The sequence below is a fragment of the Cupressus sempervirens genome, chromosome 5 (assembly GCF_028749045.1).
Source record: "Cupressus sempervirens isolate cs-2001-9-10 chromosome 5, ASM2874904v1, whole genome shotgun sequence".
In the NCBI taxonomy this organism is placed as follows: domain Eukaryota; kingdom Viridiplantae; phylum Streptophyta; class Pinopsida; order Cupressales; family Cupressaceae; genus Cupressus; species Cupressus sempervirens.
Genome location: NC_143122.1, coordinates 354,451,239 through 354,523,327, shown reverse-complemented (window position 1 = coordinate 354,523,327; position 72,089 = coordinate 354,451,239). Strand labels below are relative to the sequence as shown.

The window sequence follows — 72,089 nt, the reverse complement described above, 5'->3', positions numbered from 1 at the left end:
GGAAAGCAGCCAAGCAGATCCTTCACTACATTCAGGGTTCTCATAGTTGTGGGATTCACTACGCAGCAGGTATTGAGCTTGATTTGGTGGGCTACACAGATTCAGATTGGGCAGGTGATTCTGAGGATCACAAGTCTACTTCAGGGTATAGCTTCTCACTTGGGTCAGGTCCTGTTTGTTGGTCGAGCAAAAAGCAGTCTACTATTGCTCTATCTTCTATTGAGGCTGAGTATCGGGGGGTTGTAAATGCCGTCACTAAGGCCATTTGGATTCAACATTTTCTCACTGAGTTTTGTATCCAGATCAGACGGCCATCAGTCATATTTTGTGACAACCAGAGTGCCATTCAGATCTCATGGAATCGAATTCATCATCAACAGACCAAACACATAGAGGTCCACATGCACTACATCTGGGAGCTCATCCATGGTCATGTCATTGACCTTTGCTATTGTCTGACTTCCGAGCAAGTTGCTGATATCTTCACCAAACCCTTCACTGAGAGCAAGTTCCTTCATTTGCGAGCTTTGCTAGGGGTGCGAGATGCTTCATCTTTTGGGGGGGTCTCTTCCTCTCACTCGGAGTCTTGACTTTTTTGCGGGGGGGTCTCTTTTCTCTCTCTTTTGAGAAATCTTATGTACATGGGTACCTCATCAGGCTTGACTTGCCGGGACCCATTTCTACATCCACCTAAGCTTCACTTATGGGGGGGTGTTAGTGTAGTTTTTTATTTTTCCTATTTTGCTAGGTTTTTCCTACACCTTTTAATAATCTCGCTTAGGTTAATAAAGCATGTCTTATTAGGTGAATGGTTGTGAGGTGTCACCTTCCTACATGTGAGCATCCATTAGCTATCTTGGGAAGATACTTTGCTATCTTTAGTCCGATAGATGGTTGCTCCTCATTGGTTGGTGTTGCCACCTCCTCCCTCTTCCTAGCCTATATAAGCATGCTACCTGGCTTGTATTTGCATCTCTTGTTTTTACATCCTCTTAATGCTATTTTGCTTCCAGCATTTGCATTACTCTCTTGGAGACTAACTCTATGATGCTATTTTGATTTTGTATCATTTGCATTCATAGTTTAGATATTTACTCTTTGCACTAGTTTTCTGGGTTATTAATCTTTTCAGATTCTAACAGATCCAAGTATCATTCTTACTAACATGTGAAATAAGTGATTTACCTTCTTCATACCTTTCGTCATTAGGGTCTTCTTTTACTGTAACGTACACCACATCTACTCCATCTTTCTCATCTTTAGAATCTGACTCTAAGTGCTCTTCCTCAACAATGTAGCAATATTTCTTCCCCTTGTCTTTTTTCTTCCGGTACTTGTGATTTTTCTTGCAATCCCTATACTTGTTAGGGAATCTAGTAGTAAAATATTCCACTTCATTACATTTTGAAACATATCAGAGCTAATTTACCCTTGTCTCTAGATAATCTACTTGAAAGAAAAGATTCAATCTAAGCTATATCATTATCTGATTCTGATCCACTTTAATCTTTACTACTCTTGTCATTTTTGAACTACTAATGGTAAGTGAAGACTTGAAAGCATTTCCTAGTGTAGGAATACTATTATAATAATTTCTCAATGCAAATGCAGTCAATTGACCAACTAAACTATTAAGTGTAAGAGCACTACCAAGAACAACCGTAACTTCTTGATTTGAAGAAAATTTTATAGCATAGATAGGTAAGATTTTTCTAAGAACTTTGCTTACAATTTCACTGGCATTGATAACACCTCTAGTAGCTTTGATTGCACTTACATCTTCCTTGATTTGGTTCACACACTATGTAACATTCTCATCTTCCTTCATTCTAATGTCATCATATTTTCCTCTCAAACTTTTTGACTTAGCTCTCAATACATTCTTATCTACACCATGTATAAGTGCCAACTTGTCCCACATCTCTTTAGCTTTTTTTCAGTTCTTGGTATCATGAAATTCTAGGTCATTCAAGGTAGATGCAATTTCTATCATCACACTGTTATGTTCTCTTTTCTAATTCATTTCATCCATAGTCATAGGACCAACAAGAGCATCATATGCATTATTCAACAAGTTAAGAGCATGATCTCCAACTCAGATAAGTGTGCCTTCATTCTATTTTTCCATGATGATAAGCTCTCCTCATTAGTTTAGGCGCCTCTCTCTTGTACGACATCTTTGGATCTTTAGTTCAAGTCCTATAAATTTTTTTCCTTCAAGCACTCGACCTAATACCAATTTTTGGATAACTGAAGGAGGAGGGCATGAAGGGGGGGGGGGGGGGGGGGCATGAATTAGTTATATCCAATTATCCCACATGCCTTAAAAATAATTCAACACCAAATTAAACTTCATAAACTTTCATAACACTAATTCAGTGACCATATTCAACATCTCAATTCATAATTATGAACATTTAAATTCAAATCGTTAACTCACTATTTATGACTATACCAAGTATCAAAGTAATTATTTAGCTTATATCGAGTTACAACATAAACCAAAAAACATGAAATAAACTTTGCAACACATAAGCAATCACACAATTGAACACATAATTTTAACGTGGAAACCCTGTAAAGGGAAAAACCATGTAGGACCAGCAACCCAAATAATTTATTCTTATTAAGTAAGCTCTAATAAGAGACAACTTTATAAAATATTTACATACACATTTTTAGTATGACTAGGTTAGAGGATTTTAACCAAATATCATCTAGACCTTATTATTCCTTGACATTTCTAAGGAGTGGTATGCTTTAAAGGACTTACAAGCATGACTAATCGATGTTATCATATAGGATTTCATAGACTTGTTAGGTCCTCTCAATTAAGATATTTTTTGTTACAATGGTAAGAAAGTAACAATCAAATGATTTGTTTAGGTTTAGCACTACCTTTGCTTTAACTCTCTGTTATGCTTGGTCTTCTTCCTTTTGATCTTTGTCTAGCTGATTTACACTCTATCTCTTTCAACGTACACTTCTTTTGCTTGATCTTTCTTCCTTTATTCTGCTTAATTCACCTTGTTCTTCTTTCTCCTTCACTTTCACAATATTTCTACTTAATCATTATTCAACTAGCAACCAAAATTGGTCTCAATCATCTCCTTAAATAATTAATTTTGGCCTTCTAGATCCTTCCAAATTTTGTCGCTTAATCATGATTGTAGATCTTAGATTCATTGTATTTAGACACTCAAAAAATATAACTGCATTAAACTTTGTGCTCATCTTCATCTTGCTTAAATCCCTTTATTAGATCTTCCTTACATTATTCTAGTCATTGATCTTGTAACAAATTTTGACTTTATCCTTTGAACTTCTCAAACATTCTTTATTATCATCATAAGTCAGCCTCAAATCTCATCTTTCTTAGCTTGTTCTTCCAACTCATACTTGGTGAATATTATAACTTGACTTAGGTAACACTATTCTCAATTAACTCTAGAATCACTCGGTTAACACTGAAATCCATCTTTACTTTGCTAGGCACTTGGTTCATACTTTAGTAGCTTAGGCAACACTGTGTTCCTCCTTTCACCGACCAAATAGTCATGAACTTAATCACAACATTACATAATTGCAAAACAATCTAACCAACACTACACAATCAAGGTCAAATTCATTCAAGTGACCATTGAATACTAATGCCTGTCAACTTTTTTATCATCATACTTTCTTTAAATCCTCTTAGTCAATCAGATGATATGACACTCTACTAAATTAGCATAATGTCTAACCAACTAAGGCTCAACATCAATGACAATATAACAACTATTATGGCTCTTTTACATATAATAATAACATTCTTAGCTATAATATCAGTTGAGACTAACATACATCTCCCTAGGAGGTAAGTGTAATTCTCTTAGGAAGTGCAGTTTGGATAATCCTAGCTCTTTTGTGAATTATTGATAAGTTGCCGAGTTGTTTGGATTAAGTTAACATGCCTATTTTATTGAAATGAATATTTTATATGGACAAAGATCCATTTAAGTGTCTTCTCTAATGAATTTGCCTACACTTTGCTAATAAGGAACAATGTTGAAATTGATAGTTAAAAGGAGGCTTGAAGCTCTCAACTAACTCTGAAAGTCAATTTCTTCTAGTGGACAACTATGCATGGTAAAAATTCTCACTTAGGACATCCTATTTAAAAAAAGTTTTTTAACTTCCTAATTGTTGCCTTATCTATAAATAAGACTAAGGGACCATAAAACTTTTATTTATCCACTGCAATTTTGCCTCTCATATTTGGAATGATAATCTTAGAAGATTCAACACTTAATAGTATTTTAATGTGGATCTACAACAAATCATCTACAGTTGGAAGTGTCCCTCAAAAAACTTCCTCATATGGAAACTTTGGAGGAAAATCCCACCACATGTCTGTTGGTGTTTGTGGTAGGAGAGAAACAACATGATTTTCAGGGATTCTAAAAGCATTGTTGATAATTTTTTGTCAATTTTCAACAAGCTTTTCCTTGAAAATATTGTGATAAATAATTAGAAAGTCCTAACTAGATCTCCCTCCCCTTTGGATTGTAACTATGACAGCCATAAGAAAATCCTCATAAGAAACACTATTTGCAACCCCCCCCCCCCCCTCCAAATCCTTAAAGATACCATAACTCTTCGCACGAGTCAATGTACCTATATGGAAGGAAATGCTCTTTACCAACTCCATTGCTATATTGGAAGTTGAAAGGAATGATCTTCGTTGTTGGAGGCATATTTATGTCCTACCATAGGCTATAAAATGAAAGTGCTAAAATATAAAATGACTAATTTTATTGATTCAGATACAAATTGAATGATTCACATTGATATGTGAACAAATTTATATAGGCTTCTTTTCCCTTTCAAAAACTACTTATGGGAATAGCTTCCTAGCGACTAAATATCTAATTTATTTATTTATTTAATCTAAACATAGAAACTAATGTAATAAGTCCAACAAAAGTGAAAGTTGTAAAGGTTTTAACCCAATGCTCTGGAAACTTTGATGAAGCTACTTCACTAGTATTCTTCCTTGGAAACTTTGATGAAGATCCTTCACCAATCTTTTCTCATTAAAGTAGATTTTCTCTCCGCAACTTTAGATTGCAAATCCTCAAATCCTGAAGGTTCTCTCATAAGTAGATTTCATATCCCAACTTCAGATTGAAAATCCTAAAGTTTTCCTCATAATAAGATTGTTCCCACATCCCTTGCACAACAAGACATAGTTCCTCCAAAATTTCACATCGCCTTGGAGTGTGTCTAATGCCTCCTCCGATGTCGTAGAAACAATCACCACTGATATGTCTACATATGCAGGCCTTTCCAAGTTGACATCTCCTCTCAGTGTCTCTAATGCCATCTTAAGTGCTCAACAAGTCTTCTTCAAATCCCGCCCCCTTCACTCTATGGAAGGACAATCATGTTGCCAAGTCCCCTTGTCCTCTTCAGAGACACAAATGGGTGCTTCTCATGTAGTAATCATCTCTAAGCGAGAAGTTAGCTTGAGATGATAAAAATCCTCTAGCCTCCATTGCCTCTAGCCTCCTATTTATTTATTTGTTATTCTTTAATGCAAAAATATCGTATCATTTTGTAGTGGACTATCACAATCACCATTATTTGTATGTATTGCAAAATCACAAAAGTGTGTCTCACCTTCAATTGCAACAAAGGCTACATTTTTCTTAACATCCCATCAATAAGATCTTTGGCTTGCTAAAAATAATTCATTTGTATATGTAGTTTGCAACCGATCTCTATTTTATTCTTGATTAAAAAAAACATAGTATATTCATGGACTCATAGGCTACAATAAATCTCAAATCTCATCATCTGCAAAACTTAGATGCTAATAATCCAAAATCCATCAAAAGCACTCTACTCACCATTGATTAACCCACTCTAATACAAAATGAAAGTGTTAAAATATAAAATGACTAATTTTATTGATTCAGATACAAACTGAATGATTCACCTTGATATGTGAACAACTTTATATAGCCTTCTTTTCCCTTACAAAATCTACTTATGGGAATAACTTCCCAACAACTAAATATCTAACTTATATATTTATTTAATCTAATCATCGAAACTAACCTAATTAATGTAATAAGTTCAACATAATATCCCTTCGAGAGAAGGAACAAGTGAAGAAAGTTCTCAATTTACATAATTAATAATTTGCACCCATTGTTTCTTGGGATAGAAGCACATGAAACTTTCCAAATTTAAATTTTGGTACGACTTGACATTCCCCTTATTAGTTCTTGCCTCTAGCAGGAATACTATTGGAATCATTGAGTGCTCAAAATTAATTTGTTTTGACCAATAGAATTCAAGAATTAATATATATCTATAATTTTTCCTATAGTTTGTCATTTTGTTATATTTTAAAATTTTAAAAAATCATATTTATCTAAACTTCGATTGGCTCCTACCAATAAAGGCAAGGAGAAAAATTAAATTCTTGAGCCAAATAAAAGAAATTAAAAGATCTTTTGTACTCGTATACCTTTGCATTAAATGTGACATTGTCCTTTCCTTTCATTTGGATTGTTCTTGATGTTTCTTTAATCAAATTTTGTTGGTTTCTGCCATATCCACCGCCATGTCTTCATTATGGATTTGCAGGTAATTTAACAATTCCAAGATCCTACATTGAAGCACCATGAGTTAAAAACTGAAGTTTTTTTCAATTTTCTTGGCTTATGAAGATTATAAGGTCTGCACTATATGAGGCAATCTTTTTAATGATCATGACTCTTTTAGGTATGTTTTCTAAAACATTTGAAGCTCATGCTTTGTTTGTTCTGGTCTTTTCCCTAAATAGATTCTATGCTTGTAAAACGAGATGCACCTAATTCATATTTTACAGGCTTGCCAATTAAAGAACCAGCGATTAATTTTCCATTGACTTATCTTTGCAGCCCTCATGCTTCTCTGAATAGTAGTGTGTACCCCTTAGACACCATAAAAAATCTATGAGAAACATCATAAATTACGCCACGAGGAACATTGTAACCACTTTCGCGTTTGAGCAACATAATTTGTGGCACCAATCTTTTCTGAATGACTTCTTGAGTGCACTATGTTGTAGTAGAAATGCAAGCCCCTAGCCTATCTATACAAAATGCCCTTGAAAAACTTATATACATGCCCTAGCCTATCCTCTGACTATTCTCTTCACTCCCTTCCATTCCAGCTAATGTCCTCAAAGAACATATAAAGTAGGAAACACAGATGTATTACGTGTAATAAAACTCCCTCCCCGTGGTGATATAAATCCTCTTTGAAAACAAAAATGACTGCTAAATTGCTATCAATGATAGCATTTAACTTCACCAAAAATTAATAAAATAGAATATCCATATGAAATCCAAAGGGTACTACATTCATTTTGTCCCCGAGTTTGGTTAAAATTGAGCAAATTTTTAGACGAATATGGTCATACTTCCATTAAAAATGGATGGTCGATGCTGAAAATTATTGAGAAAGGGAAGAAATGGATTTGAAGTCCTTGAGAAATGTTATTTGAGCACACAATTTTTTTGGCCATAAAATTTATTTTTATAATGGTTTGATAGATTCTTTTTATAAAATCATGGGATTATTTGAAGAGAATTGCAAAAGGTTTTTGGAACATAGGGTTTGATAGATTCTTTTTATATGCTATTGCTTGTTTTCAGTGTAAATCACATCGATTTTGGAAATTTTCAAATGAATTTTCACACAAAATTGTAGGTATTTGGGTTGTTCTTTTTCTTTTTGAGGGATTGTTTTGCTTGATGTTATAAATTAAAATAGTAGGTTTGTTCAAATTGCTTGCTAGTGCAAAGGGTTTGTAAAATCTTGAGCTACTTCTTGCATGGATGTTTTGGGGTTTCAGTAGTTTATGCCTCCATATTTCACAAATTGTGGATTATCATCTACAACTATGGTTTCTAAGCTCGACTTTTGATAGGTATCAGTGTTTTCTAGGGTACTTTCTCTAGAAAAAATCATGCTCAGCAACTGAGAGGGGCCTAACCGCTTGGTAATTTTATCAAGTAATCCCTCTGACAATACCAATAACTATGTGGGGGAACAGGGGAGACCACAAGGTGACTATCGATTAAGACTTGAATTTTCTTCTACTCCTAGAATCAACATTGCTCTTACCTCTGATTCCTTTATCAGTGTTCCATTAATAAAATAAACTGCACAACCAACAACTTTAAGACATAATGCTTCAGGTAGGTATGCCTTGCATGGTATTCACAGCCCCTTAATGTCGCCAAGTGTGAAATGAGTTGCACACCTGTATTTGGTATGGTGAAACACATCTACCATATACAAGACATGTTTTAAAAATATATGAAAGACATGCACTTCCTATGACAACTGTCAACAAGTGCTTGAATGAAACATATATTAAAGGCACATTTAACTATTCACCTTTTTCTATGGTGAAAGGAAATCACCATAATTGATTGCATTTTTCAATTACTATAGTGTCATTAGCTATCCTCTATCAAAATAGTAGTCCTCTATTGCATTGTATGCATCATGATTTATATTTCTTGTTTAAAACCCATATTTTAATTTAAAATTATAAATAAATATGGTTGTATAACTGCAACTGGTAATTTAGATTAAAGGTTTAAAATGTAAAACAAATAATATAAGGTCATTCTACACTATACATTGGTTCATGATGTATTTGAAAAAATGACTTGGGTTGATTGTTCAATTTAGGTGGGGCATACTCATTGCCACAAAGACCATGTATAATTACAATTTTGAGTATATTTTAGTTTAAGAATGATTTTAATTTTTAAAAAATTATTTAAAAATTATTCTAATTACATTTATCATTTAAATTAATTAAAAATATATATTTAATATCTAATTTATCTTTCTTAATATATTATATATAAATTATATTTCAAAGTGTATATTACTTAATATATAACTTGTACTAAATTAAAATATTACTTTTAATTGATTCTATTTTATTCTTCAATTGGTATTTATATTTGAAATTTATTTCTTTCTCAATCCATCACCCCTTCTATGTTCAATTTTATTTTTCCAATATTTATGCATCTCCTTACTATCCTTGTCTCATTCTATAATGAGTCATCGATATCCAATATTACATATGTTCTAATCTCATTTCATCATTCCATTCAAATGAAACAAGATTGCCAGCCCACCTTTAAATCTATCCAATCTTTGAGATAAAATTCTTGAACCAATTTCTTAAATTAAATTTTACATTCTTCATATGTTCCATGCTAACAATAGTATGTTCTCTCATTGAGATTTGATTGTTTTGAAGAAACATTGTTATTGTGAAAAGAAATGTGTTGCACAAAGATAATATTCTTCAACTAATTTCCTAAATTAAACTTACACTCTTCATATGTTCCATGCAACATATAGTATGTTTTCTCACTATGATTTGGTTTTTTAAACTTTTGAACAAACATTATAATTTCAAATAAATAGAACTTCCTAATTTTTAATTAAAAAAAATAAAATTATAACACAATATTGACTTCTAATGATGCACATTTATTAACACTTTCCTCCATATTATGGAAGGCTATGGTAAGATGATCATGTTTATAAATTAATTTTATGTTCAAGAAACTTATTCTATTAAGTTTGAATAAACTTATCCGTTTTCAACATTTAATCTTCTTTGTTATATTGCAAATAATATGTTAAGTAATTTTTTCAATGTATAACAAGGAATCCAAGTCTTGTAGCAAATAAATAAATAAAAAATTGTCTTATTTGTATCTTCATATTCTTTACTCTTCTATCTTTTCTAGACCACACCACAATTTTATTTGGCTAGAGGCAGGAACTTTGGCACTTATGCCCTTGTTTCTAAGGAAACCAACTAAGTGAGATTGGACATGTCCATGCCATGTGGGACCTAATCATGAGGTGTTGAGGCGATATTTTTGGGCATGAGTATTCGACATGATAAGACTATTGAAGTATGGGAGATATATCCCAAAGCTGACCTTCTAGATTTGCACAGATTACAATGCCATCTTTGATAAGAATTTGACACATCCTATATCAGAGAAAGGAGTTTTGCACATAATCCATTTCATCTTTGAGCTGGCACCAAATGGTGATAGGAAGTGCCCTAATTAATTTATTTTTATACCCATTATCTGGCATTTTGAGTTTGTCTATTTTTGCAAGCCCATGAAACAAAAAAAGATATGCGAGTCTGTTGGATACAATTGTTCAATTGTATGTTGTCTTTGATGTTACAAAAATTTCATATTAGTTATCAGACAGAGTCTACCGAGCTCAGTTGGTCAGCAAAACAAATTCCAGAGTCTATCGAGCGTTCTTATAAAATACTTTGTGGAAATAGTTTCTACCGAGTTAACTCAAGCGTCGAAGGTTTCTGTGGCAGAAGTTAGTTTCTATCAAGCTCACAAGGTCAGCAAAGGAAAGTTAGTGTTTATCGAGTTCACTCGGTCTCCAAAGGATGTTGTAGAGTTTGCAGTGTTCACCGAGCTTCAGTTGGTTAATATTGGAAATTAGTTTTGGAGTAGTGTCTACCGAGCAAGGTCGGCCAATGAAGGATTTCATTATTTTGGGAAATAAAGTTTAATTGTTCTATGTAATGAATGTAGCCGACTGATGCAATGATTACTGATAATTGTAAGTTGTAAATGAGCTGACTAGATAATTTGTAAGGTATATATGAAAGTTCAAGTTGTGAATTCTAAAAATATGAATGAGTGAGTATGCAAGTGTGTTGATTATGTGAAGATGAAAGTATGAGTGAATTTTGAAGAAGGATCAGATATCCTTGAGGAGTAGCAAAGTTATATTCGATTAGAGAGGATCTAGTGAAGCAAAATAGAGATATGTATCAACAATTCAATTGCATCTCACTTAGGTCAACTCATTGTTACTTTCTCATAATTGTAGCAATGATTTCCAAATCTCTTAACAGAGTTGGTTTAACAACCATTTTGTAAATCCTCTAACAAGGTGGACAGTTCTATTGATTTTTTCTAAAGTCCTCTAGCAAGGCCACTCCTAACAGGGTGATTAAATCCTTTAACAAGGTCACACCTAACAACATGTTTTGTAACTTTTAACATGGTTGGCTCCTAACAGGGCTCACTTCCAACAATTGGTACAAGAGATTTTGGTGCTTGCAGGAAGGATTTCAAGGATCTAAGCTAAAGATCAAGATGTCTTACAAGAGGGAAATTCCAAGGCTTAACAGGGATAACTTTTCAGCATGGCAAGGTCTCATGAGACTCAATCTAGCTTCCATTAGAGATACAAGGTTGAAATATCTTGATGAAGAATATACAACTCCTTCTGGTACATTATCTATTAATGACATTGCTAAGAAGAAAACTCATAACACCATGATGATAGACATTGCATCAACCCTAAGCTATGAAGAATTTGATGATATCAAGGACTGCAAAATTGCCTTTGAAATGTGGAACAAGCTAAAAGATATCTATAGAGGTGATGATAATGTGAGAAGAGCCAAAGCAAAAAGTCTTAGAGGACAATTTGATCAGATGAGGATGAGAAAGGATGAAAACATTGCCAAGTATGTTGAAAGAGTCAAAGCAAACGTCAGTGCATTCAAGGCTTCTGGAGGAGATATCAAAGAAGAAATAGTTTTAAGTAAAGTTCTTAGAACATTACTTCCCATTTATGCAATTAGAGTTTCTGCAATTCAGGAAAGAAGATGTGAAACAAATCATAAGATAAATTTAGAGGCCATAGTAGGAAGATTGACTGCATTTGAGCTAGATAACTATGATAACTATGTTCTAGCTTCCAAGAACATTGAATCAACATTTGAAGCCAAGATTTCACTCAAAGAAAAAGGCAAAAAGATAAAGGATTCTTTTTCAGAAAGCGAAGAAGAATTAGAACAGAGCTCTAACAATGATCTTGAGGTGGTTGAAGCTCTACTAGCAAGAAAATATTCTAGAGGCAAAGGAAAATACAAAAGTAAGGTTCCTTTGATCTGTTTTTCATTTGAGCAAATTGGTCATATTGCTACTAGATGCCCAAACAAGCAAAACAAGGATGAGAAGAAAGGTCACAAGTGTAATGGCAAGAAAGACTTCAAATCATTCAATAACAAAGCTAAGAAAACATGTTTCATGGCTAAAAATTCTAAGGATTCTGATAATAGTGAAGATGAAATTGTTTACATTGCTGTGAAAGATGAATCTGATAATGATGAGGAAGATAAGATGGCACTTATCTCTCATGTAAGAAAAAATGATACATGGATCATAGACAGTGGTTTCTCTCATCATTTGACTGGTGACAAAACAAGGTTTGAATAATTTGAAGACTATGATGGTGGTAGTGTGAAGTTTGGTAATAATGAACCTTGTTGCATAAAAGGAAGAGGAAGAATCTCACTAACCAAAGAACTTGTATGTGATAATGCCTATTGGGTTGAAGGACTAAAACACAATTTGTTGAGTGTGGCATAGCTAATCAATATTGGATTCAAAGTGGAATTCATGCATGGAAAAACAAGACTGTTGGATGACAAAGAAAAGCTAATTGGACCAGGCATACAAACAAAAGGTAACTTGTTCTATCTTGAACTTGGTGAATGTTCATGTTTTATTGATCAAGTTGAAGAAAGTTGGTTATGACATAGAAAGTTATGTCATGTGAATTTTGATAACCTGGTGAAAATAAGCAAATTCAGGAAAGTAAGAGGCATTCCTAGTATAAAGAAACCTGATGTTGGTCTATGCAAGAATTGTCAGATTGGTAAGATGGGAAAGACTAGCTTTAAAAGTAAAAACTATCAGTATGAAGAAATTTTGGAAATTGTGCATACTGATTTGTGTGGACCTATTGGAATTGACAACTATACTAGAGAAAAGTTCTTCATTCTTTTTGTTGATAATTATTCTAGAATGATAACTGTCATGTATTTGAGAGAGAAATTAGAAGCATTTGAAAAGTTCAAATGGTATTTGGCCAGAGTAGAAAAGTAAACATGGAAAAGACTAAAATGCTTGAGGTTAGACAGAGGTGGTGACTTCATCTCCCATGAGTTCAATAACTTTTACATTGAAAGAGGAATCAAAAGACATGTATCAACTCTTGAAACTCCTGAGTAGAATGGAATAGCTGAAAGAAGGAACATATCTATCATGGAATGTGCAAGAAGTCTAATGATTGAAAATAACATTGCTATCAAATATTGGAAGGAAGCTATCAACACTATAGTTCATACCTTGAATCGAGTATAGTTGAAGAAGGACTCATTCAAAACCCCCTATGAGTTATGGTTTGGCTATAAACCCAATGTAAGTTACCCAAAAGTATTTGGAAGCAAATGTTATATTTTGAAAGAATCTAGAAAAGGTAAATTTGATGTGAAGGGTGATGAAGGCATATTTTTGGGATATTCTTGCAAGAATAAGGCATATAGATATTTGAATTTATCTACTCACAAAGTCATAGAAAGTGCACATGTGAAAGTTGATGAGTTTGCAAAAAGGACTGAAGAAGAAAGCAAAAAGGAACCAAAAGATTATAGGAGATTTATTTTCATTAAACTTGATACAGTGCTAGATGCATTTGTCAATTAGGAAACTTCTACTCCTAAGTCTTTAGTCACCAAGTTGCAAGAAGTTTAAACCGAGTTGTAGGAACCCAAGTCACATTCATATGCTACCAAGCCAACGCCTACCGAGTCTGAAGGACCCAAGCAAGATTCAGATCAACCAGAGCCAGAAGTTGAAACTCAAAATAAAGACAGTGGAACTCAGTCAAAAGGCAAGGAACTTGTATTAGCAAGGTATGTCAAGAGACATCATGCACCAGATCAGATTATTGGAGACATATTTGAAGGTACTATGATAAGAAATAAGTTAAAAGGTACTTGTTTACTTGCTAATTTTGAACCTAGAAATGTCAAAGATGCATTAGAAAATGAAAGTTGGATTGAGGCTATGAATGAAGAGATAGAACAAATAGAGAAGAACAAAACTTGGACTCCTGTACCCAGGCCTAAAGACAAAAATGTGATTGGTACTAAGTGGGTATTCAGAAATAAGTTGAATGAGGATAGTACGGTATCAAGAAACAAAGCTAGACTGGTATGTAAAGGCTACTCTCAAGAAGAAGGAATAGACTATGGAGAGACTTTTGCTCCTGTTGCAAGACTGGAAGGTGTTAGGACCTTACTTGCATATGCTGCATACAAACGATTTAAGGTATATCAGATGTATATCAAATCAACATTTCTCAATGGTATTCTGGATGAAGAAGTCTACATTGAACAACCTAAAGGTTTTGTTGATCTAGACAAGAAGGACATGGTCTGCAAATTACACAAAGCATTGTATGGTCTGAAACAAGCCCCTAGAGCATGGTATGAAAGATTGCATAACTATCTTATTCAGATTGGTTTTCAGAGAACTAATGATAACAATAGCTTGTATATCAAGGAAGGACCAGATAGTAAGATTTTTTTGGCAGAAATATTTGTGGATGATACTTTGTTTATAGGGAATGATAATTTATGCAAATAATTTTTAGAGCAAATGAACAAGGAATTTGAGATGTCAATGTTTGGTGAAATTAAATTCTTTGTTGGTCTTCAAATTTAGTAGAGCAAGAATGGTATCTACATCGCTCAATCTAAATACATCAAAGAGATACTCAAAAAGTTTGGTATGGAAGACTATAAACCAGTTGGAACTCCCATGTGTATTGGACTAAAGCTTACCAAGGATGATGAATCAAAAGAGGTAGATCAGATCTTATATAGATCAATGATTGGAAAATTGCAGTATATTGTTCATACAAGGCCTAATATTATTCTTGCAGTTGGTATTGTAGCAAATTTTTTAGCAAAACCAAGAGAAAATCATATGAGGGCAATCAAAAGGATCATGGGATACTTGAAAGGCACTGAAGATTATGGATCGTGGTACAAATTTGAAGGTAATCTGGACTTGAAAATGTTTACTAATGCTGATTGGGCAGGAAACATTGATGACAGAAAAAGCACAAGTGGAGGAGTATTCTTTCTTGGAAAGAGGTTGGTTTCTTGGACAAGTAACAAGAAAAATTGTACATTCCAATCTATAGTAGAAGCAGAGTATGTTGTTGCAGTAGTAAATTGTTCTAATATTGTTTGGTTCAAATAGTTATTGGAAGGCATGAAGTTTGAGATCAAAGAACCAGTTGTTATGTTTTGTGACAATACAAGTGCAATCAACATATCTAAAAATCCAGTGATGCATTTCAAAACCAAGTACATTGCAATAAAGTATCACTTTGTCAGAGAATTGGTGCAGGATAAGGAGATCGGATTGGAATATGTCCATACAAAAGAACAAATTGCTGACATATTCACCAAGCCATTACCTAAAGATGCATTCTTGTATCTAAGAGGTAAGCTAGGGGTCATTCCCCTATTCGAAGCTCACTAAAATGAAGTTTTAGTGATGCATCAACATGTACCAAGTTGGAGATCTATTAGTTGATGCAGCATAGTCATGGAAACATTGCATATGAATTAGTACTTAAGGTACATCGCTACTCATTTGGTTTGTGTTGTCTTTGGCATGTGTTGTCAAAGAGGGAGAGTGTATAGTCATATCTTTCTGAAATTTGAATTTGTTTGTGGAGAGTTTGCTGTTTAGGAAAGAAGCTATGCAATTCCTTCACAGAAGGAGATTACCATATTTAAGAAGTTAGTGGCATAAAACCTAAGAGGGAGAAATGTTCTGTCAGAAAAGACTTGTTCTCAAATTTCATCTGTTATGACATGTTGTGTTGCCATCAATGCCAAAGAGGGAGATTGTTGGATACAATTGTTCAATTGTGTGTTGTCTTTGATGTTACACAAATGTCATATCAGTTATCAGACAGAGTCTATCAAGCTCAGTTGGTCAGCAAAGCAAATTCCAGAGTCTACCTAGCATTCCTATAAAATACTCTGTGGAAACAGTTTCTACCCAGTTAACTCAGGCGTCGAAGGTTTCTATGGTAGAAGTTGGTTTCTACCGAGCTCACACGGTCAGCAAAGGAAAGTCAGTGTTTACCAAGTTCACTTAGTCTCCAAAGGATTTTGCAGAGTTCACAATGTTCACCGAGCTTCAATTGGTTAACACTGGAAATCAGTGCTGGAGTAGTGTCTACCGACCAGGGTCAGCCAATGAAGGATTTTATTGTTTTGGGAAATAAAATTTAATTGTTTTATGTAATGATTATTGATAATTGTAAGTTGTAAATGAGCCAATTGGATAATTTGTAAGGTATATATGAAAGGTCAAGTTGTGAATTCTAAAAATATGAATGAGCGAGTATGTAAGTGTGTTGATCATGTGAAGAGGAAAGTGTGAGCAAATTTTTAAGAAGGATCAGATATCCTTGAGGAGCAGCAAAGTTATATTCGATCAGAGAGGATCTAGTGAAGCAGAACAGAGATCTGTATCAACAATTCAGTTGCATCTCATTCAGGTCAACTCATTGTTACTTTCTCACAATTGCAGCAGTGATTTCCAAATCTCTTAACAGAGTTGATTTAACAACCATTTTGTAAATCCTCTAACAAGATGGACAGTTCTATTGAATTGTTCTAAAGTCCTCTAGCAAGGCCACTCCTAGTAGGGTGATTAAATCCTTTAACAAGGTCACACCTAACAGTGTGTTTTGTAACCTTTAATAGGGTTGGCTCTTAATAGGGCTCACTTCATAAGAGTGAAAATCAGTAGCTAGTTACTTGGTAGTTTTTCCCATATTGGGTTTCCACGTTAAATCTTGTGTCTCTTGTGTTCATGTTATTTCTTTTATGCATGTATATTAAATCTTTGTGAATGCTTAAAGATAAGTAATAAGTTAACTTACAATACATCTACCGAGTTACAAAATTTCTTTGTCTGGCTACCGAGTGACAGCAGTAACTAGTTTTATAAGACATCTAAGGGATCTGTGGATTTATTTTTGTGGTAACTGATTCACTCACGCCCACCCCTTCCTACTCCATTTATATTTCCAACAGAGTCCTCCTATTAGCCTTGTGCTACAAATATACCGCTAGTTTCTTGGCGATTTTGGTATAGGAGGAGATTCAGTGCATGTCAAACTAGACAAGAATGATGAGTACAAAAATAACCCTATGGTGTGGCATATATAAAAGGATGGGGAAATTAATCCTTTCATTGAGTAGACGATTGGTTATAATTAAAGTATTTCCTACTAGTTTGTTTCTTCCTAGGTCGAGCAAAGAGCAACCATGGATGGCATTACCTTTAAAATTAATGAACATGTGATTGCTCAAGATAAGGGCTTGTCCATAAAGGTTTTAAAGTGGAGGAAGCTAATCATGTTGCGAATATGGTCAACCTAAATAAACTTTATGGGGGGTTTTGATAGAGAAAGACCTACTACCTGCTTGGGACTAGGTGTGTATTGTAATCTTGAAATATTTACATTGGAGGGTAGGTTTAGTGTTTATTACTATTACCAAATGCCTTACTTCAATCACGTCTGAAATCATGATATGATTTGCATTCCTTTCTTTTTGCTACATTCACTAGAGTTCATGGCTATGGATGTCATTGACTAAAAAAAGGACAAAATTGTACCACTCTCCATCAAGGGTCATGTTTAAACTTTATAATTTCCATCTCACTTCATGTCTTCCCTATCAAATTACCATCCAAGAGGCCCCTCCATCGCTATCCTTGCTCAAAGATAACATAATTGATGTCTCAAGTTCCAATAATAAGAAATTTATGCAAAGGCCAAAAGCTTTGTGGAAATCCGTGGACAATTCCCCTAATTCTGAGTCCCTTGTAAAATTGATTGAAAAAATGAGAAGCAACCCACCTACCTAATTGAAATCCAAGGCCACTAAAATGGTAAGCTTATATTGAACAACACATTGACTCAAAAGTGAAAATCATTAAAGAAACTACTATCCCCATCACTCCACTAGGCTCGGTACTAAACCCCCTGGGAAGAGCAAGACAATGAAGGAGAATTTTGTTGACAAGGAAGAATCATGAGTCTAAGATCCCTAAAAATAAAACCTAAAGCAAATATACACACTCAATTGGAAGTAGTTATTCTCATGTCTCTAAGAGCCTCAAGACAAAATCCTTGGACCTCACATAGAAAGCCCAAGAAGGTAGTAAAGTTAGTTCCCTAGTTAGTGATACTTCCCTTATTAACACTAAGGGCATACCCATGGGAGAGAAGAATCCCTTGATTGGAGAATGTAGTAACTATGGAAATACTTGGAAGAAAATTGGTAATTTGAAAAATGATACTAAGAATTTGGAGAATAGGTTCTTGAAGTTGTCCAAGTTCACCCTCAAGGTGATGCACTCTTTGGCCACTACTCTTTGTTTATTACAAGAGGAAAATATTGGAGCGAAGGACTTAGAGGATGGTGATTTCAAGGAAACCTTTAAGTTCTTGATTAAGGACTAGGCATGAATGGTGTTATCAAAATCCAGTGTGGTGAAGAAGACGGCTTAGCTTGGGCTCTCTATGTTTATGTTGTACATCTTTTAGATGGTTCCTTCTATTATGGTATTTTTTGTGTTCTTTATACTGGGTTTATGGTTCTACTTAGTTTTTGCGAGTTTAGCCCTGCATGGTAGACTAGCAAAACTTTTTATATAAGACTCTTATCTTATGGATTAATATCCCTAGTCTTTATATGGTGTGTTTAAATACCATAGAAATGTTAGTTACGATATATATGATGGTAGCTAGAAGATGGGGTATTGATATTAAATAGCTAGATGCTATTAATATAAAAAATATTGGAGTGAAAATAAAATAAAAACTAATAAAAAGGTGAAAAATATTTAAATTTATGATAAAAACTATTAAATTAATTTGTATATATTAAAATAATTAAGAATAAAATTATGATTTTCAAAATAAATTAAAAATAGAATGATTTTAAAAAAAACTTAAAATTATAATTATAAGAATATAAATGCATCTAAAAATTACTTTATTTACAAATTGTAATAAATATATAATAATATTTAAAATAGTTTCTATTAAAATATAAAAAATCCCCAAAATCTTAAAAAATTTGTCATTTCTAAACTGTACTTTTTACAATAATTTAAGTTACTTTAGAAAAATCTAATTTATTATAAAAATAAAAATATAACTTTTTAATTTTTTTAAATGACATTAGACTTTGTCAATATTTATTAATTTATTAATTTTATATTGAGAAAATAATCAATATTAATTGGTTCAAAGTAGTTATTAATTATTATTAATTATTATTAATATTACAGCAAGAACAGTTATAAATTTCATTGAGTTAAAACCCTCCGACAAATACTATCACTGTAACACTGCTAAAAACATAAAATACTCGCCACATATGATCATATCCTGAATCAGTATATCGCCGTTGCTCTCCCAAGTATATCTACTTATTTTGGGGCACGGCAAAAGTTCCAAAAAATTACGTACAAAACCTGCCCTACCATTTGTCTGGACATCTGGCAAGATGTGAAACACCATCGATCTTCTCTTATTTCTAACGACAAACGCAATGAAGGTATTTCTTTCCCATCTTACAGATTCTACTACATTGCGGCAAAAAGGTTATCATTTTATTCTAGTTGTGAGGCCTTCTAGTTTATACTGTAAAGAATTTATAGTTTCTACTACATTGCAGGCAACAATGGCAATACCGACAGGGCTGTCCATGGCCACTTTTAATACCTGCATAACCAGCAATCTGACAGTAGTTAAACTTAATAGAGCTCATCATCCTCAGATCAATCCATGCTCAAAATTATCTCTCTGCCAAAAGAAAATGAGGATACTAGTAAATGCATGTACTTCTAATGACAATGAATTACCACAGAAACAAAGCTCCTTGAAGGACTTCATGGAGGAGATGAAAACTCTGGGCAGGGTAACTAATTTCACCTCTTCTTTCTATATCTGCATATATTTATGGGAGTGAAGGGGTAATTTAGATGCCCACTGAAGTTATAATTTTAACCACTTATAAACCAATTGCAATTTTTTTTTTTGGGGGTTGGGGGGGGGTTTGTGGTTGTGTGGATAAATTCAGACGAGTTGTTTTTATAGTTTTTTGGGGTAATTTGGAAACCCATCACGCTTTACTTGTAATCTGGGAATCTAATATAATTTTTAAAACAATTTATATACCCATTGCAGATTTCGTGGTCATTAATAACTATTATAGTGATAAGATATTGTATTTCTTTTTAATGAACACCGATTGCACTTGTGAATTTTTTTTTGTTAGGGTAGATTCGCATCATTGTCAATACAGGTGTTGCTGTTCTGGAATCTGTAACAATGATGGACAATCTGTTCTACCACACATTAGAAGGAAGAGGGGAGTATGCTAATGTGATGGATAAGGGCGAGAATGTGGATTTTCATCTTTTGTTAGATAAAGTAAAAGGTGCTAAACTTGTGCAGGGGAAATCAAAGAAAAATGACACTTATATGATTAGGTTAATGGATGAGAAAGGGACTGCCGCTGCTACTTTTCTTGTCATGTGGAACCCGGACACAGATGGTGAATATGATCATGGTCAAGTTGAGGCCTTTCAAAACCTGCAAGAGAAGTATGGTTCAGATGTAAGTTTTGTTTAAGAAAGCAGGTATTTCTTGTTTATTTTTTTGACCCATAAGGCCTTTGCAGGACTGGTCTTGGGTGTTTATTAACCCTTGCTTGTATACATATACAATGTGCTTCCGTACTTCTGTGAGTTAGTTTCTGGATGCCATAGTTCGGACTAGCTAAGTAAAATAAAACTAGACTAGAGTATGGTATGGCAGGTATTCAGGTTTAAGGCAGTTTTTCTTGTTTTCAGTATTGGTGGCAGGTATGGTAGAGTATTGTATAGCAGATCTTCAGGTATTCAGGTTAAAGGCAAGTAAAAAGATCAAACCAAAGTAAAATCCATTATGAACAAAGTATGTTGATCTCCTTGATGAGAATATTTGTCCGTGGTAGTCGATTTTGGTTTGTGCTCACAAGTTTTGGGCAGAATAACGGATTTTCTCAATTGCAAAATGGGCAGGATAGATGAAAAATGTCTAAGTATTGGATATATAGGTTGAGCATGAAAATAGATGAATGGTTGAGATTGGAGGATGAAGATCAATGATGGAGAATGATTTTAGAATTAAAAAAACTAAAAAGTTCTTTTTATAGCCCATGTGATTGATGCGACAGGATGTAATAATCCCAATAGGTTATAACTTCTTCAAACACCAAAAATCTTTATACTTCAGTTGTTTGACATTTCGTCAAACACTTCGCAAGCAAGCTTTGATACCACTGTAATAACCCTCCTCAAACCTGCTCTCAAAAAATGCTGATGAAAGCTCAAGGAATTTCATCAAACAATTCACATGCAAGGGACGTATGACTGATATAGTATTTCAGCTGGCTTTAAATGACTCTTTTTCAATTTGCATCAATGAGAATCTTGTGCTAGAAGACTCCAAATGGACTACACAATGGCCTAACATGAGTGTGCTACTAATTTTGACAATATTCAGTGCATATATATGATCTAAACATGAGAAATGAACACCTACAGCCAACTGACATTTTTACAAACAGTTGGTGTGCAAACTGACTAACTGATAAATAATGATATTGAATTACTTAAATGACACCAGCAACTATTATCTTCTAAATTTGCAATGAAATTTCTAATACAATGCTCATGAAATATGGCCTAGACTTTTGGCATTTACATGGATTACAAAATGATAATGCTGGTATAATGCACACTTACAGCTGAAACTTATAACACCCTAAAAAAACAATACTAATAAAGGAACCTGGTTGTAGATGGCTGTAACAATTTCTTTCAATGCTGCCCCTTCTGCTTTGCTTTTCTGATTTGCTTTTTCGACTGCTTTTTCGGATCCGCTTTTTGGCCTGCTTTTTCGGTTCCGCTTTTTCGGATTGCTTTTTCGGTTTGCTTTTTCGGTTCCGCTTTTTCGGACTGCTTTTTCGTATCTGCTTTTTCAGACTGCTACCCTATTGAATCTCAAGACCATATCTTTCAACAGCGTCAAGATTTCCAGCTTGAAGGGATTTCGTCCTTCAAACTATTGAGACATAATCTCCAAATTTTTTTCTAATTTCTTTGATATTTCCAAGCCTGCATAAAAAAGGCTCTTCCATTTCTTTTATAGTGTTCTCACAAGAGCTCCATCCTTCGTTTTCTCAATGTGGGCTAAAACATAACTCCCTTTATGTAACTTATGTCTCCAATGTGTTATAAAATAAAGGGAACTCTTTTAATTTAAATATTTTCCACAAACTATAGTCTATGCATTAATAAAGTTAAATATTTAAATTTAACTTTATAAAATAGCTTTATCAATGATAAACAAGCCTTCTTGTCGATTTTAAACAATTAGCATCGACATACCGTTGCCACTGGATGTCCACCTATGTCCAAGATGACTTACTATAAATAGTAAGTACGCCCAAAGTTGCCTCAAAACTCCTCAGAAAGACCAGCAACTGAAACTATCTAGGCCAAATGGCCTCTAAGTCCCTTTAATGTCCTGGTTAGCCTACGAGACCGTGGGGAAATAGGCTAACGACAACATCATGCTATGAATGCTAAAAAGGGGACATTACACAGGAGGGTTGAGTGCACGTAATATTTCATTCCATGCATGTTCAAGTTCCAGTCCCTTTAGTGAATGGGAGTTTTCAAGACCTTCTATGCTTGTAGGATTTCATAGCTTGCAGTGGCAAACTGTGCTTTCTTTCTTCTAATTAGATTTGAAGTTTAAATTGAATTCATTAGAACTCACCTAACAAGCACATTACCACTACTGTCGTATAGGTTGAGGGTAACAAAATTTATTAGTATCCATCTTAACTTACGGTTGCACATGAATCGCAAGATGGCACTGAATTATTCCAATGCTTACTAGCTAATTATGAGAGCCTGAACTTGCTCAGAAAAAAACATGTAGTCAATTCTCAAACTTATCAAAACCCTCCAGTTTAGGAAAACTGACAACTACTCTCTTGTTACTAGTATTTTATCAACTAGCTACTTTACACATTTCGAATTCTGATGAGTTATTCCTCAGATGCTGACTCACCTCCTATCTATCACCCAGCTTACCCTTTCCAGGTTTGACTTATGGGACTCAGCTATATGCAGAGCCTTGAATGATATGACAAATTTCCCAGCAAGTGGGGATGGGAACTATCTATTAACCTACAAAAGTGAGATGATAATGACTGTTGGAAACCCAAATTGGGCTCAAGGATCTCAGGCCCATTTCATTAATTTATAGAGATAAAAAGCCAAATACATAAACTGAAATGATGACAGCAAAATGAGAGTGTAGATGACAGATCAGCCATTGTTGCTGACACATGTGAGGGAGAGTCATTGACTGCATGTTGAATTTTAGGAATCATGTGGACCACATATGTAGTCAATAACTAGACTGAATTTCTGGTATACCAACTTGTTGTCTTGAACCGAGTTATTAATTATTTCAACAATGACATCTGTATGTTTTATTTTATTGCTCAACCATATAGATATAGGACATTAAATTTGAAACAGTTGATCCATGTTTGCCACAGTTGAGCAAGCTGCCAGCCTCAGTAGTTGCTAACTGATTAGTGGAATATGCTGGATTAGGTACATTGATGAGTCGTTTGCTTCTGAGGGAAGCAGTTAAACTGACAGAGTTAGTAGGTTTCTCTAAATCAGTAAATCTTAATTTGTAAAGATATCAATCAGAGAATTTTCTTTTGGGTGTTTAGGTTTTCTTCATTCTTTATGTTGGAAATATATAACCTTGAGTTAAATAAGCTTTTGGTACGTCATTTATTACTGCTCAAGATCTCATGAATCTAGAGACATCCCATCCAATAACATACCAAACTTCATTTATTTTTTGGAGGCACAATTTTTGGCATTTTGAGTCAGTATTTGAACAACAATCTTTTTGAAGGGGGAAACTAATTATTGATAGGAGGAAACTGAAAAAGGCAGGAAACAAAAAGGAAGAGTAGTGAAGCTGTTGTAAGAGAGCAGTTTAGAGTTGAAAAACGGTGTAGCAGCTATGAAAAGAATAGAGTAGTGGCTCCAAAAAGTGTATATACAATAACAACAGCTTCAAAAAGATGAATACATGCACTACAAGAAGCAGCTTCAGAGTCTAGAGAGAGTATACATACTGAAAACTTCAGAGAGAGAGCATGCACAGCAGCAAACAAACTGGTTGTAGACATCTTGTTTAAGCTATCTTTGATATAAACAAATAATATATTCCCAAAGTTTAATAGCTGCCCCTTTTGTATTCTCCACAATCTTTCTTTTCAAGAATTGGTATCGGAGATAGTCTCCAGTTTTTCTTTAAACCACTCCACTAAATTTTTTAAAAAAAATATAATGACAAAGACTACTCCTCTCATACTTAAGTAATCAAAATATTGGTATTAATTTGTATAATGGGCCATGCTACTCCTTAACTAAGAAGAAGAATCAGATTGCTATATCCTTGAATTTTTAATTATACATATAGCTGGAAAGTTGTTTTTCACTTGCTTTAAAAACATGGATGTTAGCTGATAAGTTTTCAGATGTGTGCTATACACTATCTATGATGGAGGGAAGTTTTAAAAGTAGACAGTACTATCTCCAGTTGATCCATTCTTTTAGGGCTTCTGCAAGTGCCTTGGTGACTACTTTCACCAAATTAACTGATTGGGAATGACATTAGGATGTCCAACATCCAAACAACTTTAACATTGAAATATTTCTAGGGAAATAAAGAGTCAGAAAAACCCTTGCTTAGTAATACTACAAAAGATGATATACAAATCTGCAAATATTTTCCGATATCGATTGTGTCTGCATGATGACTTTTCTAGTGTTCATGAGTTTTGGGACATGCAGAAATGGTCCATAGTCACCAGTAGATGGGTACCTGGAGACGTCGGAGATTCGTTCCAGTACTGGTACAAATAGTTTTCAAAAATAGGAGAGGGTCTTGGAGATGCCATTTTTTTATATAATTTAAATTTTTTTACAAAAGATCATGACATAGAACTTGAAAACAAGAACAGTAAGTCTTTCTTACAAGAATAGTAAAAACTAATAGCGAAGTTGCTGATTTGGGTGCAGATGCAAATAAGGGTGCGAGAATTGGGTGAGATGTATATATATATGCAAAAAAATGCAAGAAATATACAAAATCAAATCATTTGATAGTATGATACTTCATCATTAATCAAGATATTTGATAAATATTAAAAAATCATATCTTATACATCTATGTTCACAATTCCAATGCAAATCAGAAAATCATTACAATTACAAAATAAAAAACTGATATATGATTTATTGTTCATCAATCTTAAATAAAGATTCACTAATTTAAATCAGAATCATAAGGATTCTCAAAAAAGTCCCCATCATCTCCAATGCTGCAAATTTGAGACCATTTGAACCTAAAGCGGTTCCACTTGCACTACATGCACCATGTTTCATCATCATCATCATCTATGATTGTGGTAAGATCTCTAACTGCTGCATCCAAGTTCACACACTCAGGGGCTACATCCCAAAGCTTGGTTGCCCCTTGTAGTGATCCTCCTTATGTGACAAAAGATGCAGTTGGTATGAATGTAAACCAAGTCTTTAGCTTTTTTGGAGCCCAACCGGTTACACTTCACCGAGTGGATAAATGAGTATGTTTTCCAATTCCATTCAGTGGAAGAAGAACTTACAATCTATACCAACATTTACAAAATTAAACATTAAAAGATAAAGCGAAGGAAAGAATGTTAAGCACTAAATTGTAGAATACAAGTGGTAAAAAACAACATAAACTTACTTGTAAGAGGACCTTGATTGCAAGAGGTTGTAGATGCTTAAAAGCTTGACCATAAAGGTATCTCCACGTGATAGCTAATGTGTCATTTTGGTCCCTGATTGCAATTGGAATAAGTTTTGGACCTGAGCCAAATAAGCCAAATTTTGTCCTAGCTTTTTTGTGCATTTCATCATCTTGGAAGAGTCTTTGAAAATCTCTGTAGTGCCCATTAGCAACTTCTTAATCTGTATATGGTGCTATTCTATTTGACATGGCAAGTATTTCCTCGCTAGTCATTTTTTTCCCAACAATGGTGAATGATTGTTTTCACCTTATTGCATAAGGTTTCACATTTGTGCGGTCATTGTCATGTGTTTGTATGGCAAGTTTTACCGCATCTACCACTGTGTACATGCCATCATAGACATCCCCAAACAAGGCTGATTTGTATCAACAAAATAGAGTATAGTCATGATAGGCTCGATGAAATCCAAATCCTGGATCCCACCAACTGTCATCCAATACCAATGCCTTGATCTTCTGGGTCCTCTTTGAATTTGAAGCCTTCCATAAACCCCACTAGTTGGAAATAACCATTTGGCTCAATGCCCTTGCACCTTGACAAGTCATCTCTTAACAATAGTATTAGATACAAATCAGGTCTCAACAACCTAAGCAAGTTATGTACAATTTGATAATTGAACATGACATAATTTATTAAAATTAAATAAATAAATAAAATTTAGGAATTTAAATTCACTTTCAACAACTCCAATTTGGAGAATGATCTGAATAGCGATTGTGACATTTGATAGTTTGTCACAAACATCTGTATCTCCTCCCCCTCTTGCTATATTTGTTTCACCCAATCTATTTCAGTGTCAATTTGTTGCATGACCAAGTTGAGGGAGTGTACGATGCATGATGTCCAAAATATATGGTCATACCAACCCTCAACCAAAGCACCTGCACCCTTACAATTTTTGGCATTGTTTGAAATCATTTGGATCACATTCTCACTACCCACCATGTCTATGACCTCAATGAGAATTCTTGAAATAAATTGTGAATCTTTCACTTCCTCTTCACAATCAACTACCTTTAAAAACATTGCCCCTTTGAGGACATTGCAATTACATTAATCAGTTGTCAGTTTCTTGCATCTTTCCATCTATTAGAAACAATAGAAACACCCAAAGTTTTCCAAGAAATTCTAATTGGTTGAAGAGATCTCTCTATAGAAGTCTTCTCTTTTTGCAATAGGGTGTTGGGTGGTATGCACCTTTTCATACCCGAGACTAATGTAAGCAAGTGGTGCTTTATTGATGGCTGCCACCATCTCCTTCTAATATGGTGGCTCACCAAATTGAAAGGAAGACCATTGGCATAGGGGCAATGTGCAATGGCTTGATCAAAAAGCTCTCTTGCCTCCACTTTAATGTCGTGTCCAATGGACCTCTTATGCAACCAGTAATTTCTACTTCTTCCTCTTCCACTTCTGGTGCAAGTACTTGCAAGAATGAATGTTTGGAGGATAATATTGGTTTAGTGGGTAAGTGCATTTTTTTCTTTCTGAATGGAGGCACATAAGAATTTCTTTTTATCTTCTAATGAATTTATCAGCCTCATTTTTTTTATTATATCCTTCTATTTGTGCATTAGACATCCCCTTGCTATCTTTGACTTTGCACATTCTCATTCCTTAACGAGAAAGGTCCATAAAATGAAGTTTGACTTGAGAATATGAGCTATTGAATGGCCTTATTTTTTTATTATTACAATAATTACACTTCCAAAGATATGAGCGACCTCATGAAACCTGTGATAAAGGAGATCCAATATCAATTTTGAGTCTATTGGCTCTTTGCCCTCGCACTAAACATTGACTACTGCTGGCGGCCATTCTTGCACAATACAATCTAGTTTCTTGCTATAATAAGAAATTAAATAAATTTAAATTAGAGAAAACTATGAACATTAAGCATACAGGTGCAAACAAAAAGATACAAAAATACTAAAAGAGGTAGCTAAGTTTGTTTCTTTAGTTCTTAAAAAAAATGAAAAGAACATGAAAAAGTTCTTCCCAAACTTAAAAAATTCATCAAAATCATATTTTTTTAATTATGGACTCAAGAACTGGATCAAATGCTTATGTTAGAATGCTTAGATCTCCTTTTTGGAAGCTCTCTGGCACATTCCTCTTTGAAAATAATCACCTTGTCTTCAAAAAGTCAAAAATGGAGACCAAATGAGAAGAGAGCCTATCTGCAAACAAACTGAGATGAATAAATAATGAATTGTCTCTTTTAGGGTAATCAATGGGTTTAGGACCAAAGAAATGATAAAAAATGATATAAAACACATGTTATAAAGTGCTTTTAAATTATTTTTTCCCCCAAAAACATCAAAAGTGATGCTTGGGTGCACAGATCCTCACAGAGGCTTCTGGATGCTCATAGGAAGCGCATCTAGGATGCCCAGATGCTCTTTGGATGTGGTAGAGAGCATCTAGTAGCCCTGGATGCACTTCCGGTGGGCATCTCACAGGGCATCCAGATCTGAATCAGCTTCTGGACGAAAGTGCTTCCGTCTCCAAACCTGGGAGTGGGAGCTGTGAATTGGTAACTTAGGTAAATAGTAGTAAAGACAAATTTTCTTTCCGTCTCCAAGCCTGGGAGCTGTGAATCGGTAACTTAGGTAGATAGTAGTAAAGACAATTTCTCTTTAAGCCATTATAATGGCAGGAAATCAGTCAGACAACTGTTTATCTCCCTCTCCAAAAGTCTACACTTTCAATTGATTTGATCACAGTAACATTGCATGGATTTGCGTATCATCAATTGATCTGATCACTATAACATTACATGGATTTTTGTATAATCCAAATATCAGCATGAAATATTTTTACAGGCTTATTTTATTTATTTGTCTACCTTTTTAAACCTTTTTACATGTTTTGCTCTAGATTTTCTTGTGGGAGGTGTCAATTTTGGTTGGGAGACTTTGGCAATGGCAACCAAAAGAACCCTTTCCATCAGGATGTATTGGATACTGCAGACATGTCTCCATCTCCAGGACACTTCTCAGGGGTGGAAGACACCGTCTTCGGATTACCATGAGAAATACATTCTTAATCATCAAGGGATGCAGAATTATCAGGCAAGTGATCCCTATCAGGCAAATATGCACAGGTACTGTTGGATACAAAAATATTTTGAGTTGGATTTAACCCTTAGTTAGATAAATGAATCTATAAACTTGAGGGATAAAATTAGTTTAGAATTACTGCGGGAAGTGGGCCTGGATGAAATAAGGCCTTTGGTAATACACACAACCAAGAGATATATAGTATGTTTAGAACTGAGACTATAGAGGCATTTGCTTTGGTACTTGTGTTCGATAAAGTGTTGAAGTTTGATTGTTTATTATATATGACACCCTTTACAGAGATGCAAATTTTGCATGGATCAGTGATACAAAGGGAAGGGTGGTGGTCTTCAAAACACAATGAGAGTTTGAAATTTCGGAGGTTTAGGCAATTGGGCCTCTCAACAACCTAAAATGCTTCAAAGGCTTGTCCTATCAAGACTATCTTCAAGGCTCCTAAATGAAGGATTTGGTTTTATAAGTTTTAAATCGCATGGACTCCAGGTTCCAAGGCTCCAATTCAGTCTCCATACCCCAATTCACACAACACTTTCTCAAAATTTTCCAAAAGCCCAATACTCTGCCTATTAGCCCTGCTGCATACTTGGAATGGAGATAACTCTTCCTTTTCTCAAGACACTAAGTAAGACAATGATGTTTCTAGACACCATTAGTGGAGTTCAGCAACATACCAAAAGCTTTTATACTGTTACTTTGGACCAACATACCCATTCAGCATTGACACCCTGTTTTTAATGCATAAAAATGCCCAATTTACAAAGGAAGTACCCACCCAATGATCTCCTACCAACCCCAACTCCTGGACAGTGTCTAGTTATGCCTTAAAATGGCCAAATCCAAAAGGAATTAGACTTCAGTGCTCTGCAACCTAGAAAACCCCAAATTGTACCCTCAAACCCTTGTAATCTAGGGCTTCCTCAATCTTCCGGTTCTCCACACTTCTGATATAAATTGATGATGGATTTACCATTAAATGAACATTGTACAATGTTCCCTATCACAAAATAGGTCCCTTATTCAGGTAGAATGCTCACTGCTATACTGGAGCATGCATTTTCAATGTTTTCCTCACTGTTCTTGACTGTGATCACACTGTTCTCCCACGAATCTGCATATGAAATGTTAATAACCTATAATACAGGTTAGATTATGTCATTCCATGAAGGTTAGGCCTTCTACATTCATGGAATGACCTTCATTCCTATTAAGGCCTTACTGTGACAGTAATTAGCAAGGTAAAGAAAATGCTGTTTTAAATCAACTGGCACGACGGCAGTCTCAATGTAATAGTAAACTCATTCAATAACAACAGTAATTGAATAATCAAACCTTATAATTCATCAAGATGCCAGACCAAACGTTTTGAGGTTTAAAAGATCAAGGAATCTGCAGAAATTAAAGTTTTATTGCTTGCTGTCTCCTTCACCAGTTCGTACACTCGATCCCCCTCTCTAACAGAGAGTCCACACAAATTTAAATAACTTCTAAATAACCAATTCAACCAACTTTCATTGTTGAGTTGAAAGGTTAAGGCTTAAGACATAGCAAATCAAAACTTCCCTCTTATTCCTAAACTAGCCGTTATTTATTCAAAAATTTGAATTTTTTTAAAATAACAAAAAGGCTTTATTTGTATATTTGACTCTTAACTCAAAAGTTCTTTAAGATCCTAGACCTATCCCATGCCTAATATAGACTTCCAAAACATAATTTGAGATTTGGACATCATTAGTCCATTATAATCAAACTATTGGTCCTTATGAGGACATTACGAACATAAAATGAGTCCTTTGAAGAATAACAAACTATGGCACTATTTGAAGTCCATCATAGGTGCTAGGATCCTCCAGTTGACTTGTTGACCTGGATCATGCACTCCATCCTCCTGATTTGATTTGGATGTCTTTGAGGTCTCCTTCACCTTCAACTTTGGCTTGACTGTTTGAGGTGCTCCTGCACCAATCAGTTTGCTGTTATCTTGTTAATATGTTTTAAAATGCTGAAATATCAAAGAGTGCAAGCTGCTGTTTAGTTGACTACTATCTTCAGTATTATAAAACTAAAGGTTGTATCTATCCAGGGTCTAATTTGGTGCATTATGCTGGTTACAGAGCTCTTTTGCTCTGGTAAAAGTCGTCTTCGGGAGCATGATAAAATTTTTCCATGCATCATTTATGCTGAAAGATAATTGAAGTTTGATGGTATTACATAAAAACAGATTCTGATAGATTTTCTGCATCCATGGATTACACAATTTTTAGTTGGGTCAACTTTAAGCTGCAATATTGCTAGCCATCATAACTTGATTTATCTTCTGTATTGTTTTCTCGTCCTTTCGAAGCTGAACATAAAAACTTATTATTGTTTCATTGTTTTGATGGATTTTGAGGGTCTTTATTTCACGGGCTTCATTTTTCATAGGTTCTATGTTGTGTGGTTATATTTGGATCAGCTGCTCTGGGGCAGTCTGATCTACCCTTCTATTCAATCCTTTCAGCATTGTTTCTTCTCTCTGGATCAATACTAGTTTTGCATCTTCAGCTCTACTCAAGTTTATTTCAAAATTAATTTTCTGACCTTGTATAACCTTCCTTTCTCTACTATTGGGCATTCTAATCGTCGTGTAAAACAATTATTATCCTTTTAGGTTTTTAGTTAGCTTGCTTGTGAACTGATGTATGCATTAATTATAGGTATCCATAGGTGCCAATGTATGATTTCTCGTTGAATATTTGGAAGATAAAACAACTTTGATGTCATTGGTGCGCAATCAAATAAGATTGACATCCTTTTACAGAACAGCGCTTTACCTTGCAAACATTTAATATGAATGAACAATGGGAGATTGCCTAGGAAAGTGACAACAACCTAACAGAGGTTTTGAAGCCGAGGAAGTCGTTGCATCTTGTTTTTGGAGGTAAATTATTTCATCAAGGTATTCCTCTCATTCTGAAATCCCCATGCCTTGTGCACTAGACATTAATGTCAAGTGACAGAGGCTTCTATTTGGACAGGTAACATAGGCATTTTTGTTAACATTATCTGCATTTGCTCTGATCTACAAGTGATGGTTGAGAACTGCATTATGTTATCCAGCAATTAGGCATCTTCAATAGTGGGTTGGAAATGTGGAGTGAGCCCAATGTAAATCTACCAAAGATCCATACATTTCCTATGTTACACGGGGATGTGTCCCCTATGTTTGGCCATCTAGGATATGTTCCCGAAATACACCCCCTGCCATCCCCCTACCTGTCTTTGAAATGCTGTGGAACATTTCAAAAATAAACATAAGTTAAATATTTTTCTTAAGACAACAAAGTTTCAAATCCAAGCGGGTTTTGACATTAACTAATGGTTTTAAGTTGGCACTAAGTTGAGTCTATGTTTCATGCATGCATTGAAGTGTTGGAGTTGCAGTCTTAGACAAGGAATTTTCTGATTTCACCATAAACGTTGTCATTAAAAGTTGTATAAAACATTAAAAGACAGGTAATATATTAGTATACTTTATATATCCATATATAGCTGCCCCCTGCCGTCTTCTATTTTTGGTCCTCTAGAAAATGTCCCGGAAACATGTTTCCTGCTGTTCCCATCTCTGTCCCTAAAACACCGTGGAAGATAGTACATTTCAGTTTATCTGTAGAAATGGATATATGTAGTGATATAAATCATCCTTAGAGAAGGAATTATCTCTAAAATAGTACAATTTAGATTGAAATCTGATTGGTTCACTCTTCTTTCCATCTTTTGATGACGATTCTTGAATCCTGCTAGGTGCAGCATTGTATGCACAAATCTGCTTTACTGAAGATACCAAGTAGTGTATCTAGTTATTGCACATTCATCTCTTTAGCTTCAAAAGGCATTTTCAAACATAGTAGATCTCAATATAATTGGGGTCCTATCAGTAGCCTAAAATTGTAGTGCTTTCGCAAGGGAAACACTATCCTACTAGATAATCATAATTGCATGTACAAATCTGCTTTACTGAAGATACCAAGTAGTGTATCTAGTTATTGCACATTCATCTCTTTAGCTTCAAAATGCATTTTCAAACATAGTAGATCTCAATAAAATTGGAGTCCTATCAGTAGCCTAAAATTGTAGTGCTTTCGTAAGGGAAACACTATCCTACTAGAAAATCATACTCAAATGGTGAAACACCCAAATAATAAATGTTCCATCAACCTTTTGTTAGAACAAACAAAATATTGGCAATTTTTGATTAATCTTATTGGTAAGTTAATAAGCTCTTATCTTGTATGCGAAAAATATAGATCTATATGCATATGTGGGTATGATGAAGTGACAGTACCTCAAGATATCACAATCAAAATTACATTGCATTACATATTGTACGTCTCAGCTTTCTGAGAGCAATTTATCAAACTATGGAAATACCGGTGAAAAAGCAATATTTAAACCAAGTTTTGGAAAAATAAAAGGATATTTCCTAGATTCCATTCAAAGTGTCAGAGTACCGTGCTGCAAGCATTTTCGTGATTTGAATACAGGTCTACAAAGCCCAAATCCACAAACTTGTGAAAAAAGGATACATCAGGCCAACATTTTCCTTTGCAATATATATCCCAATTGAACCAGCTCCATAAAGATGCCATTTAAAGGTATTGAATCATCTATGGAACCTTGAAAAGGCTATTTTAAATAATTAATATTCTTTTCTGGATAGGAGATCTATCAGAATAGTTTTGTGGTACCAAGTTCCACATTTAAAAGCATTTTATATCAGGAAATGATTGAATTTGATGAAATTCTTTTGAACGGGTGTGTATATATAGAAAACAATCTTCAAATAAAACTAGCAATCACACCTTAAAGTGCAATGGGTATGCCGAAGAGATATTAAAAGTCAATGAGAGAATAAATATCACTCTTTTAGAAAGATAGTCATGCTCCATTGCTATAAATCACAATCTTAAAGTTTATAAGAAACAATAAACTATAACTCTAACCCTAATTAAAATTGTAACCTTAGTCAAAATAGTAAGGATGATGTAGTCCTCTATTCTAAACATTTTTATAACTATAATGTAAACCTAAACACTTAATACAACTGTATTCCTAATATAAACCTTAATAACAATCATGATTAAAACCTTAAAACCAAACATAATCATAATTATAATCACAAACCTTTTAAATATTTATTAAAATAATTAAAATAATAATATTATAATCTACATATTTGTTAACAATATTAAAATATAAACAAATATTAAAGTAAAAATCTAAAATTCAAAATATAATTTAGAAAATAAAATGTAGAACTTAAATTTTTAAAAACTATTTGAAATCGGTTTAAAACAAAAACTTCTCTAATAATATAGAATTTGGCCATTTTAAAAACTATTTAAAATTGTGATAATTCTTCGTTACATGTACAATTTGTCACTGCGACCATGGAGTTATTACGCTTACCTCAAACAAATGGGGATTCATACTTTCTTCAAGGCTAGTGAGATTATAGTGGATATGACATCGCTTGCTATGATTCTGAAACCCCAAATCATGACCACGGTCATAATGAACGCGCCTTTGATACTGAAGATATAATCATGGCAAAACTATAAGCTTTGGACAAGGCAAGAAATGCCTCTGTCATTTGTGATCTCATGAATTGCAATGGAAGCAGGGTATGCATAAGATAGTCTCGTTGAGAGGGATTTGGATGCATTTAAGCATTGGTAGGTATGAAGCCAAACACCCCAACATTTATCAGCATTCACCCAGCTTATACCAAAAAGGGGTCTTTGGAACAGTTTATGGCTATCGATTAAAGTATAATAAACATCATTTTATAGGAAAGATGAATCAAGATGAGAGCATACACTTCTATGCTCTATCATGATGAGTCATGCAGAGTTCTTGCCGAGTCTAGTTCCGAGCTGCTGAGACTAAGCCGAGTAAAATCTCAATATTATGAATTATATTGTACCAGAAGTTGTGAAGTAAGAAAATGGGGGCATGGAACCTTTTGAACAAAAAGCTCACGTAATGGAGATAGCTAGATTTAGAAATTGGAGGGCTGGCATAAAAATAAACATATAAACTTACAAGACACTATATTTGAATGAGCTACCAGTCAACAAATTACTATATTTGAAAGAGCTACCAGTGAGAAAATATAGAAACTAACGGCAGAATTGAAAACTTGTGAAAAATTGTAGAATTCTAAGTTGTAGTGTCAAAACTTCATAAACTCTTGAAAATACATTTCCAGCCCATTATATAAAATTATAAAAATCAGAGTTGAATGCCTTATCCCCAAAAAAATATATGACAAATAGTACCGACAAATGAAAACAGATGGATTATGACTGTAATCAATATTAAGATACAAATTAATCTCTGCAATCTTGGAAGAAAATAGCTCTTTTTAATGTTTCAACTGTAAGCTTTCATTCTTACCACATCCCCATGAGATATATTGTGAGGAGAGAGGAGAAGCCAGTCTGCAACATCTGTAAAATGTCCGAGACCATGTGAAACTAAATTTGTTGTAGAGAACAGAATTGCAGTCTCCAAAGACTGTAGAAGCTCTTTCAATGACAAAAATGGGAGTCAATGGAGGGTAATTTGCAAAGCGGCGTTTCATCTCCTCCAATGTTTTCTCTGCACCAAGTTTCATCTGATTGAATTTTCTTTCCTCCTCTCATCGATCACACCTTGTATCAAATACTAAAATATGTTTTTCATCTATTTGGCACCCCAATCACTACTTTCTGCCTTCCATTCTCCAGTTGAATACTTCCCCAGACATTGCTCATGACGCCTCCTATCTATGCTACTACTTCTCTATAATATCATGCAAAATTCCTCCTTATGGAATGAAAATGTGAAAGAGATTGGAGTTTACATGACAAATCTCGAAGATAATCCTTCCTTTCCTCATATTATGCTGCTTTAAACTCCAACAATTATAAGAACAATAAATGAAAGATTGCACATCACTGAAAATAAGGAGTCGGGGATAATTGGTCTCCACCATCTTAAACAAGTGCAAAATAATGGGTCATGTTTTTTTGGGCACGATGGTGATAATGCTAAAATTCTCTCTCTAAAGCTGACGAGGCAAATGGAGAAATATCAATGGCCCAAATTTCTGCAATCGTCTTGCATCACTTTCTTTTTATGAGGTATTGATCATTGATTGGTAAAGCGAGTTTTGTTTCTTCAGTATAGGAACGCCTTCGGCGTAAAGATGCTTTATCTAAATGGTTAGTTATATAGTCGTGTGAGTGGTCTAATTGGAAAAATTATGGGCTTTTTACATTTACACAATATTAATGTACAATATATAATTAAGAGTTATATTTGACTCTATTACAATGGTGATTTTGTAAAGCATTTCAAATAGAATTTTATGAACTATCAATTTGCAAAATGTAATTAATTATTAAACAACAAAAGTAAATTATTAAAATCAATTTTTATTTTAAGCTTAATATTTCAACAAAACTTTTAGGAAATTTAAAATTGTTAAAAAAGATAGTTAAGTATAAATCATAATTATATTATGAGAGATGTAGTTAAAGCTAAGTTTGTGGGGAATTAGATTTACTCAAAAAAAGTTGTATATGTATATTTTTTATTTTTATCTTATATCACTACAAATTTTTAGTTAGATATTTAAGAAATTCAATATCTAGAGTTAAGTGTGGGTTATAATTACATATGATGCTTTATATATTTTGTAAAAAAATGTTTATTCACCATATTATTTTCTTCTATCAAAAAAATCTTTTATTTTTTTTATACATATCAACATTTCTCATTGGTTACACATGATAGTAAGTACAAAGATAAGTCCAAATGGGAGACTTATGACTAACAAGGGTAAATCAGTAGGCCTCTAGTAGTTGACACACTACTCACCCTTCAATGTCATCATTTTTAAATATATCTTCATATGACAAGTTGGATTAATGAGGCAATTCAACACCCCTTAAGGTCAATGAAATATCAAAATACATTCAACAAGAGAGACAATAATTTATTGCTTCAACAATGCAAACATGATTGAATATTGGTAATGGAGATGTATATAGTTTACATGAGAAACAATGCTTACAAAGACAAGGTAATGACAAAGAGTGATAATTACAAATATTAAATTCTTTACGACTAAAAGTAAATAATGAGACATGGCTCTGATATAGACATTTAGGATATAAGGAAAACTAACTCCAAATCAAACTTAAAATGTTAAAAAGTTCCCACTAATATCTAGATAGGAAATAACCTCAATCTCACTAACAATCCCTTCAAGTATAATTTAGTGAGAAGATTATTATGCAATATGGATCTTAGTTGCAAAATCATTTTAGGTAGCCATGTACTTGATGAAAATGCAATGCAATCTCGCACAAGTAGGAAAAAGGAGAAAACTTGTTGGGGACAAAACTCCTCTCCAAAAGAGACAAGAAAGAAAGAAATGATGAAGCATGGAGGTCTCATTGATACCACAAAGACTAAACACAATGTATATACAATCACGAATCCCTCTTATAGGAAGGAAAGAGAGGGATTGCATAATCTGCCATAATAAACATTTCCTTGCAACAATGGTAAGTGCTTGAAGATGAAATGTAGTCCAATGACTACAAACAACATTTCTCCAATGTGGAAAGAGGATAAACCAAGTGTACCTACAAGAATGCTTTCCATTTTGATACAAATTGCCAAGAAGTGGAATCCAAATGTAGGATGATGTTTGAAAATTGAGCACATGTTGCAAAGTCCTTGGATGATGATGTGTGAAAATTGTGCACTTGTTGTAAGTCCTTGGATGATGAAGATGCCACAACCTAATCAAGCACATAATGAAATTGGTTTTGAAAAAGCTCCAAAGACAAACACAATGAATCAATGGTTTTGATGGCACTCTCATCAAGAGATGAACCCTCAAATGTTTCTTCTAGATTTGAAATATGAGACCCCACAAATAATGAAACAATGTCTTTCAAAGAGGAATCCCAATTAGGAAGGCAACTGGATTCTTAATTAATGAATCATTAGTAGTACATAATGAATCACTATCAAAGATGAATGTGTGATCTCATTTGGAGAAGCATAAATTGTAAAGGAGTCTCTAGATGATTTAGACGCTCGATGCAAAATATTCAAGGTCTTCTAAAGTACTGTCATCAAAAGGGAGATTGTCAACATCATCAAGTAGAATAAAAAAATACAAAGAAGGATCATTTGGGAACGAAGGAACTTGAGGATCTCCAAAACCATATCCTAAAGATCATTGTAAATAATGCATCGATACTCAATATGCCCTAATAAGGGCATTTTCTACCCTCTTATGGTGTCAAGAGTGTTTGATTTAAGAGCTAGGAATTTTCAAGGTGTTCAAATGTGTTTTGCCAGACCATTGTGTTATAACTTTGTCGTTCACTTGCCCACCTAGTTGATGATCTTTTAAGCTATCTACTAAAGGGTTCTTCATCATTCTGATATTAAATTTTTACTTAGGTCAACAATCTTAGTCAGTAGACCCTTTGTGGATAGCTTAGTGAAATGTATTTAATGGTCTCATTAAGTTCCCGAGTGGAGGTCGTAGTTCAAAGCTAACATGGCTTATTATTGGTGCAAGTGATGTTGCTTGGTGCTTGATGAGAGCTCTTTCTTTTCTTAGTGTTTGAGGAAGAGAAGAATACAGATAACTTTTGAACCATAGTGATGTTATGAATAGCCACTCAGGGTGCATTGAGATGCTCAAATGGTTTCAATGAGTACCTGAGAGAATACCAAAGGAAAAGAAGCTAAAGGGTGTCCTCAGTAGCAATGATATTAGAACTCAAGAGATCCTTGAAGCTCGTTGAAAGATTTCTTTTTCTTTAGTGACTAGCTACTTGTATATGTTATAAAGATAGCCTTGTGGCTAGATGGAGAGGAGTTGCACACAATGGACGTTGATTCACCAAAGGTGAACATGTGTTGCGAAGTTTGTTCAAAATAAAAAGTAAAGGGTGCACTCAATCAAGGGGATTTTGATCTTTTTTGACGACTATTGATATCATTTCATCAATGATTGATATTGAAACTATGAGTTATAAAACTTGCACAAATTTGGATGAAGAAAAGTAAGTTGGTAAAAGAAAAAATTGATGGTTTTTTGCAATTTGTTAAAGAAAAAGGAGTTTAAAGAAAGAATTAAGAGCTAGGATATAGAGAATAGGTTTTAGTGGGCTTTTAAGTACATTCGGCTAGCAAGTTGAATTGCTAAGTTTGTTATTTCTCATCCTTTTGCACTTGATATCTGATTTATTAAAAAGGAGTTAGGGTAAGAGTTGTAAACCCTATAATGTACGAGGGTACTCCCCTTTTAAACACTCAACACATGCTTTGATACCATTTGATGAAGGGTCACGCCATCCTCATCAATTCATAACCAAAGACATAGCAACAAATAAATAAGGAGAAGGCAACATGCTTCACAAAACATACATTAATAATACTTGAAAATCCTTGCTTTCAAATACTTGATGAGAAGATCCTTACAACTCACAATATGAGATCATTACAAATACTATATACAAACAATTCAATAATAATCCAAGAACAATTTGATAAATGTACTAGAAAATATTGAATCTCTATAATTCCATTTGAAACAAGAGCTTTAGGAGAGCTTGAGTCCTTGCCTTGTGCAAGGAATATAAGGTGAAGTAATGCAAAAATATAAGAGTAGTATCATATTTATTGGCTTATTGTGGGAGCTTTGCTCTTGGAAATTGCTATTTCAATATAAAATTTGTAGGACTCCAATTTTTGGGATTTTGGATTGATCCATTTTTTTTTAGAATTTCTAAAAATGAAAATTTATTCTTCTCAATCTTAGTTTTAATTTTTTGGCAAGTTTCTATTTTGATTTATTGTAGATCACATAATTTATAGATTCACATGCATTTTCCATTTTATATATTTGTTCATTCAAATTTTATTGATATTTTGATATTTTCAGTCAATTTATATTTATATTTTGAACATGTAAAAAACACTATAAATGACTTTTAATTACTTCAATTTGATGTTCATCTAGCAAAGGTACTATAAAGTATCAACACAAAGCCATTCTTTCTAAAAAGATGGGAAATAATAACAATAACCAATAGATAGAGTAGTGAACTACAATGAATATACATATTTTCTTGAATCTCAATTAATTTTATCTAAAAAGTAATTATTATTACTTTTATATATAACTAGAATATTAATATAAATTTAAATTATTTACATATTTTAAAGAAAAATAAATTTTAAATTGTTTAACAAATACTTATTATTAAGTTGAGAGGCTTTCTACAGTGAGAGCATTCGTCAATGTAAACATTTAAGCATTTAAAAAAAAATTGACGTTCATCTGATGGCTTCTGCCATGTTCGGCTTCGCTGGCGAGAATGGAAGTCGTGTGCATTTTTATTAAACTCTAATTGTTTTATTATTTACACAAGTTTTTCCAACTATATAATGTCAATGTATAATTGGGAGTGTAGCTAACTATTTGCTAGCCCATTTTCACTCGTTTTTCCTTTTCAAAACTTTGAAAATATATGATATAGTTCTCTTTTTCAAAACTCGATTTTTCCTTAATAGGATTTAGAGTCAGCAAATTATGTTTTAAACACCTCTCTCAATAGTGGAATATTACGAGCTTCAGTTACACATAGGACTGAAATATCGTTGATAAAATCAATGATCACCTTATTTATCTTTTGATCAAATAAACTTTTGTAGAACATTTTTTAACTCTTTCATTTTTATCTCTTTATATTTCACTATTTACCCTTAATTAATGGAAAAATTGTGACCGAACAATGTAAAAGCTCTCTTCCAAGCATTAAAATTTGATGTGCATTTGTATTCTATTATAATAGCATATTTTTTTGCATACTAATATCCAATAATGTATAGATATTGAAAACGAAAAAATAGCTGATGTGTAGTTACACACTAAGAAAATTATATATTGATAAATTTAGTTTTGAAATTGAAATATACATAGATAAGTAATGTACTATTTTTTAATTTTTAATTTCATAGTAGATTTTTGGAACTTTAATGAATGTCTTTCGATCCAAAAATAGAAAAGAAGTTGATATGTATTTTGTATTAAAATCTTGGCAACTCAATCTGCTTAAGAAAGTTTATCGCTACTAAACCAAATTGTTATGACGTACATGGATATGTGGAAAACAATAATTATTGGGGAGAGCACATATTTTATGGAGTGGAGGTTGTGAAGGTGATGAGCGTTATTGTATAGTATAGTACAATATTTCAACCATTTGTGATTAGTATGATAAATAGTTTAATTTATTATATTATTAGAAAATATATATTTAAATTTGTATTTATAGAGGAGTTTGTATAATGTTGTATCGTTGATTATATAGTGATATTTTTTGTAAATTATTATAATGTTTAATATGTAAATTTTGTATTTCAATTAAATTTTATTTCTATTATTTCAATTTTATTTGGAAGATTTTTTTTATGCCATTTGTATGAGGCAATATCCTATGTTCAATCAAATGAGACCATTGTTCTATTTTTTATTCTATTTTTAAAATCCTACTTATAATTGCGTAATTTAGTATATTTTCATATATGTATAAATTAAATAAATAAAAAGTAATTTAATTTCTATGTAAGTTGACTATTTTTTTTAAGCTAAAATTTTTGATGTGTTTCATAATTTTATACATATCAAAAATAATAAAATAGATGTTGACCAAAGTGAATCTGAAATAACTATTGGTAGCCCATTGCTTCAAGATGGTTCTATTGAATCAGATGGAAATGATGAAACCTATTTGGATAGATTGGGAAGAGTCATTGCGGAGTGTTGCAAAATAATGGTCAATGAAATGCATGGTGCAAGCCTAAATGTTCGAGATGTGCAAGATCTTCAAATCCTACAAATGGAAGACTATACAAAGGGGATTCATGAGGCATGGAGGAAGGGAGTCTGATTTTGTGAATATATGAAAGACATGCGTTATGATGAGGAAGATAAGGAAGGAGAAAATTCTAATTTCCTCACTGAAGAATTCCCAGTGTTTCTACACCACTATAATGAAATCTTGCTCTAATGAAATAATGAACCACTCTACTATTTTTGCATTAATAATTTTAAGGAATATTTTTTTTTCTATACAATCCATGTTTGATGGGTATGAATTCTTAGGAAAATTGAAGATATGTATCTAGATAAAAGGGTTTTTAGTATTTCATATATCTATGTATGTAGTTCTTTTATGGAGAAAATTTTGATTTCATCATTGAATAACTCTAAGTGTTTCTACACCACTGCAATAAATTCTTGCTCTTTTGAAATAGTGAACTAGTCTAATATTTTGGAATTATAATGTTTAAGGAAATTTTGTTTCTATATACTTCGTTTTTAAAGGGTATGGATTCTTAGATAAATTAAATATATGTTTCTATATAAATGGGAGTTTAATATTTCATATATTTATGTATGCATTTCTCCTATGGAGAAAATATCTTTCTCCTTTATCTATTTCCAATTTGTTCAATTATTTTAAGAAATATGCAATCTTAATTACAACACAATGGCCCCAACTATTTTCCAATTTTATAAACAATCTTTATGAAACTTTATTTTTTTCTTATATTACTTTTACAATTCCTTGATATTTGGTAATAAAATAGATATCACCATATTTCTTATCTGTGATGTTTGTTGTGAACATAAATTGCAAGATATTTCTCATTAATTGAAGATTTTGTTCACTTTATAGCTATGAGTCTATCAACACCAAATTTTCAATTTAATGAGCAAAGTAGACAATATCAAATAGAGCAACAAAGAGTGTATCAGAGAGAATATCAAAGGGAATATCAAAGACGTCGGAGAGAACAAATAACAAAAGATCAAAGACAAGATGAAAGAAGGAGGAGTAATGAACTCCAAAGAAAAAATTATGCTAGACGAAGGGCACAACTATCAGTATAAGAATTGGAATATGAAAATAAAGATCAACAAAATAGTAATAGAAGTTGTCATCAAAGAACATCTAATGGAGTATCGCATTTTGAGATACAAGGAAGACATCAAGTGGATTTATAGTTCAGTGAGAGGTATAATCAACCCTTGACTACAAATATGGAATTGGATCTTCAAAATGAAGTTTCAAGGACAACTAAACGTGTTCTTGAAACACCCCATCATACAACTCAAGTTGGGATAAATTTAGCTAGACAAGGTAGTGTAGAAAATGTACAAAACCCAAATGGAAATCTTCATGATAATTTCTATAGATTCCAAATGCAGTTTCGCCAAAAAATTGGATAGCTTAAGAATGCCAAACATGTGTTATACTTGTCAAGAATGTTATCTAGGAATGAAAGTATCACGCACCTCAGAAGGTCCATTGTGTAATAGATGTCGACAAGAGAGGAAATAACAGATTCTCAGCTTCAAATAATATGGATCCAGGACCCCAACCCAAGGAGCTTGCAAACTTGACATAAGTTGAGGAAATGTTAATTATATTGCAAGTGACACATGCAACTAGTGGCCAATTTAAGTACAAAGGACACACAATAAGTTTCCCACAAAACATAGATCATGTTTCAAACATATTGCCACATACATTAGATAAGTTGCCAATTATTATTGTTCGAAGGAGAGATCAACGTGGGATACATTATAACTTTACTGTCAATAGAGATCGTGTATACAAAGCACTCAAATACAAAGTAGAGCATGATAAATTTTATTCTGATGTTCAAATTAATGAAAATGCTCTCAATGATTTGCCGAGAAATAGAGATGAAAATGCTTTTCATAGATTGAAGACGGTGAATATGGAGTTTGATACAGATGTAAATGATATTGTTTTTCTGGGTCCAGTTATGGAGACAGATGAAGGGAATGTTATTGAACACACAACATCAATGGCTTCAAGACCTCTTAATGCACAAAAGGAAATGGAACTTATTTGTGCATGGGTTAATAATCCTGATGCAAACCCAACATCATTGATAGATTGGCCGAGTATTGGTGTGTCACCTATTAATGAATATATCACATCAGGATTATTAGATATGGCATTCCCAGCACTATTTCCTAATGGTACCTGTGATTGGTTAGAACCACGGTTGCGACATGTATATCTTCATGAATTTGTAAATCATCTTGTGGGATATAGGGATCATCATTTTGGAAAACATCCTAGATTTAGATATTTCATGAATAACATGATCATGAGACATCGTGCACAGAATTCATCCTCTGTGTTTGTAAAGAGAAACTTTAAAGACATGCCAATCACCATCAATGAGTTGCGACAACATATGGAAACTACACCTCTCTAGATGGGTAGATAAATTGATGCGGTTTAGTACAACACTAAGGGGAACAAGGTCATATTGGGCAAAATCTCATGCATAATTTACAAATTTGCTTCATCAAATTGGTTGTCCTACAATATTTTTCACATTGAGTGCAGTAGATATGTATTGGCCTGATTTACATTTGCTAATGCCAGGAACAATGCCAACTAATCCACACGAAGCTCAAAATTGGCGTAGGAAAAATATAATTGATTATCCTCACATTATGGCACACTATATGCACTTGAGACACTCTATGTTTAGAAAAAAGATTCTAGAAAATGGAATGAATGTCAAAGATTTTTGGTGTAGATATGAATAACAATATCGGGAGTCCCCACATGTGCATGGATTCATATGGATTGAAGGGGCACCTAATATGGACACCATTGACTGGTCAAATGAGGATGAACGCAAAAGCGTTGAAAGATATTTTCATTCTATTGTTCATGCATGGAACCCTAGAGAAGATCCTCACCAGCAAAATGTACAGGTATGTTTATAAATATGTATTCTATGGTACAATTTGATATGACTTGATTTACTCATTCAACTTATTTTGAATTGTAGCCTTTCATGAATTTTCAACAACACCCATGTCTAAAAAACATGAGACAACTTGCAGAGGTCAATCTAGATCATGACTACGAGGAGATCCTAAATTGTGTAGAAAGACACACAATTTGTAAGGAGGGTGCATGTTTACAAAAAAAGGGGGGCATATGGTTTGCAGGTAATCATTTCATTATAGTGCGATATTTAAACCAAAATTACAAATTGGTCACTAGTGTCACATGACTAACTACATATCTCTCTTATATTTATTATAGGTATAATGCACCTTGGCCATTAAACCTAGAGGGATCAAAATTATATGAAGATAGAGAAATAGGTGAAAAGAAATTTGAACCAACCAGAAATGATGAAAGAGTCAATTCACATAATTGCCACATACTACAACTATGGAGAGTGAATATAGATTGGCAGCCTATTCTTTCCAAACATGCTGTGGTGAAATACATTGCCAAATATGCAGCAAAAGCAGAGAAAAGCTCAGAAACATACCACCAAATGTTGATGTGCCTCTCCAACATGGAAAATCCGGATGATTTAGCTGCACGTGCATATAGGAAACTTCTAACTAAGACAATTATAGAAAGAGACATTGGTGCTCAAGAAACATGTCATATGTTATTAGAGCTTTCATTGGTAGAGTGTAGTAGAAGATTTGTTGATCTAAATGTCTCCCGTGAGGTCTTCAAACCTATAATTGTAAATAATGAAAATGGAAATGATGAAGAGAATATTGAAGAAAAAACAAAATCTTTCATTGATGGGTACAAAAAAAGGCCCCTATGTATGGAAGCTATCACATTAATTGATGCAGCAAGATCATGGATATATAATCCTAAAAGAAGAAGAGAGAATAAATGGGAGCCAAGGGACAAAGCAACAATAGTCAGAGTGTTTCCTAGATTTGTATCTATTCCTTCACATGAATTAGCTAAATGGGTTGACTTTTGTTTATTAGAATTATTGCTCTACAAGCCATTCCATGATATAGAACGAGATATTGGTCATAATGATGACACCATCATACAAAATTGAGAGACATTTAATTACATTCCTTGGTATGTTCAATGTACTATGGTGACAGACAATGATAAAAACCCAAGTGATTCTGACATTGAAGAAAATGACAATGTTCAAAGAAATACAATAGAATACGAATGAGAAAATATATCTAGGTTGCATCGTGGTCAAAACATAGAGTGCTCATAAATAGACATGTTAGGGAGAAGAGACATTGACAAACATACAAATTGGTCTATTGATTATAAGGGAGAAGAGTACACTACTACAACAATCAATTTTATAGGTAATATGAAGAATCATGGTTGTCTAATATATGATGACATTCCCCAATGTATCAACTACATGACCGCTGGTGATAAACAGAAAAAGGCACTTGACATTATTATGACACACTATCATAGAAATCAGAATGTGGAGCCATTGCTAATGATAATTCAAGGAACAACAGGCATTGGAAAGTCATATCTAATTGGTGCCATTAGTCAATCTCTTCAAAATGCAGCAATGCCCTCTATATCTCCCCTTCTATTACTTGCACCAATAGGAGTTGTAGCATTCAACATAGGATCTTCTATAGTTCATTCAAAATTAGAAATACCAATTCAAAAATTCTCTCAATTAGAAGGAACAAGACTCGCCAGTTTTCAAGAAGAAATGACACATATCAAGTATATTTTGATTGATGAAATGAGCTTCATTGGTCAGAACATGTTGGAGAACATAGACTCTCGACTTCGACAATTATTCTCACAAAATGTAGATATAAGCTTTGGAGGTAAAAGGCTTCACTTTTCCTCATTAACAAGTGCACCATGTATAAAATATAGACTAATACGTTAGTAAAATATAATTACAAATTATTCATTCTGACATAAATATTTTCATTCTTATATTTCAAGTGTATCTATTATTTTGGTAGGAGATTTGGGCCAACTTCCTCCGGTTACTGACAGACCAGCATATGATAGTAATAGAAGGGCAAAGTTGCTATGGCAGGAATTTAAGATTGTTGTTACTTTGGATAAGATATTCATACAAGATGGGGAAAATGATGATCAACAAAGATTTCATCAACTTTTGATGAATGTAAGAGATGCAAACCCATAGATTGATGATTGGAGGTTGCTAATGACAAGAACCCTTATCAACATAGATCTTCCAACAAATTTACAGTTTGAAAATTCTGTCCATCTATTCTCAACAAATGAAAATGTACATAGTCATAATTTCTATGCAGCTTACAAAGATGTCAGACAAATTATGTTTGGAATGGGTTTACTGATGGTTATAAGACTTTCATCGTAGACTTCCATAAAATGTCATCCTTTGTATAAAGAATTGAGTGTTCGATATTGGATAAGGGATAGAATGACCAGTCTAATTATAAACAATAGACCAAGGAACAATCAATTAAAATTTTATAACTATACTCTGTACTTCAACTTCCATTATGCCACAAAAGTGAAGACAAACTTAGATGTCAAATTTCATCACCTTCAGATAGAGGTTGTAGACTTTTGCGGATGGCTAGATGCTTTGTACCGTGAGATTCGTGATCTTTATCTTGTAGGATGCATTTATAAAATTATCATTTCCCCAACAGTAAACTTCAGGAAGCACACTCTCTCTGATGAGCTCAATATAAAGTTTATGAAATTTCTTAAGGGAGAATCTAAGATTAGCTATCACAAGAGTCCACTCGAAGAATGGTTGATAGCTACTCTTAATTTTGGTTACACAATCATGTTCACAATACACCAAGTCATTCCATGTTTCAGGTTGTTGCATGCAAATTATGGCATACCTACATTATTTCACGTAAAGTCTATCTATCAATTAAAGTACGAAAATTTCTAGTTCATGGAAATGTAGTTATTACCAGTCCATCCATGGTTGAAAAAGTAAAAATATTCTACATATTATTTGTCAATGTATTATCAACATTTTGAACAATAATATTTTTTATTATACCCAATTTTGGAATAACTATTAAATATTACACTATTAATTTTTGTGATGGACTATGTCATCATTTCTTTCAATGATTATTAAGTATTTCTTTATTACACATGTTTGTATAAAATTTTCTATATTGCTTCAATGTGCTCAAGTTGTTTAGCAATAGAATATATAACATTTCTTCAATTTTTATAACGTTAAATAATTATCTATATGATTTTAAAATATCTTTTTAAATTACTATTATTATTTTTGCTCTATGCAAATTTTTAAAATTAATATATAAAACGTCTACTAAATCATAATAATATTAAATATTTATTAATTAAAATTTTCATAATATATTAACTATAACAAATTATAATTAAAAAAAAATGTCTTTCATTTTGCATTGCGAGTGCTACTAGCTTATATATATATATAAGCCGAGAGATATCCTTCTCGAGGTGCCTATTTTCATAATCTCACTCAGTGCAAAAGGTGCCTCGAGAAGGATATCTCTCAACTTATTTTATATATGGGTATGTGCAGGATCATGGTGTACCAAACTATGGCCTTAAGTGACAATGAAAAATCAGCAAATCAGGGTTATGTCAACTTGACACATAATTTTAAAGTGGTTATGGACTTTATATCAAAAAGTTGTAAGAAAATAATCTGTAGGAAATTGAATGTAGTTTTTAAACTACTAGGCCTTATCAAGAGAAAAAAAATAATTTATTGGTCAAAAGTTTGGATTTTAATGCAGTACTACAAAAATTTTAGGGCGAAAATAAAAAGTAGGTGTATGTTTGACCACCTTAATCAAAATCAAAAGATAATATTTTTTTAATATAATTATAGATATAAAAGGTAGACTCATGCTAAGATGTGACGCATATTTTTCGGTATTTTTATTCTAAATAAATAATTAAATATGAATTTTCTACCAAAACTTTTTCGAAAAAAAAAATCCCATGTCTGACCACCTTAACTAATAGAAAATTTTACCAAATTAATTTAAATTTTTTTTTTCTTATACTAGGCGAAGCATAGAATGTGACGCAACTTTTATATTTAAAAAATGTTATACCATTTGAAAGTTATAACAATTTTTCAATCAGTATGTCAATCAACACTTAACAATAATCTTCATTGATAATTAACTAATAAATACTTGATGTTCTCTTGTCCTGATGATGGATCATGTAGTATGATCCGAAACGTTGATGCTAAAAAAACTCACACAATCTAATCCAGAAACATTGCTCACATACTAATGGATTGTGGAAATCTGATTATGTTAATAAATACTTATCAAACTTAGAATTTGATAGCAATTATATCGATGGAATCTCGAGAGCAATATTAAAAAACTTTTTTCGTTTCATTCAATTTCGATCAAAAGAACATTGTCAGATGGCTACCTGAAGTCTGAGTGTCACTAAAATCCTCCTCAAACACGTTTTTTGGGTTGACTGGGCAGGCTTGATAAATACCAGGCCTAATAGGATATCCGATATAGCTTGGTGAGCTCCCATCCATTTTTGGAGGGAAATTTAAAAAGGCAAGCTTTTTTAAATTTTAAATTTTGAGGGAGACAAATTTAAAGGGAAATAAACATAAAACAATAACTTTAGACAATTTTAAAAGAAATTATATATTTCGTGAATGTGTGAACATTAATATTATAATTATTATTACATTATACTTAAATATATGATTATTATTATTAAACATAATATAGTTTTAAATATAATATAGTGATATATATGATATATATTATTATTATTAAATCTATAATCTAGTAACATATATGATTATTATTGTTATATAATCTAATAATAATATATTATTATATTAAAATATACAATATAATATAATTATTAAATATAATATTGACATTAATGGGTCAAAGGGGGTCATAAGTCACCCTCTGACCCACTTCGACCCATAGGAATGATTCTAATATGTCCCTAGGGGTCCTAGGACCCCTAGAGACATATGTCATCATGTAATGGGTTGAAGGGGGTCCTAGGTCACCCTATGACCCCTATGACCCCCTTCAACCCATAAGAATGATTCTAATATGTCCCTAAGGGTCCTAGGACCCCTAAGGACATATGTCATCATGCAATGGGTCAAAGCGGGTCATAGGTCACCTTATGACACCCTTTGACCCATAAAAATGATTCTAATATGTCCCTAGGGGTCTTAGGATCCCTAGGGACATATGTCATCATGTAATGAGTCTAATATGTCCCTAGGAGTCCTAGGACCCCTAGGGATATATGTCATCATGTAATGGGTCGAAAGGGGTCATAGGTCACCCTATGACCCCCTTTGACCCATAAGAACAACTCTAATATGTCCGTAGGGGTCCTAGGATCCCTAGAGACATATGTCATCATGTAATGGATCGAAGGGGGTCATAGAAGACCCCTAGGGACATATGTCATCATGTAATGGGTCGAATGGAGTCATACGTCAACCTATGACCCCCTTTGACCCATAAGAACAATTATAATGTCCCTCGGATACCTAGGACCCCTAGGGACATATGTCATCATGTAATGGGTCAAAGGGGGTCATAGGTCCCTTTGACCCATAAGAATGATTCTAATATGATACTAGGAGCCCTAGGATCCCTAGGGACATATGTCATCATGTAATGGGTCGAAGAGAATCATAGGTCAACCTATGACCCCCTTCAACTCATAAGAACAATTCTAATGTCTTTAGGGGCCTTAGGACCACTAGGGACAAATGTTGTCATGTAATAGGTTGACCTATGACCCCCTTCGACCCATAATAACGATTCTGATATGTCCCTAGGGGTCCTAGGATCCCTAGGGACATATGTCATCATGTAATGGGTCAAAACCCATAAGAATGATTCTAATATGTCCCTAGGGGTCCTAGGACCCCTAGGAACATATGCCATCATGTAATGGGTCAAAGGGGGCCATAGATCAAGCTATGACCCCCTTCGACCCATAAAAATGATTCTAATTTGTCCTTAGGGGTCCTAGGACGCCTAGGGACATATGTTTTCATGACCCCCTTCGACCCATAAGAATGATTCTAATATGTCTCTAGCGGTCCTAGGACCCCTAGGGACATATGTCTTCATGTAATGGGTCAAAGGGGGTCATAGGTCAACCTATCACCCCCTTTGACTCATAAGAAAGATTCTAATATGTCCTTAGGGGTCCTAGGACCCCTAGGGACATATGTCGTCGTGTAATGGGTCGAAGGGGGTCATAGGTCAACCTATGACCCCCTTTGACCCATTAGAACGATTCTAATATGTCTCTAAGGGTCGTAGGACCCATAGGGACATATGTCGTCGTGTAATGGGTCAAAAGGGGTCATAGGTCACCCTATGACCCCCTTCGACCCATAAGAAAGATTCTAATATGTCCTTAGGGGTCCTAGGGACATATGTCGTCGTGTAATGGGTCGAAGGGGGCCATAGGGTATAGGGGTCAAAGGGGTCATAGGTCACCCTATGACCCCTTTCGACCCATAAGAACGATTCTGATATGTCCCTAGGGTTCCTAGGACCCCTAGGGACATATGCCGTTGTGTAATGGGTCGAAGGGGGTCATAGGGGGTCATAGGTCACCCTATGACCCCCTTCGACCCATAAGAAAAATTATAATATTTTCCTAAGGGTCCTAGGACCCTAAGGACATATGTCGTCATGTAATGGGTCGAAGGGGGTCATAGGTCAACTTATGACCCCCTTTGACCCATAAGAATGATTCTATTATGTCGCTAGGGGCCCTAGGACCCCTAGGGACATATGTCATCATGTAATGGGTCGAAGGGGGTCATAGGTCACCCTATGACCCCCTTCGACCCATGAGAATGATTCTAATATGTCCCTAGGGGTCCTATAATCCCTAGGAAGATATGTCATCATGTAATGGGTCGAAACCCATAAGAATGATTCTAATATGTCCCTAGGGGTCCTAGGACCCCTAGGGACATGTCGTCATGTAATGGGTCGAAGGGGGCCATAGGTCAACCTATGACACCCTTCGACCCATAAGAACGTTTCTAATATGACCTTAGGGGTCCTAGGACCCGTAGGGACATATGTCGTCATGACCCCCTTCGACCCATAAGAATGATTCTAATATGTCTCTAGGGGTCCTCGGACCCCTAAGGACATATGTTGTCATGTAATGGGTCGAAGGGGGTCATAGGTCAACCTATGACCCCCTTTGATCCATAAGAAAGATTCTAATATGTCCCTAGGAGTCCTAGGACCCCTAAGGACACATGTTGTCGTGTAATGGGTCGAAGGGGGTCATCGGTGAACCTATGACCCCCTTTGACCCATTAGAACAATTTTAATATGTCCCTAGGGGTCCTAAGACCCATCGGGACATATGTCATCGTGTAATGGGTCGAAGGGGGTCATATGTCACCCTATGACCCCCTTTGACCCATAAGAAGGATTCTAATATGTCCCTAGGGTTCCTAGGGACATATGTCATCGTGTAATGGGTTGAAGGGGGTCATAGGTCACCCTATGACCCCCTTCGACCCACAAGAATGATTTTGATATGTCCGTAAGGTTCCTAGGACCCTTAGGGACATATGTTGTCATGTAATGGGTCGAAGGGAGTCATAGGTCAACCTATGACCCCCTTCGACTCATAAGAATGATTCTAATATGACCCTAGGGGTCCTAGGACTCCTAGGGACATGTCATCCTGTAATGGGTCGAAGGGGGTCATAGGTCACCCTATGACCCCTTTCGATCCATAAGAGCGATTCTAATATGTCCTTATGGGTCCTAGGACCCCTAGGGACATATGTCGTCCTGTCATGGGTCGAAGGGGGTCATAGGTCACCGTATGACCACCTTCGACCCGTAAGAACGATTCTAATATCTCCCTAGGGGTCCTAGGACCCCTAGGGACATATGTTGTCGTGTAATGGGTCGAAGGGGGTCATAGGTCAATCGATGACCCCCTTCGACCCATAAGAATGATTCTAATATGTCCCTAGGGTACCTAGGACCCCTAGGGACATATGTCGTTATGTAATGGGTCGAAGGCGGTCATAGGTCACCCTATGACCCCCTTTGACCCATAAGAACGATTCTAATATGTCCCTAGGGGTCCCATGACCCCTAGGGACATATGTTGTCATGTAATGGGTTGAAGGGGGTCATAGGTCAACCTATGACCTCCTTCGACCCATAAGAACGATTTTAATATGTCCCTAGGGGTCCTAGGACCCCTAGGGACATATGTTGTCATGTAATGGGTCGAAGGGGGTCATAGGTCAACCTATGGCCCCCTTCGACCCATAAGAAAGATTCTAATATTTCCCTAGGGGTCCTAGGACCCCTAGGGACAGGGACATATGTCGTCATGTAATAGCCCCCTTCGACCCATAAGAATGATTTTAATATGTCCCTAGGGGTCCTAGGACCCCTAGGGACATATGTCGTCATGTAATGGGTCGAAGGGGGTCATAGGTCAACCTATGACCTCTTTGACCCATAAGAATGATTCTAATTTGTCTCTAGGGGCCCTAGGACCCCTAGGGACATATGTCGTCATGTAATGGGTCGAAGGGGGTGATAGGTCAACCTATGACCCCCTTCGACCCATAAGAATGATTCTAATTTGTCTCTAGGGGCCCTAGGACCCCTAGGGACATATGTCGTCATGTAATGGGTCGAAGGGGGTGATAGGTCAACCTATGACCCCCTTTGACCCATAAAAATGATTCTAATATGTCCCTAGGGGTCCTAGGACCCCTAGGGGCATATGTCATAATGTAATGGATCGAAGGGGGTCATAGGTCAACTTATGACCCCCTTCGACCCATTAGAACGATTCTAATATGTCCCTAGGGGTCCTATGACCCTTAGGGACATATGTCGTCACGTAATGGGTCGAAGGGGTTCATAGGTCCTTTGACCCATTAGAATGGTTCTAATATGTCCTTAGGGGTCTTAGGACCCCTAGGGACATATGTCGTCATGTAATGGGTTAAAGGGGGTCATAGGTCACCCTATGACCTCCTTCGACCCATAAGAACGATTCTAATATGTCCCTAGGGGTCCTAGGACCCCTAAGGACATATATATATATATATATATATATTTATAGATTAAAATACTAAGAAGATAATATATTATTATATATTAATAACATAGCTCATAATAATAATAATATATTATAGATTATAATAATAATATATATTATATATTAATAGATTATATGTTATATCTTTATGTTACGTTATATATATATATATATATATATATATATATATATATATATATATATATATATATATATATATATATATATACACACACACACACACATAGTAATATAACTCAAATAATTGATAAGTTATAAACTATTAACTCATAAACTCGATTTTCCTTCCAAAATGTCTTTAGGAGGCATATCAGATATCCGATTTGAAATCGAACATTCGATTTAATATCATATATCCAGTTTGAAATCGGATATCCGATATTACTGGCATCAATTTCCAACATATTCCTTGTCCCTGCAGACCTGACAACATCACTTTTTGAGTTTTTTTTTTCACGGGTTTTACAGAAAGTTGCATTTTGGGGCCCAACCAATCGAAAAAAGTTCAAAAATATAATCATAAGTGTCTGATATTGTCATCTGAATGGGGAGTAGCAGTCATTGAAAGGCTAAACACAAACGGAAGATATCCAATAAAGACATTGTGACATATAGGGAAATTGACAAAATGGAACACTGAAGAAAAAGACAAGGTATGCTAAATATCAATCAAGTTGACGATGAATTAGTTGAAGGTGAAATCATATAGTTAGATAATGAATATGTATAGTTGGGGAATGAAAATGTACCTGTTGAAAACGATAATGTTGAAATTGAAAATTTAGAGAATGAAAAATTTGAAGACAAAATGCTACCAAGTCATAATCCAAATTGCATAATTGACCATATCGAACATGACAATGCATAGGAACCTAATGCACAAGAACCTTACATATCTCCTAATTATAATCGACATGAAGGTTCTAAAACACCAAAATGGATAATTGAAATTGATGAAATGATTATTACTAGTTTGGAAGGGAAAAAATCAGAAAGAACCATTCGGTTATGGGCTTCAAGACTATATAAGATATTTTTCGGCAACAAGACAGTGGTAGAGCAATGTCAGCTTTTCATGCACTTATTAAAAATGCAAAATATGAGACCTATGCTTTTCAAATTGAAGATTCGTGTCAATAAAAAGTTGGAAAGAAATACCATAATTGTAAAGAATCTTTTTAGTGCTCTCAATAGCATTGGGAAAAATAGCAGGGAGAAGGATAACAGAGCTACTCGAAGGGTTATTACAACCTCTTTGGTAAGTCATCATTTGAGAAAGGGTAGATATACGAGACAAACTTGTATTGATTTGAATTTAAATCATACTACTTTGAAAAGAGCACTTAATCGACGAGAGAAAATTGATGATCCTCTTCAAAATGAAACATGGGCATTTGGTGGGAGACTTCCACATTTTGATAAGAAGCTATCTGATGATGTGAAGGAAGAAATTACACAATTTTGGCACTCTAACTCACGAGTATCACCCAATGCTAAAGACATGTTAAAGTTGAGAATTGGCATTAGAGACCATACGCCACATCCTAAACTCTATTTGGAGTTAAGTCAAACTATGTTGTTCAAACAATTTAGAGAGAGTCATCCAAGTCTTCATATATCACAAAGGGCTTTTGAATCTTTGAAGTCATTTTATTGTGTGCCACTCAAAATTTGAAATACATGTTGTTGCAAATATCATGTTGAGTTTTCTATGCACCATAAATTATTACGCTCCATCCATTTTACTTTGCATAGTAAAGAAATGTTGGAGGATTGTGGTGCTAGTGGGCTTCCAAAATCATCAAGAGACTTGCTAGATCAACTTTTATGTCGTAGAGTTGATGGTTGTTTCTTTTATAGAAATGCTTGCTTAAATGAGAAGTGTTCAAAATGTGGTGGCTTATCCAAGTTTGACGCATGTTTCCATGAGGGGTGCAAACAAGATCTTCGAAAGAAAATAGTGAAAAAAAAGGTATATGAAATGGTGAAATACACATTGAAGAGTGGAGGTGAGAGCTCTAAATGTGAATTGGTTGGAAAAGATATCAGTGTGACTAGTTTTATTTCAGATTGCAAGGCAAATCTTTTTCACAAGTATGCAAGACATAGTCACACGTCTCAGTGGTTGGATCAACAATTCAGAATGTGCAAGGAGACTTTTCCCATTGGCACTATTCTATCAGTTGTTGATTTTTCTGAGAACTACACATTGCAACCTCAAAATGAGACACAATCTCAGTATTACAACTCTATTCAGATTGCTATTTTTGTTCACATAACATATAGACATGCCCTTGATAGTGCGAAAGATAATCGAAAGATTATTAGAGAGTATCATTTTTATATGAGTGATGATAGATCTCACTCTCATGAGTTTGTGCAACATTGTTTCAAGAATTATTTTGATTTCTTACATAAGCATGCAATTGCTATGGATAGACATATCATTTGGTCAGATAACTGTACAGGTCAATTCAAGAATGCTCACATGTTTTATTGGTTGTGTAGGATGCACGTAGAGAGAGGGGTACCTCATATTTGGAGTTTTTTTGAGTCCATCCATGGAAAAGGGGAACATGATGGAGCAGGGGTATGTTTGAAGAGAGCTCTAGTTAAGGAGCAATTGAAGATTTCAGCAGCAAAGCTTCTTGATGCTCATAGCATTGTTGATTGGTGTAGTTTAGCATTATCACATGGGGGAGACTCTTGATTCAGTGGTACACAGGCTCTTTTGGTTGGTTGAGGAAGGGTCCGTAGCTGATAGATCAAATTATGCTACAGTGAGAGACTCATAAAAAATGCATTCATTCTGAAGCTCTGATTCTAGTACATGGACCATTTGGACATGACAGCTAGCTTGCTTTTGTCCTAGTTGTTTTCAGTGTGATTGGGATCACTGTGAGTCAAGTGAGTGGGTGGACACATGGGCTCCACATTATCTTACTCCATTGTCTATCATACCCTCTATAAAAAATGATGACATGGAAAGTTCACTTGAGCATAACCATCTATCAGATCTACTTCAGCTAGGACATGTCTTTGCATTGGTTGCACCACAGGGGAATGATGAGAAATCTGATTATTGGTTAGCATGTTGTGTAAGAGGTAAACAAAAACTTGCACAACCGATCACAGATGATGATAGATTCACATATCCTACTGGTTCAGTGGTTGTTACTGGAATACGGCTGCGAACATACATGCTTAAAAGGAATGAAATTCCTGCATTCGAAGACTATCAGAAGCACAAAATAATTCTCATATATTCGCATCTTATTATAGCAACAAATGTAAAGTTGTTGAAGCATCAAAGAAGACCAAAAAGTAAAAGAAGTTTTTACTATTTCTAATGCTGATCATGAAGCCCTATTAGAGATCCTAAAACAAAGAGAGGACCCTATTGAAACACTCGACTAGGTATATTTACTTTTTATGTTAGTTTCTTCATAATGATTCAATGAATTGATGATTATCTTGTTTAATACAATAAGTTACTAATTTTTTTATGATATTAGAATGTAGGTACATCGTGAAGAGTTGGGGGGGGGGGGGGGGGGGGGGGGGTTGTGGGGAGGGGGGTGGTGGTATTGGGGAGAATTCCTAAGATTTATGATGTATTATGATGTAAAATATGAACATTTTTTGTATATGGTTTTTGTAATAATGAAAAAGATAGGTTAAATTAGTTGCACATTCTAATTTGTATTTTGGTAGGTTCTTTGTAAGGAATTATAAGAGGAAGATATTGAACAAGTTCTTGCAAATCATATTTGCATGTGATACAAGGCTATAAGGATAGTTTTAAGAGCATTTATAACTATATGAAAGATAATTGCTTGCAAATATCTTATTACAAGTTTGGCTTTTTTCCTTATTTGACATAATGCTGACATTATGATTATTAAAACGATTTTTATCAAACTAATCAAATAAGAAAAATCTAGAAAGTACGGATGAACAATTAGAATACTTGTTTTTTTCCATTTTGCAACCAATCATGGCATTTGAAAGCATAAAGAGTCATAATATTGTATAATGTTTTGAAAGACTTTCATATTGAAAAGTTGTAAAGGACCATGAGATTTGAATTTTAGTAATGTCTAGGTTTGCATAGGGTAAGCGATTCATTAGATAGGTCCTAATAAGGTCTCATAATAATCTCAAGTCATTTCATAAGTTGAAACATTCAATAAGTCACTTAAAATTTAGCTTATTGCTTTAGAAAATTCAAATCTTGAATGTAACGACTACATAAGCATTTTGGAGGGAAACTCCATAGTTTAAATTTTATGAAGGAATAGGAAGTGAAACCAATTGGTGGTGGTTGAGGGGGTTATTAACCATACCCTGAAACTTATAAATAGTGTTTGTACGAACTGTAAGGGCAGTATGTACAGACTGATTCAAAATTTTGAATAAAAAAGCTTGGATTTTAATAGCAATTTGAAGGTTCTTTGGAGTTTTTGAGTTCTTTATGATATTCTAATGCATTGAGGCATCTTCTAAGATCTGTAAGGAAGTTTAGGACCAAGTTTTGATTTCATTTTTGAAGGGTTATTCATCTAACTTGCTGATTGTTGGCTATAGCAGTCCTTTTCATAAGCATTTTGACAGTTTTTTCATCTAATCATGGTCATTCCATGAAATGCTTACCTGATTCTTCATGGAATGCCATTGTCCTAACATGTATAATGTCTTCTAACCTTGAAATGATCAACTAGCTAGAATAATTGGTGGCCACCAAACATAAAAGGGTGAAAACAAGGGTTGAAAGTGAGGGGATAGTCCTATAGGAAGAGATTTTCCTTAAAGAGGGTAGTTTTTGTGAGTTGATTCATGTTTATGGTGATAAAAAATAGATGCATGCATTTTGAATTAGTCCAAGAAGGCTTGGAACATGTGAAATTGGTGATGCCCTAAGAACAAGGGTTTTGAGAAGGTGAATTGGGGCTTTTGGGGTTAGGGAACCCATAGACTAAAATTGAGAGTGGATTTGTCTAATTAAAGTCATTTTAGGAGCCTATGCAAAGTTTGGAGTCCAAATCTTAAGTCCTTCTATTGGTTGCTTTGTAAATGCATCTTTTCTACATTGTTAAAAAATAGGAGAAGTGTGAAAGTTCATTGATATTTTCCAAAGGAAGGGTATCTAAGTCTTATATATGTTTTGTGATAGGATAAAGGGTATCCAAAACATCCATTTATTCAAGGAGTCTTTTGGAGAAAATAAAAGTTATCCACCTATTTGTCTTGCTGCTGTCACAAAATTGTAAAGTTGCATAGACAACATTTTGGCATGTTGTGCATTTTGGCTTGAAAAGTATTGAAACTCAAGGGTAAGTGTTGGAACATGGTGAATATTTCAAAATAAACTCATTGAAGCCTTAAAACCTCTTGGAGTTGACCATTTGTGGGATTTGACCATCAGGACCTAGAAGGGTCACTTGGCACATTGTTACAAATTTGCCCATTTTAGGTTGTTACTTGGGTCCATCACCTTATCCTTTGCATCACTTGTATATTTTCAACATTTGGGGAAGCAACATGTTGCATTTGATCCTTTCCATAATCATCTTTATGTTCAAGTGCATCATGGTTCATAGTGTTTCTCCTTTTTGTTGGTTGATCATGGTTACCATGCATTATTACAACCATGCCAACTCTTCCCCCATTGGTTACCATGCTTAGAATCATTGGAAAAATTACATATACTCATAATTTTTAGTAGCAAGGTTCTCACAAAAAACTTTTACAATACTATAAAAATAATCTTCTAAGCTTTGGTTAGCTACCATCTCCAAATGAGCTATTCATTAATATGGTGATTTAGCATCATTCTAATATGTTAAGCTCTTAGGCCTACCCCTTGAAACAAGAGTAAAATCGATAAGAATTTCTTTGCATGCAGTCTCAAGCCTCCCCAAATGAACTAGTCATTACCAAGGTGGTTCAACATCACCCATTAGTGTTGAACCCTTAGGCCCACCCTTCCAACTGAGAGGAAAACTGGTTCTTAGTCCAATAACATTAATGAAATACAAGGAACACTAGTGCAAAGCACCTAATCATTTTTCTTTTCTTCATGTAATAAGGTCTAGGGATAGATCTAATGATCTCCATGTGACCATCCACATTTGTAATGGACATAAGACCCCATGGTGCAACTATAAGCCTTGGGCATCAATTGGTCTAATAAAGTGGATTTTTGGTAAATTCCATGTTTTTTAGGTAATTCTAGATGTTTAGAACATTATTAGGGTCCCTAGGAGTTTGTAGAGTCTATTTGCAATCAAATTTGCAATAAAACTTCTCTTAGCCCAAAAATTGCAAAAAGTTGCTTAGCAACTTTTGCAATTTTCTTGACAACTTTTCAAAATCTAACTCCTAATGGCTAGAACTGTTCGAATCGTCAGTGCCATTAGCTCCAGGTGAGTGGGTGAACCCTAGTGACACCCTTGTTTTGGCCACAGAGACCATCCATCGTTCGCGACCACCCCGTGCTGAGAAGTCCCCAAGGTTGTCTAACTGCATTTTGAGGTCAATCTTTCGAGGGGCATAACTCAGAGCTCGTGAGGGCTATAGATAAACTGTCAAATTCTATAGGATGGTGATGTTGAGACCTAAAATAACCTATCTCATTTTCGAGAGATCACATTCTGTTTGGATTTGGCATAGCGATCTCGCTCGATGCCAAAACTCATAGTGTGCCTCAATTCATAGGTGCACCACAGTGTAACTTTGAAACTGTTGATCTTGGCATCGAATCGTCAGCGCCATTAGCTCTGGGTGGGTGGGTGAACCCTAGTCACACCCTTGTTCTATCCACAGAGACCACCTATCATTCATGGCCACCCCGTACCGAGGAGTCTCCAAGGTGCTCTAAGTGCATTTCGAGGTCGATCTTCTGAGGGTCATAACTTGGAGCTTGTGAGGACTATTGATGAACTATCAAATGCTATAGGACAGTGATGCTGAGACCTAAAATAAACTATCTCATTTTTGAGAGATCACATTCTATTTGGATTTGGCACAATGATCTTGCTCAATGCCAAAACTCGCAGTGTGCCTCAGTTCATAGGTGCACCACAATGCAACTTTGAAATTGCTGATCTTGGCATCGAATTGTCAGTGCCATTAGCTCAGAGTGGGTGGGTGAACCCTAGTGACACCCTTGTTTCGACCACGGAGACCATCTATCGTCCGCGGCCACCCCGTACCGAGGAGTCCCCAAGGTTCTCTAAGTGCGTTTTGAGGTCGATCTTTCGAGGGTCATAACTTAGAGCTCGTGAGGGCTATTGATGAACTATTTAATGCTACAGGATGGTGATGTTGAGGCCTAGAATAACCTATCTCATTTTCAAGAGATCACATTCCATTTGGATTCGGCACAGTGATCTCGCTCGATGCCAAAACTCGTAGTGTGCCTTAGTTCATAGGTGCACCACAGTATAACTTTGAAACCGTTGATCTTGGCATCGAATCGTTAGCACCATTAGCTCCGAGTGGGCGAGTGAACCCTAGTGACACCCTTGTTCTGGCCATGGAGACCATCCATCGTCCGCAACCACCCCATACCAAGGAGTCCCCAAGGTTCTCTAAGTGCATTTCGAGGTCGATCTTTTGAGGGTCATAACTCAGAGCTTGTGAGAGCTATCAATGAATTGTCAAATGCTACAGGATGGTGATCTCGAGGCCTAAAATAAACTATCTCATTTTGAGAGATCACATTCTATTTGGATTTGGCACAGTGATCTCGCTCGATGCCAAAACTTGCAGTGTGCCTCAGTTCATAGGTGCACCACAACGTAACTTTGAAACTGCTGATCTTGGCATTGAATCGTCAGTTCCATTAGCTCTGGGTGGGTGGGTGAACCCTAGTCACAGTCTTGTTCTAGCCACGGAGACCATCCATCATCCGTGACCACCCTGTACCGAGGAGTCTCCAAGGTGCTGTAAGTGCATTTCGAGGTTGATCTTTTGAGGGTCATAACTTGGAGCTCGTGAGGACTATTGAATCATTGTCAAATGCTGCAGGACGGTGATGCTAAGACCTAAAATAACCTATCTCATTTTTGAGAGATCACATTCTGTTTGGATTCGGCACAATGATCTTGCTCAATGCCAAAACTCACAGTGTGCCTCAGTTCATAGGTGCACCACAGCACAACTTTGAAACCACTAATCTTGGCATCGAATCGTCAGTGCCATTAGCTCTGAGTGGGCGGGTGAACCCTAGTGACACCCTTGTTTTAGCCATGGAGACCATCCATTGTCTGCAACCACCCTGTACTGAGGAGTCCCCAAGGTTCTCTAAGTGCGTTTCGAGGTCAATCTTCTGAGGGTCATAAATCGGAGCTTGTGAGGGCTATCAATGAACTGTCGAATGCTACATGATGGTGATGATGAGGCCTAAAATAACATATCTCATTTTTGAGAGATCACATTCTGTTTGGATTTGACACAGTGATCTGGAACATTGAAGGAGGAGGCATACTCAATCGACAAATATGAGCTATCTACTTTGCCAGACGTAAAGAAATCTTCTCGATTCCATCTGAATAATAGTAGTTGTTACCATCTGTATGAAAGTAACTATCAAGAATAAGGGAAACTTCATGATCTCGAACATTTAATGTTTACCTCGAAGAGTAAGATGGTTGCCCCATTTTCGTGGCATGTATGGCTGAATCATTTGTACAATGGAAATCTCCCATCCATTTTCTAATGGACTCGGCAGTAACTTTGTCATTTGAAGAAAACATCAAGACTAAATTTTCCCTCAATTGACTGGCCGAGAAGCCAAGGAATTCAAATCTTGTGTTGCCTATTGTAATGCCTTCCTTCAAAATGGACAATATTCTATCATATACTTGTGATCTTTGTGGTCTTGCATGAAAACCATATTCAGTTTTTGCAGTCAAAGCAATTGAATGAAGCTTATTAAAGTCCTCTTCCACAAAAGAGACTTTGAGGAAATCATCAACATACTTTGAAAAATGCCTTGTCACTCGACTTGAAATATTCAAGTCGGGGCCCAAAAAGTAGACCCTAGTCAGAGTAACTAGGGCCCGATGGAATTTCAATGTGTCATTATGTCCAAAGATTGTCCGAGACTTCAACTGATTTTGACTAGTTTGCAACTTCTTTACTTGATTTTGAAGCCATATTTTTGGGTCAAAACATGTCGACTTCAATTTATGCAGTTCTATTAAGGCCAAAAATATGTGCAAAGCTGATTTCTTCTCATTATTTAGCAAATAAAAAAAGTGGCAATTCAGTGTTGGGCCACTGAGTATCCCACGATGAATAAGAGAGTTGATTTGAAACAATATGTCATAAGGTAGATTAACACCATCTGGAACATTAATAGTTGGAACCATATGTGGAAAGGGAGAAAATGAATTGCCATTTTCTAGAATAAGTTGCTTTGTCATTTCTCTATGCAGAGGCAAGCTTTCAATGATTTTAGTAAGCTTGATACCATCAGGAAGTTTCAGACAAAATGCATTTGACTATCCAATGCTATAGAATGTTGAGAAATCTGTTGTCCTACACCAGATAATCTCAATGTCCTCTTTGCAAAATTTGTAAGGATCCTGGTCAACTATCAAACATGATCTCTACACTGCAACCTTCTTAAAAATTCTTGGACCAAACTGCCACTGTGACAAAAACAAATAAATCACATGTTAACTTTATTAGCATTCTACTCCAAGTCTACAAGCACCATAATATTTGTAATAAAAAGACAATTGCGTGTGAAATAGGAGGTGAATTTAAAACCTTGCCTGAGCAAAAAAATTTGATATCCCTCAGAAATTGTATACCTTTTTTTATAGTTTGTGATAACAATTGCCTTTTCCTCATTTAACAAATGGTTAGTTATCAAAGGTGGGTGTGATAGAAAGTCAGCATGTAAGTATGCTTAGAAAAGGGTTAAGCAGCAAACAATAAGTAAGAAGGCTGAGGCACTTCTTTGAGAATATAGCATCATGTGTTAGTATTTAATGTTACAAAAATTAGTTATATGTCTTATGTTCCTATTATTATCTATATAAGTCACACATCTTTTTTATGTTATTACAGTTTATGTTTAAAAGACAAAATATATGTTAAAAGCATTTGGTTAGCTGAACCACTTAGAATAAGACTTTTCTAGTGCTAGGGATGTTGAGAATAAATATTGAATTCATATGATATTAATTTTTAAATGGGCTAGTGAATTGACTGATTTTGATCTTGAAAATTTTATGGTTAAATAGGTTTTGAGTTAGAGTAGTGCAAGGATGGAGATTTTTAAGAAGTTTTATCATCTATATCAGCATTGCCAGAATGCAATAAGTGCTAAATAGATCATACATTCTTATAAGCCATAAATTTGTGCAAACCACTACTCATATAATATGAATCAATAATAAAAATTTGAACTATAATATACCATTTATTAATAATGAACATGTTAAAAGCAGAATTTAAAATTGATGATTGACAAACTAAATGGATGTTTGCTTTTCTATATTTGTCATTCGTTCATCAATTAGACCAGCATATCCATAGACAAAGTACTCAAATATATATCAAAATACATAGATCCATATACAAAATGTGGTTGATCATGCCATTAGAATGTGTATAAATCAATGTTTCTATATATAATGTGGCATATGCCATCTCAAAATGTCTCATGCTGCATCCTACGACAACTATACTATCCTAGGGTGCCGATGGATGATCAAAATGCAGCCTCTTTGCTGCACTAGGTGGATCGGATGCCTCCTACACAAACAAAAACAAAAAACCCAAAGTTAGACTACTAAATTTATATGATTCTTTGTATCTAACATTGAATTACTCAAATGCATAATGATCTTTTTTGTAATGAAGATTTATACTATCAAAATTTCATAATAAATACCTCTCTCATCGACCTCTTGCCCTGGTCAAGAGTCCTCTCATATGCCCTCGGCAATGCTTCTACCTCTCTGATTGTGGGCTGTATATGTTCAAATGCCTTTGTCAAATGAATCTACAATTTAAACTATAACATTATAATTCATAGCATACTAAATTTATAACATATTTAATCATGAATTCAAACTACAACTTATTATTGTAGGCTCCTCCTCAAGAGAGAGTGGCCGCGTCATCAAATCTACATAACTCTCCCGTCAGACCTCATGTGCACTAGGAGTCTCCTATGAGATACAAAATAGTAGTTGTTAATATCATGGAAATCAGTTTTGAATTTATTTATGAAGATAAGGATAATAAAAAATAAATGATACTTATACATACAATGGGGTTCTCAATGCGAATGGAAATCCCTGATGGTCTACGACGTAGAATCTGTACATGCTCATCGCCAGTAGCCATGCCCTATACACAATAAAGAATGTAATTAAATGGGATTACCACAAACATGTTACAAGAATGCATCGATATTTAATCAAATAGAAAGCACCTAATTACCTTTCCTTTGTCAATGCGTGCTGGCTCAGCCCCCGTACTTTGTCCACCCGGGATAGGTGGTACCTACAAGATAAAAGAAAGTTTAGCAACCATATATGCTACAATATCAAATAGAAAAAAAAATGCGAACACAATATAATGTACCATAGATGTCTCAAGGCCAAATGAAATGGCTGGGAGCATGGCATCATCAATTTGTCTGATCTCCTCCTCGATCATCAACTAAACATGAATGAAGATCACATACATATAAAAGTCAATATGGCTTAAAAATTAAAATTACTCTATTATAAAAATTAACTTTAAATCACATATTTCATAACAAAAAAAGTATACACGTACTGACACCAAAGGAGTCCATGCCTCTGCATTCCCCTCCTCTCTCACATCAAGGTCTATAGCCTCTGCACGTGTGTCTGGTGTATCCTCGTCTAATACAAAATGATACTTAGGAAGATCACCTATGGGACCCAGGCAAATATTCTTGCAAGTAATGCAAGTGTGAGGCACACAAACGTGTGATGAGCTAGCCGATGATGAACTAGCACCAGCATCATCAACATGAGGAGGTAGGACTGACCTAGCCTGAGATATCATTAGGCTACTCAACCTATGAATGACTCTGATGGTCTGAGAGCTAGCCTCTGTCATGATATCTAGATGCTACACTTGAGGAGGAGGGGAGATATCAGTAGGGGGGGAAAAAGTGCCAACTTTCTTTCACTGGGAAGAGGGTCTATCTTGAGGAGCTCCTAGTCCTAAGCCCATGTTGGGCTTCATGCTCCAATAGTTCACTTTAAGTTTCAACACAAATTTTGCATATAATTTTCTAAAGAAATAAAATGGTATGTCTAAATTGCCATGTGGAGAGATATCAAAGACCATCCACCAACGATCCCAAAAGTTTTCACGTATGGCGTCATTTGTGCACCATTTAATGGATAGTTTGAATTTTTTTGGGTCGACTGGTAAACCCATTTTTGGGTTCGCAAAAAGGCTAGCCAAATCATCTTTGGTTATGTTGAGGGCCACAACCTCATCATAGTCCAAACCATCATCAAACATATCGTGCATTTCATCACACCAATGAAGAGCATCATTTTGTTGGTTCGTAAGGGTTTCAATGTTATCCACTATGGTGTTTGACATGGATAACATAGGAGCCAATGCAAGTACATTATTATATGTTCTGTGCAAACCTCTCAACTTGGTGAGATTTTCATTTATCAAATCCTCGATTTGAGGAGGGTTTTGAGGGGGTCGAGGATCATTTGGTGGACAGTTTTGTGGGGGTACTACATCGTTTGGTGGGGGGTTACGAGGAATATTATTCCCTGCCTCAATGTCATCATTCTGATTAGCCATTCCTATTGAATTGCAAAATGTAATATATATTTTTAAAAAACCTTAATTTTAACCATTTTTTTCAAAAAAAACCCTAGATTCAACTAAAAAAAACAAAATCATGCTAAAATCTATTGAATTTAGGTTAAAAATGAGTTGGAAAAAAAAAAAACATACCTTAATATCTGATATCCGATATTTAATTGTATATCTGATCGCCCTAGCAAAAAATTGGCCCCAAATAATGTAATAATGGGCCCATGGGTCTGTGTTTTTTGTTTTATGTTGTGCACAGATATCGGATATCCGATTCAATATCGAATATTCGATATATTATATATTAATTATAACATATAATATCTTACGTTTTTATTATTATATGATATTTTATATATAATATATTACATTATATTATATTATAATAATATAATATAGTATTTTATATTATAATATATTACTTTTTATTATTATATTTTATATTATATATATATTATATTACATAACTATATATTATAATATAAAATATTATATTATTATAATATAATATTATTATTATATTATATAATAATAATATTATTATATTATATAATAATAATATTATTATATTATTTTATTATAATGTATTATATTATATTATTATAATTTATAATATATTATACTTTTTATTATATATAATAATATAATAATATTAAATATTATAATATAATATTATTATTATAGTATAATATTATACGATTATAATATAATAATAATAATATATTATATAATATTAAATAATATATTATACTATTTTAATATAATATTTTTATATTATTATAGTATAATAATAATATTATATCATATTATAATAATTATAATTATGGGATTGTGATTATCGAATATCAGATATCCTATATCGAATCGGATACCCGATGTCGAATCGAATATCCGATGTCGAATCAGATATCCAATAAGGCTCGGCCTTACCTTCCAAGTTTGGTACCTGGATAGGTGGAAAAAATTCATAGCGGATTTTGAAGCGCTTTTGGACGTCTTCAAACTCTATTTTTTTCACATTGTCACTTTTCGGCACACCATGATCCTGCACACACACACACACACACACACACACACACACACACACACACACACACACACACACACACAAGCTAGTTATTTTTAAATTTTTATAAGTGGATGCATTTTTTAATACCTATTCTAAGCAATTATGTATAAATCTTTGTATTTATAGTGCTATTATTTGTGACAATTAAAATTCCCTTATTTTTCTTGGTCCAATGAATAATATCTTAAGATGCTAAATTTGAAATGTGAACACAAATAATTATAATTTCAACATTATATAAAACAATCAACTCTATCTTCTTTAGGGAGTTCTTAAATTTATTTTTCATCAACAAGAGCTTCATTTATGTATGGATTGTCATCATCAACAATTACACTATATATATATATATATATATATATAGACACACACACACACACACACACACACACACACACATACGAGCATGTGGCAATTTGATTTTTTTATAAGGGTTGATAGGAAGTTTACATTACGATTTCATTGTAGGATTGATCATATATTTCTTACTTATAGAATTTGTAAATCTATTATACAATTTCTTGAAGATTTAACAATTAAAATATTAAAATACTATATTTAAAATTAATAAAAAATATTAGATATATATTTCATTGTTATATAAAAAATCTTTATAAAATCTGAAGAGTCTTATTACAAATCCTCTTCTTTCACATTCATATGAACAAATGACTCCTATCAACTAATCGTTGGGCATACATAAAAGCACATTTTCTAGTTTAAGTAGTAATATTGAATTATGTAAAAAAAAATATATTATTAAGAGTTTATAAAGATTATATTATTTTTAATATAAATTAGATATGTGAATTTGCATAATATGACTAATAAGTAAAGAAAAAATAATAAGATTGTGTATATGAATATAATTTTTTCTTCTTAAGAAAATTTAAGAACACAACATCAAATGAATCTTATGCTTATAATAATTTAGTAGAAAAATGCCTTTTAGTTTATACTGAGTAATTACATTATGATTAATATAAGTATTCAAAAAAGTAGGTAAAATTTTCAAAAAACATTTGACAATAAGAAGATAGTAAAATTGACAACATTAAAATCTATAACTTCAACTTCTTTGATACAATACTACATTAATTGATAATTAATAATCGTCTAATATACTTTTATAATATTTTAATAAATTGACAGTAAGAATATATTTAAGTCTTCTCCAAACTCTATTTACACATAGTAGGGACCAAAATATGAAACAATTATATATACATATATACATATACATATACATATACATACATACATACATACGTACATACATATAGATATAATGTCGTAGCTATATTATTAATATTGATTAAACAAAAAATTACGTTCTCTATTCAAATAGACAATGGTAGGAAAGAATGGAGAAGAAAACCTCCAGTCTTGTCTGAGACATTTGTCCTATACACTTTTACATCATGAAAGGGGCATTACCCAGTTTATAAGTTAAATTTTTTTAGAATTAATGTTTCTTTACAACAATTTACATGTATTCATTTTTTGTACAATTGCTTTGATTACATTTGCAAATTGAAAGGTTTTCCTTTCATTGTTGTTCCATGTTTACTTCTTAGGAGAATTTGAACTCTTGACTAATTTCTGCTTGACATGGTGCCTCCTTTCATCTGAATCTCCTTAGCTTTGATATTGTTTCTTTCTTCATAGTCTCTGTATTTTGCTACAAATTCACACTCATTTAAACTGCTAGTCTAAATAAAGAAAATCACTGAAAAGTTTTGACCTATGTTTGTCATGCAATTAGAGTTATTAATTTAGTAGTTTACAAATATATTACTGACTAAATCAACTATTAGTTTAGAATATTTTAAACAACATAGTAATCTAAAAGATAGAAGGGAGAGAGATAAAAGGTATAGCTTCATTATCAATACTTTCCTGATTGCTTAGAGTGCTAAAATAATAGACCAACACTCATCTAAATGTATTTATGTTAAAACTAATGCAAAAAGGAGAGAAATGAACCCTAATGACAGAGGAATAAAGGAACAAGGTAAAAGGATAAGCTAAGAAAAACAAAAAACTAGAAACATGTGAGAAAAAAGGGTCAGAAAATTGTCTATATATCCAACCAAGCCACTACTATCTTCACTGATTATTGCCATAGTTAGAAGATTTATGCGAGAACTTGATCTATCTTGTTATCTTTCCTACTTAAATCCATATGAAAGTTTATCCATATTTTGAATTTAAATAAGTTTTCAAAATTTGATTGGATTGGTTAATGATTCATTCTTCTTAAATTGTTAAGATTAAAATTCCTTCTCTATCTTCTTTAATTTTTATTCAATCAAGATGTTGCTTTTCTCATCAAATTCCCATCCCCTACTACATCTTCTATTTACTTTTAAGCCTTATACTCTAGCACTTCCAATTCTTAATTTATATTTTGAGGTACTGTCAAATTCTTCACTATGTTCTAAATCTCTAATTTAGATTAGACTTTTTGATCCAACCTCCTATGTCTTTGGATTTTGATCACATTCAATTTGTTTTTTAATCCGAATACCTTTTCTAGGCTATACCCAATCAAAGGCTATGCAAACCATAAAGAAGTAGATTTAAGCAATGTACTTTATTAACCATTGACATGATACAATACAAAAATAGTTTTTGTTTTATTAACTCGAGACAATTGATTACTACAAACATCTATTGGGAATAATTGATACGCATCCCCTGCTAACTATTAACATTAAAACTATATGTTTCCAAAACTCCCAAAATAGATAAACAAAAGGACCCTCTTGGCAAAATAAACGAAAACTAGAGAGCTAGAGATATTACATTAGAAAGAAACACAACCACCGATACAAGATTGTCATTCATGGGTTGCCCATAAGAACATTAATTAAAACCATCTAGGAAAGGGACAGAAGTCCAAAAAGATGCTCAAAACCTCCACCCATATACCAAAAAATGAGCACTAATTGAGGCAATAGAGGGCTTATATGACAAAAAGCCCTAAGCAAAGGACCCCTGAGGATATAAGTATAAAGACACAAGAAAAGAGGCAGGAAACATTATATATCTTCCTCAAGCTTCCATAACCTTCGTTATACAGGTTTCTATGTTATTGAGAAGGGAGGGAATATTGAGTTCCAAATTTACAAAAATACGCCTATTTCTTTCTTTCCAAATTTACCATAGGAGGATTGAAGGAGAGATATTCCACAATTTACCATATACCTTACATTTTCTATCTACAAGCCAACTAATTAGATGATCCTCTAAATATCTAAAAATGGAGGAGACCAATTGAACATTTTGCTAAGCCATCTCCAACAAACTTGCGTCTATGGGCATTCATATAATATATGTTATGTTGTTTTTTAGTTTTCTTTGCATAGCAAGCATCTTGAGGGTCCCTTGAATCCCATCTTCCTAAATCTGTCATTTGTTAGTATTGTCTTTTGAGATGCCGCCCAAAGAAACATTCCTTCTTTTGTAAAGCATGACGAGTCCCAACATAGCTTGAGAGGAGTGCTTACTTTTTCCCATCTTTGTGATGAGGTAATTAGTTCTTATCCTTTCTTTGTGATGGTCATTTTTAGAAGCACCCCAAAATATTTTATCCTCTCTATTTTTATGATTGATCTGTTGTTGGCTAAGAAGCTGCTCTAAGATAAGTTTTTTTTTCATTTGTTAATTATGTACCTTCTAGAGATCTCCATTTCCATAGATCCTCCCCATTTACCCTTTCCAATTGTTTGTAATTAACTAACTACTTGCCCCATTGATTCACTAGGGATTTTTTGATGTTTATTGGGACATTGACTAGGGGAGGGTGACCATACCATGAATCCTCCCAGAATAAAACATGATTACTATTTTTTGAATCCCAGGTTAAGAATTTACTAATAAGCTATTGACAATTCATCATAAAGTTCCATATCTTTGACCCTTTGGGAGGATTTCTAACTCTAAATAAAGATGTTGGGTCAGTATAGTTTAACTATTTATAATACAAGATCTTAGCCCATTAACTATTTCTTTCTTGGTACATTTGCCAGACTAAT

General features: G+C 34.1%; 1 protein-coding gene across 3 annotated transcripts; it reads left to right on the top strand.

Annotated features, from left to right (window-relative positions):
* The first annotated feature begins 19,378 nt into the window (after positions 1-19,378).
* LOC149556193 (uncharacterized) lies at positions 19,379-42,261 on the top strand. 3 transcript variants are annotated; one of them, XM_089830324.1, is made up of 4 exons: positions 19,379-19,588; positions 19,709-19,951; positions 20,491-20,652; positions 41,924-42,261. In XM_089830324.1, the coding sequence occupies exons 1-4, from the start codon at positions 19,583-19,585 to the stop codon at positions 41,966-41,968; spliced, it is 456 nt and encodes a 151-aa protein (XP_089686450.1). In that variant the 5' UTR covers positions 19,379-19,582; the 3' UTR covers positions 41,969-42,261. The 3 variants fall into 3 exon arrangements, with proteins under 3 accessions (XP_089686450.1, XP_089686448.1, XP_089686449.1); XM_089830322.1 differs by having other exon boundaries at positions 19,384-19,588; positions 20,317-20,652; XM_089830323.1 differs by lacking the exon at positions 41,924-42,261 and adding an exon at positions 20,889-21,015 and having other exon boundaries at positions 19,385-19,588; positions 20,317-20,652.
* Positions 42,262-72,089: the final 29,828 nt, after the last annotated feature.

Coding starts and splice junctions, on each gene's coding strand:
- LOC149556193 (XM_089830322.1), top strand. Junction 19,952..20,316: donor AGATGAAAACTCTGGGCAGG/GTAACTAATTTC, acceptor TTGTTAGGGTAG/ATTCGCATCATTGTCAATAC. Junction 20,653..41,923: donor AAGAGAAGTATGGTTCAGAT/GTAAGTTTTGTT, acceptor CTATTTGGATAG/ATTGGGAAGAGTCATTGCGG.